This window comes from Haliotis rubra, unplaced genomic scaffold, assembly GCF_003918875.1.
Source record: "Haliotis rubra isolate DU_JTF1 unplaced genomic scaffold, ASM391887v1 Scf521, whole genome shotgun sequence".
NCBI classification, from domain to species: domain Eukaryota; kingdom Metazoa; phylum Mollusca; class Gastropoda; order Lepetellida; family Haliotidae; genus Haliotis; species Haliotis rubra.
The window spans coordinates 1-70,739 of record NW_025767215.1 but is presented as its reverse complement, the minus strand read 5'-3'; the positions used below and the strand labels follow the sequence as shown (position 1 = coordinate 70,739).

The 70,739-nt window shown below is 40.8% G+C and overlaps 2 protein-coding genes and 1 long non-coding RNA gene across 3 annotated transcripts; all 3 read left to right on the top strand.

Moving 5' to 3' along the window:
- Positions 1 to 13,378: 13,378 nt before the first annotated feature.
- LOC124252705 lies at positions 13,379 to 52,139 on the top strand. Its single transcript, XM_046686359.1, has 5 exons — positions 13,379 to 13,619; positions 31,727 to 31,874; positions 50,092 to 50,257; positions 50,617 to 50,732; positions 51,178 to 52,139. Exons 1-5 carry the CDS (start codon positions 13,526 to 13,528, stop codon positions 51,881 to 51,883), a joined length of 1,230 nt encoding a protein of 409 aa, XP_046542315.1. The 5' UTR covers positions 13,379 to 13,525; the 3' UTR covers positions 51,884 to 52,139.
- An 11,618-nt stretch (positions 52,140 to 63,757) lies between these two features.
- On the top strand, positions 63,758 to 67,155 carry LOC124252693 (delta-like protein C). Its single transcript, XM_046686347.1, has 4 exons — positions 63,758 to 64,222; positions 64,873 to 65,006; positions 65,300 to 65,428; positions 67,004 to 67,155. The coding sequence occupies exons 1-4, from the start codon at positions 64,131 to 64,133 to the stop codon at positions 67,153 to 67,155; spliced, it is 507 nt and encodes a 168-aa protein (XP_046542303.1). The 5' UTR covers positions 63,758 to 64,130.
- A 217-nt stretch (positions 67,156 to 67,372) lies between these two features.
- LOC124252691 lies at positions 67,373 to 68,734 on the top strand. The gene is made up of 3 exons (XR_006892002.1): positions 67,373 to 67,436; positions 67,679 to 67,794; positions 68,597 to 68,734. It is a non-coding gene; the product is annotated as an uncharacterized LOC124252691 (long non-coding RNA).
- Positions 68,735 to 70,739: the final 2,005 nt, after the last annotated feature.

The window sequence follows — 70,739 nt, the reverse complement described above, 5'->3', positions numbered from 1 at the left end:
TGGTCACTACCAGTATCGTCATTGTTTTGTCAGCCTCATGTTTTAAAGGTACAATTATTACCACAGCTTCACAAAGACTATGGTCAATATGAGCTCCAAGCAACGGATGGTTCTCGATAGAGGCGACTAAATAGATCGGAGACGTGGTCAATCTCAGTTGGTGGGTAAGGAGGCCGCGTGAAAAAGACCCTTACTATATCAGTTTAAAGGTTTGTTGGATGTAGACCTTTTTACTATATTATTCAATATAATATTTACAAATATTATTTACACGTTTCTCTTAAATACTTAGTAACTGATATCCAAATGACTGCAACACAACATTGACTAACTCTGTTATATTTCCGCAATAAACAATCAAATCGTTGACAATGTAGACAAGTGAATAAAGACTACAATAAAAATGACTCGAAGCAGTTAACAAAAAAAACCTCACAATTTTTATCACGAGTTTGTTTGATGTAGGCTCGATTTGTTTACTCAATTATATTATATACCTATGCTATTTACACGTTCCTCTGGAATATTTGCTTTTTAATTGCTGTCTGCAACACACCACTGACTGACTCTATGGATTTCCGTATGAAACAATCAAATCGAAACCTAACAATATAGAGTATACATAAAGGGTAGTAGTGAAACTAGAATACAAACGAGTCAGCAATTACCAGGAAGTGGTGAAAGCATGTTCGATAAGTCATTCAGCTATATAGTGTGTTTGATACACAATCCAAACCCGATGCCGGTGGCAAAGCTTATTCTTAACTACTTGGAAGATGAAGACGACGGGAGGACGCCAAGGGGTGACTTTACTTCTGTGGCTGTTAATAACAAGGGAAGGTACTTAATACCTTTATCACCGCCGTCTTGTAGCCATTAACGTCAATAGACTCGTGGACGCTTCCATATATCACACTGTGAAAATGTCCATTTCGTGATATGGTTACTGATCACATGCTAGAATATTGCCCACGTAAAGAGGGCTGACTGCTGGAACCTTGAAATCATTCCCCTTGCAGGACAGTCTTCGTTATTTACTTATTTCTTTATTGCTATGTAACTATCAATTACAATTCATGATTATATTTTGTGTTTAGTTTTGTTGGCTAAATCAGTGGAAGGGAATTTGATTTTAGGCAAAAACTGAACGATATCAGATTACCGATATACTTGAAACTTTCGTTAAAATGCTAGTCCAAATTTCCGTGTGTTCAACTTCAAATTGATATGCATAAAGAGACATACTTTAGCTGGAAGGGAAGCACAGTTGGTGGCCAAAGCTATGTTTACTCACTGTTTATGTCTTATCCGCAAATGTTACACAGATGTTATCGACGAGTAAGGCAGTTTTATTAGTAAATATCTGACGTGATGGCTTTAAAGGGACAGTGAAGTGTTTTTTAATGAACGAAGAGACATGTATATTGTATAATGTTCTTGTGGGATCGTGTATTCAAAAGAGTCCATACAAGATAAAATATTCGTCACCCATTTTGATAGTTTAAACCTCCTATCATACACCACATCAAGATTCCAGTAACCATGTCTCTGATTATATTATGTTATTTACACAAATTCTTTGTCTCATCCCCAAATTTCAACACATGAAGATCCGGGTTAGAATTGATCTTCAGTAAGCCAAGCTTGTCGTAAGAGAAGACTAACGGGTTCGGGTGGTCAGGCTCGCTGACTTGGTTGACACATGTCATCGTATCCCAATTGCGTAGAACGATGCTCATGATGTTGATAACTGGACTGTTTGGTCCAGGCTCGAATATTTGCAGACCGCTACCATATAGCTGAAATATTGCTGAGTGCTGCGTAAAACTAAACTCCCTCACATTATTGCCAAATTACACATATATTATCAATGAGGAAGTCCCACATTTCACAGATTATTTTTGTTAGTAATCATCACAAAAAATAATAAACTCTCCAGGACACGTTCTAAACTGTAAGTAGGCGGTGGGGTAGCCTAGTGGTTAAAGCGTTCGCTCGTCACGCCGAAGACCCGTGTTCGATTCCCCACATGGGTACAATGTGTGAAGCCCATTTCTGGTGTCCCCAGCCATGATATTGCTGGAATATTGCTAAAAGCGGCTTAAAAAATAAACTCACTCGATCACTCTATAGTGTAAGAATGTGTATTGTTTTTTTGTATAATCATGTTACACTGAATCAAACAAACAAGATATTTCCTCAATAGTATCGTCTTGAATTGACCCATCCATTTGTTTTTCCGAAAATGGAATGAGCACAATCATTTTCAATTGTTTATGTTTGAATTCTGAGACAAGTAATTCTTCATTAAATTGACATTTACGGTCTAATTATGAAAGTTAAACTCATGTGCGAATATATCTTCTTGCTTCGACAGCGTGCGAAGACTGACGGCAAACTGGACATTCGATTCATCAGTTACTGGTCGGATGGCAAGGAAGTCAGTGGGGATTGTTGTGACAATCATCTACGCGTGTGGTGTAATGACAAGTGCGATCCAAAGTTTACCATTTGCATTGATGGGTGAGGAACGTTTAATTTTTCAATAACAAAATATACTAGTAAGTGAAACACATTTTGAGTGAGTGAGTTTACACCGGTAATATTTCAGCCATATTGTGACAACAGAAACTCATAAATTAAGGATGAATATAAGAAGAATATATAAAATGGTGTCATCGAATGAGAGGATAACAACTAGATTATCACATATTTTTAAAACTAGTTTGTAAGCAAACGTTTGTACAAATCAAACTGTCAGTAGTACCACCGCTACACTGCCCCTTCTTTGACTTCAATAGAAAGTGCGGAGTCGTGCTTGTAACGCCAAATTTGTTTGACATTCGGTTTGAAAACCATTCTGGCTACATAAACTAGTGCCAACAAGTATACGCCGCAAAATATCACGTAAAAATATAAAAATAGAAATCAAGTAATCAAACTGAACCATGTCACACTCGTACACATTCTTTCCGGGAACAAACTTCGAAACAAGTTAACGAAAAACGCCCAAATGACGTTTTCTGATGTATGACGAAATGCACGTGCATACTGACGGTACAAAACTGCCTACGCGACACGTAAGCAACACAGTCGTAAAAAGAACACAAAAAATATGATACTTTGAAGGAATGGCCCAACAAGGAGCTCACCACACCGTCATAGCCAGCAGCTGTCATCAGACTGATGCAACGATTAAGATAAACAGGCAATACGTCAGACAAGCCCAGGAATGGTCGACTACGTGTGGCAACGCCCGGTGATGATCGACACATCCAGACAATTCATCTGAGAAATCGTTTTGTAACGGGGTCGTCAACGGCAGCCACCGCACTAGGACACCGTAGATTATAGTAGGGTTTCCGAGCACGTCGACCCCACCGCGGAGTGCATTTGACTCTTCGTCGATTGACATGGGCCAGGCGAGTTCGACGTTGGCAGAAGCGTGATTAGCGACGTGTGATGTTCACCGACGAGAGTAGGTTTTGCCTCTACAGTAAGGACAGCCGGACTCCTGTTTACAGGCGAGTAGGTGAACGTTTTGCGCCGAATTGCGTTTAGCAAATCCGGCCGTTTGGAGCCGGTAGCGTGATGGTGTGGGGAGTGATCTGCGGCGATATCAAAAAGAGACTTGTGATTATTCATGGCAACACGAATTCTCGATGATACAGGGATGAAGTTTTGTGACAGTTTTGTTGCCATTTATCAAATTATGTGACATTGTCTACCAACATAGAATACTTATGGGACTATCTGGATAGACAAATCAGAAGACTAGGTAAAGTTGCCATTGCTCACTCCTCTTATCGACTGCTCTTGACAGGTTTGGGTATAAAATTGGCACATGGGTGTAATGATAACATATCTGTTCGGGAGTGGACGATCACGCCTGATGTGTTTAAATGGTTGCTGTGACGAGATGCTGGCGGGTGACGCCTTTAAAAAGGTCGGGCGTCCATATCGAAATGTTCATTTTACAGCCACCGTCTCTAATACCACCCAATAAATGCACGAGGTCTTCGATGCATGCTACACATGAGTCAACCAGTGCTTGTCCCAACTAGCAATGAGAGCAGGCCCGAATTCACTGAGAGTGATGGTTGTTTTTTAATTTCACGTACACGTCTGCTAATGACATCAGGATTGAGTGCTTGGGTCCACGGCATGAGTGAATCAGCCAGTTGGCTATCCATGTATTAGGATTAAGGCACTATGAGAGGAGTGAATGAGCATGGGTTTCGCCGCTTGTTTTAGCAATATTCCACCAACGAATTTCTCGGTGGGGAAACCAGCAAAGGGATTCACATTTTACCCATGGGAATCGAATCCGGGATCTTCAGCGTGACGAGAGAACGCTTTAACGACAAGGCAACCCCGCCACCTCCATGGCATGAAATAGATGTCTTGCATTCGGAAGATTATGCCACATTCATGACACAGTGGTCACGTGTGTTCTTATGTTGAAAGATAAAACATTGCCAAAGTCGTTGTGAAAGTCTTACCACAAGAGGTGCAATGATATTGCCCCGATAGTATATACCTACTTACAAGATGGAGCGCGGTTTGACCAGTGTTATACGAACCCATGCCATTATGTGCCCACTCCAACACGATGATACTGTCCGACTTTGACGTCCAGAAAACGTTCAGTAGGACGTAATTAGCCTCGATTCATTCGGTCAAGGAAATCGAGAGTGAACGACGATTTCTCAAAAGAATCACTGATCAGTCTTTGACAGTAGTGACATTTACCATACCACCGATGCCTCTGAGGGCAATTTTGTACCGATTCCCTCAAGCCAACACTCTGCTTTGGCATATTTAGACACTTGTAGGAACAATAATCTGACCTCTGCCAGTGCATGCAGTAAACGTTCATCACGTTGCTAACGTCGCCTGATCAACAGTTACCTCCTCAGTGCTTAATTGTATATAATAAAATGTCCTTAAACATTGGACTCTAAGAAAACAATATTCTCACAACCAAGTCGATCTGGCAGAATACCCCATGGCATTCTGAGGTAACATGCTTTGTGACTGTATCAGTGTTGTGCTCGGGATATTGATGTATAAAGAAAAGTCCTTCCCTGAAAAATCTCTTACTTGTATTTCTTGTTGAATGTCATTTGGGTTTTTCGCATAGCCTGTCTTAGTCATGAGGGCGCACACTAACACATTCTACTTCAAGTGGTAAATCTGACAGCACAGCTTCATTTGTTTGGAAATGTTCTTGTCACATACATCATTTATATTCATTGGACACATTGGTGTAGTTTCACATCAAAACACAACACTGGACACACACTGTGATGAGGCATCAAACGCCATCCCAACAACTGAAACTGGATCCCTTGACTCGGTGAGACCGAGCGGATATCCAGATGGCCACACACGTCTTGGTGACTTCGGAACACTCGATACACGCCGTCATGTTACGTCATACATCCAACCAGTCCCTGAAGACATGACCCTTGACCGGGGGAGTCTGGAGGATGAGGAAGACAATGCAGAGTACACTGTCATCGATGACAATGAAGTGGAGGACATCTTACAGGAAGACCCATATGAAACGATAGAGTCTGTCGATGACAAAGATGATGAGAACATCTCACAGAAAAAACCTTATGAAAAGATAAATGTGTAGTTACCTTGGAAGATGTATTAGTCAACCAATGAGAATAATGAAAAGAAAATATTTTAATTATTTGCTATATGTAATGTAAGATGTTGATGGATGTCTGCTATAAGGACCGATTTGGGACTGGTATATCAACAGCAAACCAGTATTGTCAGAATAAAATCATAGTTTAATGGTTGAAGTTTCTCTTGCGCACAGGGTAACTGGGTTCAAATTCCAAGATGAACACATGTTGTGTACATTATATGTAGGATTTTGTACATGTGATCCTGTGATGGTTGGATGCCAAAGAGTAAATTCCAGGATCATATGTTGTGTAACCTGGAATTTGATAGCTTGTGTTGAATCTTTGTTGAATTCCCACATGGGCACAATGTGTGAAGCCCATGAATGGTGTCCAACGACCTAGATATAAATGGGCAAGTGTTAAGAATATCACCTAAATTACATAGACATGAATGTCCGATAATATTGTCTTTAGTGATACAGATGGACATGAAGACCAGTTTATAAATATGCATGATTACACTATGTACATATTGTATTAGCTTAAGGAGGCTTGACGTTGCCATTGTAGACTAGCAGCCATTTCAGTTTTGCAAATAAAATAATCTTGAAGCTATAAATATTCACTTTCATTCACGAGAATGGTTTCACTCCTCTTATCGACTGCTCTTGACAGGTTTTGGGTATAAAATTGGCACATGGGTGTGATGATAACATATCTGTTCGGGAGTGGACGATCACGCCTGATGTGTTTAAATGGTTGCTGTGACGAGATGCCGGCGGGTGACGCCTTTAAAAGGTCGAGCATCCATATCGAAAATGTTCATTTTACAGCCAACGTCTCTAATACCACCCAATCCAAAATACAGGAGGTCTTCGATGCATGCTACACATGAGTCAACCAGTGCTTGTCCCAACTAACAATGAGAGCAGGCCCAAATTCACTGAGAGAGTGATGGGTGTTTTTAATTTCACGTACACGTCTGCTAATGACATCAGATTTGAGTGCTGGGGTCCATGGCATGAGTGAATCAGCCAGTTGGCTATCCATGTATTAGGATTAAGGCACTATGGTGAGTGAATGAGTGTGGTTTTCGCCGCTTTAGCAATATTCCACAATTTCTCGGTGGAAACCAGCAAATGGGATTCACACATTTTACCCATGTGGGGAATCGAACCCAGGATCTTCAGCGTGATGAGAGAACGCTTTAACGACAAAGGCAACCCCAACACCTCCATGGCATGAAATAGATGTCTAGCTTTCGGAAGATTATGCCACAATCATGACACAGTGGTCACGTGTGTTCTTATGTTGAAAGATAAAAAACATTGCCAAAGTCGTTGTGAAAGTCTTACCACGAGAGGTGCAATGATATTGCCCCGATAGTATTTACCTACTTACAAGATGGCGTGCGGTTTGACCAGTGTTATACCAACCCATACCATTATGAGCCCACCTCAACACGATGATACTGTCCGACTTTGATGTCAGAAGACGTTCAGTAGGACGTAATTAGCCTCGATTCATTCGGTCAAGGAAATGGAGAGTGAACGACGATTTCTCAAAGAATCACTGATCAGTCTTTGACAGTAGTGACATTTACCATACCACCGATGCCTCTGAGGGCATTTTGTACCGATTCCCTCAAGTCAACACTCTGCTTATGGCATATTGAGACACTTGTAGGAACAATAATCTGACCTCTGCCCACCTTCAACATGCCAGTGGCATGCCAGTAAACGTTCATCACGTTGCTGATGTCGCTTGATCAACAGTTACCTCCTCAGTGCTTAATTGTACATAATAAGATGTCCTTAAACTTTGGACTCTAAAGAAAACAATATTCTCACAACCAAGTCGATCTGGCAGAATACCCCATGGCTTTCTGCGGTAACATGCTTTGTGACTGTATCAGTGTTGTGCTCGGGATATTGATGTATAAAGAAAAGTCCTTCCCTGAAAAATCTCTTACTTTTATTTCTTGTTGAATGTCATTTGGGTTTTTCGCATAGCCTGTCTTAGTCATGAGGGCGCACACCAACATATTCTACTTCAAATGGTAAATCTGACAGCACACCTTTGCAGGTGCTGTCCGAAAATGCTGTACAGCAGTGTCGTGTTTATAACCTTCATTTGTTTGGAAATGTTCTTGTCACATACATCATTTATATTCATTGGACACATTGGTGTAGTTTCACATCAAAACAAAACACCCCTTATACGTTTTGGTGGAGCGTTTCTCATTCATTAAGACAAATATTGGCGCTCTTTTCCTGCACCTCTATCAGGGGGCGGTGGGGTAACAGCCGCCTAGTGGTTAAAGGCGTTCGCTCATCACGCAGAGCACCGGGTTCGATAGTCTACATGAGGATTGCTGGAATATAGCTAAAAGCGGCGTAAAACTAAACTCACTCACTCACTGCACCCCTATCCTTTAGATGAGGGGGGTGGGGGTGGGGGGTTACATTACCAACATCCCATATTCAATTGTTTACAAAAAATTGATTAATGTTAAACAGCTTTGTTGAACTTCACGCTTCAACTGTTGTTCCGCAATCATAAAGGCACACGTTAATATCTTTTTCTTCCGTATTCATTACCCGAGGGTTGATGATTCTTCATCATTCAATGATGTTAAACTATATAATTGATCCTGATTAATTACAAAATGACTCGCGTTTTCATTTTATTTCCGCAGCACTGCAAATTAGAAACTAGAAACGAAAGTTGAAACTCGCTTTGTGCCTCTGGAGTTAATAGGACTGTTATGGCCATTGGATAAAACCAGACAGTTAAATAAGGCGTTTGCCATCCGATATGCATCAGCCACCTAGGACACAAGTGTAAGCGATACCAATTAGAAGATAAAGACAAAGGGAAAGACGTTTGTTTGTGACCGTACTTCTCTGGCTGTTGACAATCAAGGTAGGCATGTAATACATCTCCCAAAATGGCCCAATGACCAGCTAACTCCATGGACTAATCAGAGGATCGAAATCAGATATATCATGGTGTGAATATATTCGTCTTGTGAAACATTTACTGATAGGCTAAGCCTGCAATAATCTGTTCAGCTGTACTTTTTGTTAGTGCAGTTCTTTCAAGTTCTTTCCTTTACTGAGTTTATACAATATATCAATTTGTGTAGCCTTAAATGAAACGTATTCAATATTCATACGTGGAGTTTCTTTCATTACACTTCTTCAAATATACGCAAGTAAGTTGTGTTCCAAAACTTGGTGTGAACTGATCCTACTCTGATAATCGCTGTGGTATTATCATATTGCATAAGTGCCAGTTTAACTGTTAATGAGGTGAGGTGAAATTGGGTTTAACGTCGTGCTTGAGAACATTTCGCTCATATGACGACGATGCATGCGTGTATGTGTATGTGCGGCTGCTTGTACTAGCCAGACTTAAGCTGGTTTTTATAGTGCTAGCCCACTGAGATAGCATACCACAGTGAAGCATGAATACCCCACTCAGACACATTATACTGACTCCGAGCCGACCAGTCCTTGTTGTACCCATTAATGCCGAGCGCCAGGCAGGACCAACAAGTACCATATTTTAACGTCTTTTTTGGTATGACGCGGTCGGGGATCGAACTCCGCGACCTTCCGCTCTCCGGGCGGAATGTTAATGAATGATGACTCAAAGTGTCATCAGATATTGTTATACAGTGCGTGTAGATACATGGTCGAAAGTACGAACAGTCAATGTAATTCTGCTTTGGTTATATCGCCATGCCTCTGGCAACATGGAAAACAATCTTAACAAGGTTCCTGATGGATGTTAGAGTCAATCCCGCTGTGAGTTGTCTTTTATAACCTTAGTTATCAGCTTAATGTGTGATAGAGACGCTAAAACCCTTTCGACTTTCGTCAAGTGTCTGATAAAATGTTACAAGAAAAAATCTATAGTCCAATCGCATTAAATAAAAGCAACAATATCCTTTCCACATCCATAAGAAATCTCTGCTAAAAAGTAGAGTCGATTGTACAATTCTGTACAATGAGTATGTGTTTGTTTGACGCCACATTCAGCAGTGGTACATATAGGTACGATGCAGTCTGTAAACAATCGAGTTGACACTATCAGATATGATGACTAAGTATGTATTTATGAATCAAATAGTGATGATACCAGGTGTTCGCGAGGAATGTCTGAAGTAATGAAGATTTTGTGTAAAATCACTAATCTTATCTTCATCTGTCTATAAATGACAATCACGGGTTTCCTGAACACGGTGTACCAAATACACGTTCCACAAATTTTTAAAAGCCGAATACCTATAACATTTACGCCAGCCTACTGGCCCGAGACATATAACTTGCGCCAGGGTCGATTAATGAATGTAATCCTCAGTGGGCAGATGCATTTCAGGACTATAGTTGTGAAACACTGTTTGCCATCAATTGAAAAAAAATGGTTAAAACTGACAGGAAATGGAAACGTAATTAGCAGAATTAGAAACCTTGTTGTCGGCCCTATCCACCATCACATCAAAACCACTCTCTTCAGTTAGTGCTACATTGGGCACACATCGTATCCTATCGCGTTAGCATTTGACTTTGAAAGCTCCATGTCATGTTATGTGATAGCATCGTTATGAGGTGACAATATATTTTAAGTGTTCCTTTATAGAAAAACATTTCCTTCTCGTATCTGAGAGCATGTCTTTGTACAAAAGGTATCCAGTGTATTTCCGGCTTTAAACCTTCCACCCATGTCCCACACGATTGCCGCTTCATTTAAATAATAATGAAATAAGGTTTCTGCTAGTTCCTTGAACTAATCGTAAACAAATTGAATTTCTGATGGCATGGAATAATGGGGACGAGGTGATTATATAAAGGTAGGGCTGAGTATTAGTGTGATCATATCTAGCATGTCTATCTCTGGTATCTGTGGTCCAGACTCAGTTATTCACAGGTCATTGGTGAGTGTACCGTGAAACAGATCGTAATAACTGTTTGTTCGAATCTATCTTCATGATTTACAGCGTGTGAAGACTGACGGTAAACTGGACATTCGATTCATCAGTTACTGGTCGGATGGCAGGAAAGCAGTGGATACTGTTGTGACAGTGAGGATTGGACATGGTGCACTGATAAGTGTGATCCAATGTTTACCCTGTGTATTGGTATTGCTGGGTAGGTACAATAAAAAGGTTTATTGAGAAAACACACGAGCTAAATATGTTCAGTTCCTGCCAGTTTTGTATTTCTTAGGCTGGTGAAAATAATTTGTGTATTTCCCTGTATATTTTGGAGTGTAACAACAACGTATTAGTAATAAAAGTATGCCAAAGCAATATTCATGGTTTTTAAAATCGCCTGCATTGTGCTATGTCACGTATGTCTGTCTTTGTAACCATTGGTGTGTACATTTGGTGTGTACATTTGGAGCTGGGGTGGTGGGGTAGCCTAGTGGTTAAAGCGTTCGCTCGTCACGCTGAAGATCCGGGTTCGATTCCCCACGGGCACAAAGTGTGAAGCCCATTTCCGGAATATTGCTAAAAGCGGTGTAAAACTAAACTCACTCACTCACTCACTCATTTGGAGCTATTTATCAAAAGAATGAATTCCTACCTTCCATACATCATTCATTCTGGCGACATATGCAGCGATACAAAAGTGTGTGTTTTCAATGCAGCGCTTTGTTACCTGTAGGTATGATGGTGTAATACAATATGCTCATATTATTCCAGCCCTGAAGGAAGACAGCCGTGCTCTGTTTACAAGAGGACTACAAAATATGTAGGCAACCAAAACGTAATTCAGTTTGGAAGCAGCATTCAAGGAACTGCAAATCCTTTCGTCATACCAGTGGACAATGCAGCACCGGTAGAACTGTTATCTAAATCAATATTTCACACAGAAGGGTACATATCAGATTACGTCATAAGTCAAACAAACCTAAACCATCCTGTTGGTGTTGATCAGGAAACTAGCTAACACAGTGCTCGTGAAATCGGATCACTCAGCTAAAGCTCAGCATGACAACAGGTCATTGCATCCTGATGGCGAATCAGGGCATCAACGTCTGGCTCGTCTTGTCCAGCCTCGATTATTTACAAGCAATAACTTCGATGTTTGACAACAAACAGAAAGTAAATCGATATGTGTGTCTTTTTATTGATTCAGCTACACTTAACTAACTTAACTAAACAGATTATATGCATTGTCTTTTATTCAGTCCTCGATAGAAATAACGGTGGAGGTGTATGACAACGATGACATCTCCGGTGATGACCACATGGACACCCTGTCCAAGCTGATCAACATCCGAGCTGCTGCTACAGAACAGACAGCTGTGTACAACTCATACACATTGTCGAGGTGGTCGACGTGAGTCAGATTAGAACATATCTGTGATGATTCCAGAGAGTTGGGTTGGAGGGCTGGAACAAAACAAGATGGGATATTCTTTCATGTTCTTTGTTCATAAATACTTCAAAATAATGAGTTTACGTCAAAACATTATGTTGTGAATGATCATCTGTCTCGCACCAACATAATGCCAATGTAAGCTTTTGACCAGCATTCAATGTTTACATGTAATAATTGCTTGATCAAGGTGCTCAAGGCACTCAAAGTGAAAAGTGTTTGTATTTTGTTAGTTTGTCGTTTAACGCAGCACTCAGCAATATTCCAGCTATGTGGTGGTGGTCTGTAAATAATCGAATCTGGAGTCTCTCCACCCGGTCCCGTTAGTCGCCTCTTAAGTGAAAAATGTAGAGTAAATTATTTTCAACGTTAAGGATTGACTGTCATAGTGTGTGTTTGTTCTTTTAACGCTGCACTCAGTTATATTCCAGTTATGTTGCGGTAGTCTGTAAAGCAGCAAGACAATCCACTGAATCAGTGATCAACAGCAAGGGGATCGATCTAAGCAAATGGGATACGGTGATAGGTGTCAAGCAAGCAGGAAGCCTAACCACCTGATCATATATTTCTCCTCATATATTTCTCCTGAAAAATGCAGAGTGAATTATTTTCCAGGTTAAAGATTGCAGTCCGAGCCTACTGTGACCCGGACTGGTACGGGTCTGCGTGTGAGAAATATTGCAAGGCCACTCCTGACCACAGTCACTACACTTGCCACCCCATACAGGAGCTAAAACGTGTTTTGAAGGTATGCTCGGAAAGCTGGTGTGAGCGTTGTTGTGAACTATTTTTTAGACCTTAACAAGCTTGAGAAAGACCAATTGACACGTTACTTTTAATTGAACAAAGTTTGTGTTATTAGAAATGGATGCTCGAAATTGATGAATCAAATCTCCCGGCTAATCACGTATCCGCCATTGAGTTTCGATCAGACACAAATACAATTGTCGATTGTTCTATACTGGGCTATGGACTAAATTTCCCAGTTATGACAGAGGTTTTTGTCCTGTATTGTATAACGATCCTTCCACTGTAAAGTGTGGGCAAAGTATACATTGAAACTCGGTTATCCAGTCGTCACTATTTAAAGTGACTGTTTTAAGTGTTAAAGTGATTATTGAATCACTGGTGAGCCATTTACATATTCAGATGTACATCTGACAGTCATTATCCAGCGAGATATCGGACCGTCGGTAAACGGTAAAAAGGGTTAAATCCAACAGTAACCGATGGCAAGAGATCTGTAAATTGCTTACAAGTCGTGTAAAAATATCTGTTCATTGATGGGGTTTTTTTTGCTACATAATTTCTAAAATTTGTTTAGGAAAACTATGTGAAAACATCATCAACCAGTGTGCACTGGAGCCTTGTCTGAACGGAGGGACGTGTGACGGAAACGAATCGGACTTCAAGTGCGCATGCCCAGTTGAGTGGACTGGAGATACATGTGCAGATAAGGTTAATTTCTGTGACAGCTCCCCTTGTAAAATGGGCCAGTGTACACCGGATCTATCGACGGCAGCTCGGTTCAAGTGTGACTGTGATTTTCCTTGGGTAGGGGAGAGATGCAACCAAAGGGTTGGTGAGTGAGATAGTTTCTTCTATACACTTCCCTTAAATTCATGTATGTTATTATAGTGTTTTAATTCTAATATATATAGTTTGGAATTAATTTGTGAAATCAGTAAATAACACCAGAAGATCATCTAACAATTAACAAAATAAACTACCGGGCAAAAGAAACGATACCAAGTCGAAATCACTGATATTACAAAACGACAGGCACGTCCTTTGTGAAAAAGGACAGTGACTTTAATAGCAGTTGTATGGACAACATGCACTCAGTCATGTAATTGGAGTAGAAACAATAACAAGTACATTCAATCACTGTATAAATGAAGGAATGAAGTGTCCAGTATTCGATCACAGATGTAAACAAACCAACACACGTGGTCAGTATCTGGTATGTCCACCGTGGGCATCAATGCAAGCTCTAACTACGATGTGTTAAGAACGTCAGACGCCGTATACCTTCGGCAGGGATCCTTCGCCATTCCTCTTGAAGAGCTAATCAAGCTGACGTCGGTTTCCAGGAACAAGGGCTCTAGCACGAATCTGACGATCCATATGGTCCCACAAGTGTTCAATTGGTGACATGTCAAGAGGCACATTGACGTTGTTTCTCTGTAGAAATGACAATACGTGCTGTATGAGCAACAGCGTTGTCCTGGAACATGATCCGGTTACGGCGTTGACGTAGGAATGGTAGCGCAACCGGACACAGAATTTGATCAATGCATCGTTGAGCAGTGAGATTACCATCCGCCACAACAAGATCTGTCTTCATATCGTAACATATGCCGCCCCAAACCATGACACCAAACGCCACTTCCTGTACACAACAACGTTGCACACGTTCTCCACGGCGTCTGTTGACACGAGCCCTGCCATCATTCCTGAACAGCTGGAACCTGCTTTCACCTTAGAACACCACTCTCTGCCACTGTATGTTTTGCCACTGGCGAACCGTGTGTGCCCATCGCAGACCACGGTAGGGTCTGTAGGCGCGGATACCGTATTGTCTGAGTTGTCATGCTGCTGTTCTTTAACTGATAGGATGTCCAAGCCCAGTCGCTGCTGATGACGTCACAGGTAAGAAATGGTTTCTCAGGTAGCGGGTCATCAGCCTCGTGATGGTTAGACGTGTACTGCCCAAGGTCGCTGCAACATGTGCATGAGTGGCACCCATCTGTGCCATTCCAATAGCTCTCTCTGGATTCCTGCGATAATCGAGTCATGGTCGCTGAAGTTGACTTGAAGATCTGATGTTGAGGAAGGTTTGTGTGCACTGTTATACTCCAAAGATGCACGTGCTTCATGCAATCCGTTCACGAGATTTTCGTGTTTCACGACCCGTTGCAGTGATACTGTTCGCCCAAACACAACATGTTTCATAACAGATGTTAGGGAAGCGTTGTGGTGATTATTTTAAGCTCATAACTACTTACCAAAGTTGATTTCGAGTCCAAATTAAATTTTGGTATCGTTGCTTTTGCCCGTTAGTTTATTTTGAACGACATACGACGTTTACGTAATACAATACAGCAAAATTCGTGAGAAATACTTGGCAGCATCAAAATGAATATATCAGACAATAATTAAGAAGTTACAGCAATCACTGATGTCCAGTACTTTTCGAACATTAACGTCTTGAATTAGGGGTCTCACACATTCCCTAGAAAGGGGCACATCACACAGGTACTTCAGCACAGCCGTCAGCTGCTGGGATGGTGTGTGACCACACACACATCCAAGGGAGGTTACGTATATTATACGGTCGCCTAAGTCACTTTGCCACTCACTGTCACAAGAATTTACGTTACAATATGCGAACAATGAAGACAACGGGCGATATCAACATAACTCAAAGGTGACATGTGTTTGATTTTCATTCTGGAGAAAACAGACTGGTTGCTGTATCCTGCCAGGGTACTGAGTCAGATGTATGCCGTGTGCTTTTTGTGTGACAAAAAAATCTGTTGATGATGAGTGTGCGAGTGAGTTTAATTTTACGTCGCTTTTAGCTATATTTCAAAACTATTTCGAACCCGTCTTCGGCGTGACGAGCGATCGAGGAAACCACTAGGCTACTCCCACCACCCTTTTGATCATGAACGTGAACACATTTCATTTGACAATTTAGCCAGTAAACATCTTGTAAATTATCATTTCATCCGTTCTTTTGGTCGTCAATTTGTGATTTTTTATAAATGAATTTTTATTTTTTTACTTTGCACTCAGATATTATCAACATTACACTCCTTGGTGAGATTGATCATACAAAGTAGAGGTGACCTGGCTGATGGCTTCAACAGACTCATCACACGGAACTCGAGGGAATTCCAGGAAAGGTGGCTGTCATATTTACAACCAAGGCACAGAGAGAAAACAAGTAAGTCACAAGCAGAATGATGTTGGCCAGTACAAGACCACTTGACTCTACAATGACTTTGATATTTAAATCTCCCGTCGTGCAGTTAAGGTAAAAATCATTAACAAGTTTGTGTTTCGTGTACCTTTCAGTTATACTACTACGCACGTACAACTCTACTCTGCTGTGGAAAACGGATCCTTTCTAGACAGTGATTCATTAGCTAGAATCTTCGAATCCAACCCCGATGAAATCATCAATGAATATCTGCCTCTTCCGTTGTACCCTCCCCGAAAAGAAGAGAAGGCAACCTTGAAGGTGACCCCTATGGTGCCAACAGTGGTGGCCGATGTCTTATTACTGTTTGTGTAACAATGTAATAACATTATTGGCTATAGTACGGTACCTGATATATCATTTGTTGCCTTTGCATGTTTGTTGGATGTGTGTAACGCTACATTCAGCAATATTCGGCGGTCTCTTGCCCTCGGGGCAGTGATGTATGCTGTCTGTATTAAGAGGAAGGTTGCTTGAAACTATTTTCTTACCAGTTACGCATGTTTATTGTATTGTTTTTGTCATTTGTGAACGCGTCATTCAGCCATAGTCCAGCCATATGACGACAGTCTCAAGCTGTCGAGTCAGTGATGAACGTTGTCACGCTTGCCAAGAAGTAAAGGTTCCTTGGAGCTAATGCTACTAAACTTAAGCTTTAAAAGCACACTGCAATCTTATTCTCGCGTATGTATGGTAAAACATACTTGGAAGAGACGATTTCAGATTACTACAGGTCAATATGGGCGTGTTTCAGAGTCCACATGACGACTGGGACACAAACCAATATGTGTCGGCCATTCTACCTCCTGTAGGACTTGTCCTGATGTCTGTACTACTTCTCGTGGCTTTCTGCATCTGGAGAAGATCGTAAGTGGTACATGGCGAACTCATTAATTAAACATACTGCCTTGTATTGGGAGAGGTATCAAGGACGACAGCCACTCCGAAGAACGTACATTCTAGCAATCGGACTAAATACTTTTCCTCAAGGCATACATTATGACCCGACAACTTGAACGGAAATTGCTTTGAAATATACACACTGTTCGAGAAATGATTAGGAAAATACACATGTACTATAAACAGTTTCAGGCCGAAACAGTAAGCTGCTAAATCCAACTTCAGATATCTAGATGCTCAGTTGCAATATACTAGGAGTTTGTTTGGATATTTAGCATTTACGTCAACATTCATTATATTTCTTATTTCCAGGAACAAGACGGAACAATGTAGAGACGACATTCAGCTCGACTCATTTGTGATGGACGTGCCATCCAACCCCCAACCACCAGGTGCAATGACAGGAAATCTCCAGGGGGCAAGCGTATCTCCTGATGGTTACACAAGTCTTCGCTTCCTAGGATCACCCGACACACACTGTGATGAGGCATCCAACGCCCTCCCAGCAACTGAAACTGGGGCCCTTGAATCGGTGAGACCAAGCGGATATCCAGATGGCCACACACGTCTTGGTGACTTCGGAACACTCGATACACGCCGTCATGTTACGTCATACATCCAACCAGTCCCTGAAGACATGACCCTTGACCGGGGGAGTCTGGAGGATGAGGAAGACAATGCAGAGTATGCTGTCATCGATGACAACGAAGCGGAGGACATCTTACAGGAAGACCCATATGAAACGAAAGAGTCTGTCGATGACAAAGATGATGAGAGCATCTCACAGGAAAAAACCTTATGAAAAGATGAATGTGTAGTTTCCTTGGAAGATCTATTAGTCAACCAATGAGAATAATGAAAAGAACATGTATTTTGCTATGTTTGCTGTAGGTAATGTAAGATGTTGATGGATGTCTGCTATAAGGACCGATTTGGGATCGGTATATCAACAGCAAACCAGTATTGTCAGAATAAGATCATAGTTTAATGGTTTCTTGCGCTCAGGGTAACTGGGTTCAAATTCCAATATGAACACATGTTGTTGACATTATATGTAGGATTTTGTACATGTGATCCCGTGATGGTTGGATGCCAAAGAGTAAATTCCAGGATCATATGTTGTGTAACCTGGAATTTAATAGCTTGTGTTGAATCTTTGTTGAATCCCCACATGGGCACAATGTGTGAAGGCCATGAATGCTGTCCAACGACCTAGATATAAATGGGCAAGTGTTAAGAATATCACCTAAATTACATAGATATGAATGTCAGATAATGTTTTCTTTACTGATGCAGATGGACATGAAGACCAGTTTATAAATATGCATGATTACATTATGTTCATATTGTATTAGCTTATGGAGGTTTGACGTTGCCATTGTAGATTAGCGGCCATTTCAGTTTTGCAAATAAAATAATCTTGAAGCTATAAATATTCACTTTCATTCACGAGAATGGTTTCACTTCTCTTATCGACTGCTCTTGACAGGTTTTGGGTATAACATTGGCACATGGGTGTGATGATAACATATCTGTTCGGGAGTGGACGATCACGCCTGATGTGTTCAAATGGTTGCTGTGACGAGATGCTGGCGGGTGACGCCTTTAAAAAGGTCGGGCGTCCATATCGAAATTTTCATTTCACAGCCAACATCATTAATACAACCCCTATTGGCAATAAATGCACGAGGTTTTCGATGCATGCTAAACATGAGTCAGCCGGTGCTTGTCCCAACTAGCAATGAGAGCAGGCCCGAATTCACTGAGAGTGATGGTTGTTTTTTAATTTCACGTACACGTCTGCTAATGACATCAGGATTGAGTGCTCGGGGCCAAGGCATGAGTGAATCAGCGAGTTGGCTATCCATGTATTAGGATTAAGGCATTATGAATGAGTGAGTGAGTATGGGTTTTCGCCGCTTTTAGCAATATTCCACCAATTTCTCGGTGGGTGAAACCAGCAAAGGGATTCAGACATTTTACCCATGTGGGGAATCAAACCCGGGATCTTCGGCGTGACAAGAGAATGATTTAACGACAAGGCAACCCCACCACCTCCATGGCATGAAATAGATGTCTTGCTTTCGGAAGATAATGCCTCAATCATGACACGCTGGTGACGTGTGTTCTTATGTTGAAAGATAAAACATTGCCAAAGTCGTTGTGAAAGTCTTACCACAAGAGGTGCAATGATATTGCCCCGATAGTATATATCTACTTACAAGATGGAGCGCGGTTTGACCAGTCAGTGTTATACGAACCCATACGATTATGAGCCCACTCCAACACGATGATACTGTACGACTTTGACGCCCAGAAGACGTTCAGCAGGACGTAATTAGCCTCGATTCTTTCGGTCAAGGAAATGGAGAGTGAACCTCGATTTCTCAGAAGAATCACTGATCAGTCTTTGACAGTAGTGACATTTACCATACCACCGATACCTCTGATTCCATTGATATGATGTGAGTTGCGGTATGACACCATGCACACTGATGCCATCCTTGCAGGCGAGTTTGCAGTGATGTACTCTAGCAACTGTTATCTGTTGCATGTGGTCCCTTATCTGAGGGGCATTTTGTACCGATTCCCTCAAGCCAACACTCTGCTTATGGCATATTGACACACTCGTAGCAACAATATTTTGACGTCTGCCCACCTTCAACATGCCAGTGGCATGCCAGTAAACGTTCATCACGTTGCTAACGTCGCTTGATCAACAGTTACCTCCTCAGTGCTTAATTGTATATAATAAGATGTCTTTAAACATTGGACTCTAAGAAAACAATACGCTCACAACCCAGTCGATCTGGCAGTATACCCCATGGCTTTCTGAGGTAACATGCTTTGTGACGGTATCAGTGTTGTGCTCGGGATATTGATGTATAAAGAAAAGTCCTTCCCTGAAAAATCTCTTTCTTATATTTTTCTTGTTGAATGTCATTTGGGTTTTTCGCATAGCCTGTCTTAGTCATGAGGGCGCACACTAACACATTCTACTTCAAGTGGTAAATCTGACAGCACCCCTTGCAGGTGCTGTCCGACCTCTCGTGCTGTATTATTGGGAGTGTCGTGTTTACAACCTTCATTTGTTTGGAAATGTTCTGGACACATACATCATTTATTTTCATTGGACACATTGGTGTAGTTTCACATCAAAACAAAACAACCCATACGTTTTGGTGGAGCGTTTCTCATTCATTAAGACAAACATTGGCGCTCTTTTCCTGCACCTCTATCGGGGCGGTGGGGTAGCATAGTGGTAAAGGCGTTCGTTCGTCACGCAGAGGACCCGGGTTCGATAGTCTACATGAGATTGCTGGAATATTGCTAAAAGCGGCGTAAAACTAAACTCACTCACTCACTGCACCCCTATCCTTTAGATGAGGGGGGTACATTACTAATTTCCCATATTCAATTGTTTACAAAAAATTGATTAATGTTAAACAGCTTTGTTGAACTTCACACTTCAACTGTTGTTCCGCAATCATAAAGGCACGCGTTAATATCTTTTTCTTCCGTATCTGTTACCCGTGGTTGATGATTCTTCATCATTCAATGATGTTAAAACTATATAAATGACGCTGAGTATTCACAAAGTGATTCGCGTTTTCATTTTATTTCCGCAGCACTTCAAATTAGAAACTAGAATCGAAACCTGAAACTCGCTTTGTGCCTCAAGCGTTAATAGGACGGTTACGGCCATTGGATAAACCAGACCGTTAAATAAGGCGTTTGCCATTCGATATGCATCAGCCACCTAGGACACAAGTGTAAGCGATACCAATGTGAAGATGAAGACAAGGGAAAGACGTTTGTGTGTGACCGTACTTCTCTGGCTGTTGACAATCAAGGTAGGCATGTAATACATCTCCTAAAATGGCCCAATGACCAGCTAACTCCATAGACTAATCAGAGGAAATAAATCAGATATATCATTGTGTGAATATATTCTTCTCGTGAAGCATTTACTGATAGGCTAAGCCTGCAATAATCTGTTCAGCTGTTAGTGCAGTTCTTTCAAGTTTTTTCTTTAACTGAGTTTATACAATAAATCAATTTTGTGTAGCCTTAAAAGAAACGTATACAATATTCATACGTGGAGTTTCTTTCATTACACTTCTTCAAATATACGCAAGTAAGTTGTGTTCCAAAACTTGGTGTGAACTGATCCTACGCTGATAATCGCAGTGGTATTATCATATTGCATAAGTGTCAGTTTAACTGTTAATGAGGTGAGGTGAAATTGGGTTTAACGTCGTGCTTGAGAACATTTCGCTCATATGACGACGTGCATTCGTGTGTATGTGTATGTGCAGACTTAAGCTGGTTTTATAGTGCTAGCCCACTGAGATACCATGTCGCAGTGAAGCATGCATACCCCACTCAGACACATTATACAGACTCCGAGCTGACCAGTCCTTGTTGTACCCATTAATTCCGAGCGCCAGGCAGGGACCAACAAGTACCATATTTTAACGTCTTTTGGTATGACTCGGTCGGGATATTTTCTTTGATTTACTAATACAGTAGGTTCGACTTTGATATTGTAGATTAGCAGCCATGCCAGTTTGCAAATAAAATAATCTTAAAGCTTTAAATACTCACTGTCATTCACGAGAATGGTTTCACTCCACTTATCGACTGTTCTAGACAGGTTTTTGGTATATAACTGGCACATGGGTGTGATGGTAACATATCTGTTCGGGAGTACATCTAGACGATCACGCCAAATGTGTTCAAATGATTGATGTGACGAGATGATGGCTCGTAAGGTCTTTAAAGAGGTCGGGCGTCCAATTCGAAATTTTATTTTGCAGCCAACGTCATTAATACAACCACTTTTGGGAAGAAATGCACGAGGTCTTCGAGGCATGCTACACATGAGTCAACCAGTGCTTGTCCCGACTAGCAATGAGAGCAGGCCCAAATTCACTGAGAGTGATGGGTGTTTTTTAATTTTACGTACACGTCTGCTAATGACATCAGGACTGAGTGCTTGACATGGCATGATCGAGTGAGTGAGTTTAGTTTTACGCCGCTTTTAGCAATATTCCACCTATATCACGGCGGTGGACACCAGAAAAGAGCTCCACACATTGTAACCATGTGGGGAATCGAACCCTGGTCTTCGTTGTGATGAATGAACAGTTTAACCACGCGGCTACCCCATCGCCCCCATGGCATGAAATGGATGGTTTGCTTTCGGAAGATTCGGCCACAATCATGACATGCTGGTCACGTGTTTTCTTATGATGATAAAACATTGCCGGTAAATAAACCCATATTAGAATGAACCCACCCCAACACAATGATGCTGTGCGACGTTGACGTCCAGAAAACGTTCAGTAAGACGCAATTAGACTCAATTCATTCGGTCAAGGAACCTCGATTTCCCAGAAGAAACAGTGTTCACTTTTTGACAGTACTGACATTCTAAACCCCACACACGCCTCTGATTCAAAAGGACCGCCTCCGTGGTGTAGTGGTTAGAGCGTCCGCCCGTGGAGCGGAAGGTCGCGGGTTCGTTCCCCGGCCGCGTCATACCAAAAGACGTTAAAATATGGTACTTGTTGGTCCTGCCTGGCGCTCGGAATTAATGGGTACAACAAGGACTGGTCGGCTCGGAGTCAGTATAATGTGTCTGAGTGGGGTATTCATGCTTCACTGCGGCATGGTACCTCAGTGAGCTAGCACTATAAAACCAGCTTAAGTCTGGGCTAGTACAAGCAGCCCCACATACACATACACACGCATGCACGTTGATCATATGAGCGAAATATTCTCCAGCGCGACGTTAAACCCAATTTCACCTCACCTCACCTCTGATTCAAAAGACTTGCTGTAAAGTTGTGGTATGACACGTGGGCTGCACGCTGATGCCATCCTTGCAGGCGAGCTTGCACAGTGAGGTACTTTTGAACCGATTCCCTCAATCCATCATTCAGACTAATCCGGGTGGACCTAGAGTTATTGCCCTTGAACGTCCAGAACGTAGTTGATCTTCAACGTTATGTGTTTGTGGTATCACGTCAACACTCTGCTGATGACAGATTGAGACATTTGCAGCGTTTGGGCAACAATATTCTGACGCCTGCCCACAGTCAATATGTCAGTGCACGTAAACGTCCATCACGTTGCTAACGTCGCTTGATCAACACTGTTACCTCCTCAGTGCTTAAATTAAATGTATGTAATAAGATGTCCTTGATCATTAGGCTCCAAGAAAACAATATGCTCACAACCCACTCTATTTGGCAGAATACCCCATGACATTCTGAGGTAACATGTTTTGTGACTGTATCAATGGTGTGCTCGGGAGATTGATGTATTAGGAAAAGTCCTTCCCTGAAAAATCTCTTACTTTAATTTCTTGTTGAATTTTTTTTTGCACAGCATGTCTTAGTCATGAGGGCACACACTAACATATTCAACTTCTAATGGTAAATCTGACAGCACCCCTTGAAGATACTCTTCGACGTCTCATGCTGTAATCATTGGCATAGTGTTTGCAAGGTTAATTTGTTTGGAAATGTTCTTGCCACATACATAATTTATTTTCACTGGACATTGGTGTAGTTTCACATCAAAACTAAACGTCCAATACGTTTTTGTTGAGCATATAAAGGCATACGTTAATATCTTCTACTTCCGTATCCATGACCAAAGAGACGTGGTTGATGATTATTCACAAAATGACTCGCGTTTTCATTTTATTTCCGTAGCACTGCAAATTAGAAAGGAGAAACGAAACCTGAAACTCGCTTTGTGCATCGAGCGTTAATACGAAGGTTACGGCCATTAGATAAACCAGACAGTTAAATACGGCGTTTGCCATCCGATATGCATGAGCCACTTTGGACACAAGTGTAAGCGATACCAATTAGAAGATGAAGACAAGGGAAAGACGTTTGTGTGTGACGGTACTTCTCTGGCTGTTGACAATCAAGGTAGGCATGTAATACATCTCCCAAAGTGGCCCAATGACCAGCTCCATGGACTAGTCAGAGGATCCAAATCAGATATATCGTGCTGTGAATATATTCTTCTTGTGAAACATTTACTGATAGGCTAAGCCTTCACAATAACCCCTGTTCAGCTGTAGTTTTTCTTAGTGCAATACTTTCAAGTTCAAGTTTATACTTAAACAATATAATAATTTGTGTCAAGTTTTGTAAACATAAATGAAAAGTATACAATATTAATACACTGGACTTCCTCTATTACATTATTCAAACATAAGTTTCTTATATCAATATCGCGCTAGTTCAGTCATGTTCCAAAACTGATACTCTGATAATCACATTGGTATTACCATATTGCATAAGTGCCAGTTCACTGTTAATGAATGATGACTCAAAGTGTTATGAAATAGTGTTATACAATACGTTAAGATACACATGGTCGAAAGTATGAGTAGTCAATGTCATTCTCCCAGAGTATATCGCCCTGACAGTCTTAAAGAATGATGATGGTTGTTAAATTCATTCCGCTGTGAGTTGTCTTTTCTAACCTTAGTTGTCAGCGTAATGTATCATAGAGGCCACAGAAACCTTTCCACTTCCCTAAGAAATGTCTGATAGAGTTTGTACAGAGTAGTTTGTACAGTTGTGACTACATCATGGGGTCGCGGTGGGCGAGCTGTCTAGGGCGCCAGACTAGTGATCCAGCGAGTTTGAGGTGCCGGGATCAAACCTACCTGTGACCGGGTGTCAAAACCCTGGAGTCAACTTTGTGTACAGACTTTTTCAGTGTTGTCACAACCCATGATGTACAGTACACAACCCTGTATACTTAAGAGAACCCACGAATCCGTTTAGTAACTGACCAGATGGTGGTCACACGAATACGCCAAAACATTTAGTTGCGGGTACAGCAACGTGCAGTAACCCCTGGACAAAGTACCGTGGCTATATGTCCCAGTCCACCTAGCTGAGCTGAATTGGTACCTCAAAAGGATGAGAAAGCCATATTAACTCTGTTGAGATTGATAATACGATGTGCCGTTTGAGATTGATATCCAATGATCGAGGATAAAACATAACACCTTTGAGCAGCTGATATTGGCGCCTTACCAATGTTAGTATAATTATAATAATAATAATAATGGGTTTTCATGACACCACATTCAGCAGTATTACAGATGTACGACGCGGTTTGCAAACAATCGAGTCTGTACCAGAAACTGGAGTGTTAGACACTATGACATCTGATGACTGAGCATGTGTTTATGAATCAAATAGTGACGATACCACGTGTTTAGTGAGGAATGCCTGAAGTGATGCAGATAATTTATCTTATCTTCAACTGTCTATAAACGAAATCCCGGGTTTCTTCTACAAGGTTACCAAATACACCTTCCACAAATGTATTAAAAGCAGAAGACCTATGAAATCTACGTTAGTAGACCGGCCCGAGACCGCTAACTTGCGCCAGGGACGAGTAGTGAACGTAGTCCTCAATGGACAGTAACATTTCAGGACTATAACTGCGAAACTGTGCCATCATTTGGAAAATGGTTATAACTGTCAGGAAATGGAAACCTGGATTGTGATGTTATGTGATCATTATGAGGTGACAATCTCTCTAAAGCGTTCCTTTGAAGAAAAGAAACATTTCCTTCACACAATTACGTCCGAGAACATATCTTTGTAACAAAAGGCATCCAGCGTATTTCCGGCTTTAAACTTTCCATCAATGTCCACACGATTACCGCTTCATTAGAATAACAGTGAAGTAGGTTTTCTACTAGTCCTTTGAAGAAACTGAATTTCTGATGTCATGGAATACTGGGGACGAGGTGATTATATAATGATGAGCCAAATTATTAGTGTGTGATGATATCTAGCATGTTTATCACTGGTATCTGTGGTCCAGACTCAATTATTCACAGGTTATTGCTCTGTGGCTGGACCGTTGGTGAGTGATGGCGTGAAACAGATCTCAATAACTGTTTGTCCGAATTTATCTTCGTGATTTACAGCATGCGAAGACTGACGGTAAACTGGACATTCGATTCATCAGTTACTGGTCAGATGGCAAGGAAAGCAGTGGATACTGTTGTGACAGTTCGTACCGCACGGGGTGCCTAGATAAGTGTGATCCGATGTTTATCCTGTGCATTGCTGGGTAGGTACAATTAAAACGTTTATTGAGAAAACACACGAGCCAAGTATATGAGTTTCTGACAGTTTTGATTTTGTAGGCTAGTAAATCTCGTTTAAATATATGACTTGTGTCCCTGTTGGTCATTTTAATGTTTCCTCTTAATTCTTACGTGTAAATAATTTGTATACATTGTATTTCCTTTGATATTTGGGAATATATGGGCATATTAGTAATACAGGTGATATTTCCAAAATCGCCTTCGCTGTGCTTGTCACGTGTTCCTGTATTCGAAACCTTTAGTGTGCCATTTGATGTGCACATTTGGAGTAATTTATGAAGAGAAAGAACTCCGGCCTTCAATACCTCATTGATTCACAGGTCATTCAAGCTATATATGCAGGGGGAAAAACTTGTGTGCTTTCAATGTGGCGCTTTATTACCTGTAGATTTAATGCTATAATGTTATAAGCCAATGTTATTTCAGCCCTGACAGACGGCCGTGCTCTGTTTACAAGACCACCACAAAGTACATAGACAACCACAACATAATCCACTTTGGAGGCAGCATTCAAGGAACACCAAATCCTTTCACCGTACACATAAGTAAAGCCATACCGGTAGGATTGTTCACTCAATCTTTATTTCACAGAGTGGGTATATGTCAGATTAGATGATAAATCTTATCCATGCAGGTCCGGTTTAGACTATTAATCTTCAGTAACCCATGCTTGTCGTGGGAGGCGACTAACAGAATCGGGTGGTCAGGCTCGCTGGCTTGGTTGACACATGTCATCGGTTCCCAATTGTGCAGATGCTCATACTGTTGATCACTGGACTGTCTGGTCCAGACTCGATTATTTACACACCGCTGCCATACAGCTGGAATATTGCTGATTGCGGCGTAACACTAAACTCACTCAGATGATAAATCTTCAAAACCTCTTATATGAAACCTTAACTGTCCTTACAAGTGTTGATCAGGAAACTAACAATCTGATTTTTATGTCATGAAGTAAGGCTCAGTATGCCATCGGGTCATTGCAACCTCGTCTCTTTTGTCTGCTCCAGCCTCTAATATTTTGAAGTTGGCTTAAAAACACCCGTATACAAAGTATATCGGTATGTGTGTCTTGTTATTATCGATTCAGCTACACTAAACTAAACAGATGGCTTAAACAGATTTTCTTTCATCCAGTCCTTGATAGAACTAAAGGTGGATGTGTATGACAAAGATGACACATCCAGGGATGACCACATGGACACACTCTCTAAGCTGATCAACATCCAAGCTGCTCCCACACAACAAGAAGCTGTGTATATTCCATACACATTGTGGGGAAGGACGACGTGAGTCAGACTAAGATATATCTGCGATGATAACAGGGAGTTGGGTTGAGAGGCTAGAACAAAACAAGATGGACTATTCTTTTATACTTTTTATTCATAAATGCTTCAAAATAACGAGTTTGCTGTGAATGGTCATCGGTCTCGCACCAACATAATGTCAATTGACCTGATGCACGTAAACATCACAGCAATATTCCAGCTGTCTGTAAATAGTAGAGTGTGGATCAGACAATCAAGTGATCAATATAACCATAGTTCTACACAAATGAGATACGATGGCTTGTGTCAACCAAGTCAGCGAGTCTGTCCACCCGATCCCGTTAGTCGCCTCTTTAGTTAAAAAGATAGAGTGAACTATTTTCCAGGTTAAAGATTGAAGTCCGAGCCTACTGTGACCCGGACTGGTACGGATCTACGTGCGAGAAACATTGCAAGGCCACTCCTGACCACAGTCACTACACGTGCCACCCACACACAGGAGCTACAATGTGCTTTGAAGGTATGCTCAGAAAGCTGGTGTGAGCGTTGATGTGAACTGTTATTTGGACCTTAAAAAGTTCCAGAAAGACCTATTTATGAATATCGCTCCTTTCTTGGGACGGGTACTTCACAAAAGCAAGTTTTCTCCTATTGTTGAAGATAGAAACTTGCAGTATCGATGCCAATGAAGCTGCGTTAATTGTTTAGTCGTAGAACCATTCACATTACTTGTAGAGTTTAAGTTCTTTAAGCATGGTCACTTCCAGTGGCAAGGCAGGTCCCCTGCCAATTCGGCGAAGTGTAAGGTAAGATGATTTTTTATTGGTCCCTATTTTAACTATGCAAGTTCATTAGAATGTGTTTAAAAGTTTCGTTGTTCAAATAGAAAAGTAAATAAAGTTTCCGCAAAAGTACCGTCCCAGATTTCGTATTGGTTTAGATTATGGTCCTTAGTATGGTGACGGAAATAACCTTTATCCACGATTTCCTCGCGTGTTTGCAGTTGTCGTTAAACCATGGTTTTCATATGTGAAGAACAGCAGAGGACTTAGGGATACATTCATCAACTATGATGTTCATCAGAAACCATTTTATGGGATCAAGAATGTCCATGAAATGTTCAGATTTCAATTTGTTAATACACATAGTATCATATAAAAGTTAGTTTGTATTCCACGAAAGCTTTGAAATGAAAAGAGTGAATCTTAAGATTTGAGAGGTTGATCTCCCCCACCTATTAAATTACCTAATTTAAGTTCACTCATGTGCATATCGTCCCATTTTGGGGACGCAATTATGCAGTGTAAAAGTATGGAAAAAATTATTTACTGGTAAAATGACCTCATTTCTTTCATTGCTTGCCAAAAGAAACCAGCTCACAAAATTTGATAGATTGTAAGACCCTAATGGGTTAATTGACAAAAGTTTGAGTTGTAAGAAATGGATGCCTAGAATGGATGAATTAAATCTTACGGTTAACCTTGTATCCACCATTGTCATTTGAGATGTCGACCAGGCAGATATACAAGTGCTCTGTCGAATTTTACTGTGCCATAAACTAAATTTCGTAATTATAACAAGGATTTGTGTCATGTGTTGTATAACGATAAAATGTTGGCAAAGAACATATGAACCCGGTTATCCAGACGTCCCTATTTAAAGTGTTGAAGTAATTGTTGAGTCACTTTTGAGGATGATACCCATTTGCATGTTTAGACGTTCATCTGACAGTGATCATCCAGCGGGATATCAGGACTGTTGGTGTGGATTAAAAGGATTTCAGTGAAACATTTTGCTGTTTACTGCATTAATTTCACTCAGTTTCATTAATAACATTGCAGGTTGGAAGGGAGACAACTGCAATCAGGACATCGATGAATGCACAGAAAGTGACCACATTTGTGAAAATGGGGGAAGTTGTACAAATACACCCGGAAGTTTCGAGTGTGCTTGTGTGGCGGGGATCAAAGGTAAGTAGACTGTATCTGTAGTCAGTACACTGACAGATTCACAAAAAGAAAAGGCCACATGCAATACATTGTGCACTAACATGGCTATGAATAAATCGTCCCCCCTCCCTTGCACATCAGAGTATACATATGAAATTATAACAAACGCACAAACCCGCCGTATATATTCAATTATTTTAAGTGCACCCTTATTTTGAAAAATATATTTACACACATATCTGCACTGAAATGCACCCATAAAAGCGCGCACCAATCATATTGTGTACCTGCTTGAAACATCGGTTGTAACTCCACCTTGGTAGAAGGGTTAAACGCCGTTAAATGAAACAGTACCCGGTGGCAAGAAGTCTGTAAGTTGTAAAACTAAATGTTCATTGATGCTTTTATTTGCTACGTAATTCCTAAAATTTGTTTAGGAAAACTATGTGAAAACATCATCAACCAGTGTGCACTGAAGCCATGTCTGAACGGAGGGACGTGTGACGGACACGAATCGGACTTCAATTGCGCATGCCCAGTTGAGTGGACTGGAGACACATGCGCAGATAAAGTTAACTTCTGTGAGAGTTCCCCTTGTAACATGGGCCAATGTACACCGGATCTCTTGACCGCAACTCGGTTCAAGTGTGACTGTGATTTTCCATGGGTAGGGGGGAGATGCAACCAAAGTGTTGGTAAGTGAAATAATGTCATACACTCTCTTATGTTCTTGTATGTTTTGTCGTTCGTTAGTGTCTAGGGGCGGTGGGGTAACCTAGTGGTTAAAGCGTTCGCTCGTCACTCCGAATTCCCGTGTTCGATTCCACTCATGGGTACAATGTGTGAAACCCATTTCTGGCGCCCCCAGCAGTGATCTATTGGTGTAATGTTGCTAAAAGCTGCGTAAAACCATACTCACTCTCTCACAGTGTCTTAAGCCTAATACATGTATACGTAAGTATAAAACCAAATTGTGAAATCAGTAAGTAACAACAGAAAATCATTGAAGAATCAACAAAATATTTTGAACGACATACTAAGACGTTTACGTTAATACAATGCGGCAAAATTGGTGAAAATTACCTAGTAGTAACAAATTGAATACATCAAGCATAATGAAGGAGTTACAGCAATCACGGATGTCCAGGATTGTTCGAACGTCTTGAGTGAGGGGACCTACATGTTTCCTGGAGAGGGGATCACCACACAGGTATTTCAACATGGACGTGAGCAAACATCCAAGGGAGGCTACTATATGTCGATGTCACGAGCAAAACCGATATTATGCGAAAGCCTCATTCACTTTGACACAGAAAAGTATAGTTAACAACTCCTTTATTTCTTATGATGCGACGTTTCGGCATAGCTTCTTATACCGTTGTCAAGCAAGAGTAAAGTAATACAGCACAGAACCGACTTATATACATGTGACAGGGATTAAGTAAGACAACATGAGGGAATACATCAAAGGGATTAACAACAACAATGGGATAGGTAATAATACAATAAAAATGGGAGGAAGTCAGTGTTGGGGAGGTGGAACAAGGTATACATAGCAGATGGGGTAGGCAATAATACAATAACAATGGGAGGAAGCCAGTGTTGGGGAGGTGGAACAAGGTATACATAGCAGATGGGGTAGGTAATAATACAATAACAATGGGAGGAAGCCAGTGTTGGGGAGGTTGAACAAGGTATACATAGCAGATGGGGTAGGTAATAATACAATAACAATGGGAGGAAGCCAGTGTTGGGGATGTGGAACAAGGTATACATAGCAGTTGGGGTAGGTAATAATACAATAACAATGGGAGGAAGCCAGTGTTGGGGATGTGGAACAAGGTATACATAGGAGATGGAGTAGGTAATGATACAATAACAAGGGGAGGAAGCCAATGTCGGGAGGTGGAACAAGGTAAACATAGCAGATGGGGTAGGTAATAATACAATAACAATGGGAGGAAGCCAGTGTTGGGGAGGTGGAACAAGGTATACATAGCAGATGGGGTAAGTAATAATAATAATAGTTATTATCCATAAAGTATTATACTTTTCTATTATCCATCAACTTCTAAAATGACAATCAATCACTTTGACACATAATGTTAGAAGAATTTAGGTGACAATATGCAATAAATGAAGACAAACTGCTGTTATGTCTTAAAACAACACAAAGGTGACTTGTTTGGTTTTCGTTCTGGAGAAAACAGATGGGTTGTGATATCCTGCCAGGGAATGGAGTCAGATGTATGTCGTGTCCTGTTTGTTTGACATAAAAGCTGTAGATAATCAATTTGAACTCAGTTCATTTGACAAATTGTCCAGTACGTACATTGTGAAGTTAGAGTTCATCCGTGCTTTTGTTGTCGATTTGTGATTTGTTATAAATGCATTCTAAGAAATCTTTTTTGTATTCAGACATTTTCAACATCACACTCCTGGGTGAGATTGATCATACAAATAGAGGTGAGCTGGCTGTCGGCTTGAAGAGACTCGTCATCGAACTCGGGGGAATTCCAGGAAAAGTGGATGTCACCTTTAGAACAAATACAAAGAAAGAAAGCAAGTAAGTGACAAGCAGAGTTGACCAGTACAAGAACATATGACTTTGCAATGACGTTGATACTAGTATTTAAATGTCCAGTCGTGCAGTTAAGGTATAACTCATTACCGAGTTTGTATGTTATGTGCACAGGGTTCGAATCTTTGTTTGGAGGATAATTTAAAAACATAAAAATCTAGACTTTTGCAATCGTATATTGTTTTTATATATTCCAAATTTGAACGAAATCAGTGAAGAAATGACTTTTTGAGAAAATTCTACTGCTACACTCGTTACAAAAAATACACAAGGGGTGACACTCGCGATGCTGAAAACCTGATCGAAAATCAGACAGCCCGACTGTTTTAACGTGCGGTTCAATCAAACCTTACGTTTTTCTCAAAACATTGTATTGAACTTGTAGTTAATTCTTTTACTTTTCTGCTCATCGTATTCAATTTGTCTACCTGCTTTTCATTTTTAAACACACACCCTCGCATTAACACTACCCTCATTCTTTGAACAAACGTCTGGCCTCTCTTCGGTAAACATCGACAGTTTCCGTAGATTTTTAGTGACTAGCGACTCAGCCTGGTTCCCGGGGTCTGCTGTGCTAACGCTTCGACACATGGATCTGAACGACCACACATATTAATTATAGCTTGCATCTATATTTTAGCAATTTTGGTTTAAACAGTATTTAATTCCTCAGATGACATATATATGTATTCGAACCCCTGTGTGTTATGTGCCTTTCAGTTACACCACAACGCAAGTACATCTCCACTCTGCAGTGGAAAACGGCTCAATTCTGGAGAGTTCTTCATTTGAAAGAATCTTCGAATCCAACCCTGACGAAGTCATTGATGAATATTTGCCTCTTCCGTTGTTCCCTCCCCGAGAAGAAGAGGAGGTGAAAGCGAAGGTGATGCCCACAGTGATGGATTCCAATGTCGTATTACTGCTTATGTTACAATGTATGCCATTATTTGCTTTAGTACCTGATGTAAATCAAATTACTAGAGATGTTACATATTTGTGTTCATTCAGCAATATTCCACGTAAATGTCGCCGGTCTGCAAATGACGAGTCCAGATCAGACAATCCAGTGATTTAGTAAAGGTTCCAAGGAACTATTTCCTTACCTGAATCCTCGTATAACATCTGATGTAGCTTAAGGTATCATTTGGAACTACAAATGAGTACAATTCAATCTTTTTCTGCAGTATGTGTGGTCGACAAGATCAATTCAGATCACTACATGTCAATATGGGCGTGTTTCAGAGTCCACATGACAACTTGGACACAAACCAATATGTGTCGGCCATTCTACCTCCTGTAGGACTTGTCCTGATGACCGTGCTGCTTCTGCTGGCTTTCTGCACCTGGAGGAGACGATCGTAAGTGGTACAAGACATACTCATTGATAACATGCTTCATATTATGAAGACAGGTGTCAAGGACGACAGCAAGTTTGACGAACGTAGCTTTCAAATTAGCCATATTAACTGCAATCGGACTATATACTGTCCATCAAGACATATTTATGAGCCGACCCAATTTGAACTTGGGTTGTTTTGTATGAGAAAATGCATCCATAAAGGGAGACACATGAATATGAACCTTTGAAATTACATAAACTTGATAAATTTGTTTTAGACTTATACATATCGATACATGAAGAGTGCCACTATAGGTGAAGGCTCAATATATTCATGTTATAGACACCAGTAACACTGAACGTTAGATTCGACACATGTGACAAACAAAATCTCACTGCAATGCACAAATATTTATTGTGTGAGCATTTGACGTGAACAATTGATATAATTTTGTATTTCAAGAGACAAGCGGGAAAATCGACTCAGGACTGTCGTGACGGTTGTGCCATGCAACAGGAACCTAAACAGACCCGGTACAAACACAGGAAATCTTCATGATGCAAGTGTATCTTCTAACGGCAGCACTTGTACCCCCATCCATGACGTAGATGAAGGATCTCTCGACACACACTGTGATGACACGTCACATATCCAAGTAGATACTGGAGTTGTGATAGTTCAGCTAGTGCGTCGTCATGATGACAAGGCACCACCTGACACACACTGTGATGACGCAGCACACATTGACGTCGGTACTGGAGCTATGACCCTTCAGCCAGTGCGACGTCAGGGTGGCAGCGTGTCCCTGGATGGCAACGCGCGTCACGGTAACGAGGCACCACCTAACGCACACTGTGATGACGTATCACACATCAACGTAGGTACTGGAGTTGTGACCTTTGACAGTGGAAGACTACACGGTTCCAGCGAGGCTCTGGATGACAACGCGCGTCAATGGGACTTCGAAGATCGCCCTCATTTCACGTCACATACAGGCCTACCTCTTGACATGCTCCCATGTATCTCTGTACATGATCCGACTCAGACCAGGAACTATGAACCGTTTGATCGTTGTGAGGAAGAGGATGAAGAGTGCACTGTCGTCGATGACAACAACGTTGAGGACATCTCAGAGGAAAACCCCTACGTTCTTCTTGTAGCTATGAAAAGATAGAGTCATAGTTGCTCCAGAAAATTGATTGGTCAACAAAGAACAACTTCGAAATTAAATGGATGGTAGGGGCACCTCATGATTTTGAGTAATACATTCTTATAATGTACACTGCTAACATGACTCTTGCTCAATGTAATCTATTACATTCTACAATGCTAGGAGATCTAAGTATCCCCCACCCCTTCGTACTGAGGATGATAAACTCCACCTCACTACGACCTTGCCCTGACAATTTCAGATTGACTGTTGTCTTATATTTACGGCTCCATATGGATATCACCACCAGTTGTAAATACGTATATTGATGTACATATTATATCAGCTAAGATGCAGCGCGACTGTAACGTTATCGTCAGGCAGCCAGTTTCAGTTTTCAAATAAAGCTTTCTTTTTCACTGTTATGGTATTCACGAGACTTTGGTCACTCCATTTGCAAACGTTTGAAGAAAGGCTAGCTATGGAACACAGCGTACATGCAACGATCATCTGACGAAAATAACTGAAAATACATGCGGACAACGTTCGTTCATACAGGCATTGAACTTGGTTGTAACATATTTCTGCTTCCTTGAATTAGGGCAGCATATTTATTTTCTGTGTCAGTTTCTCATCTCCCGACCGACACTCAAGTCAAAACATTGATTACACATCAGTCTCGTTTCCTGTTGAATGGGTTCCGTCCTATTGCGCAACTTAGTACAATAACCAGTCCAGCAGAATTTTGAGAGCAAATCGTTCAACTGGATATATAGATATTAATAAGCATTATTTGACACATCTAATCACTTGTATATTGCAACACTACGCTCCTTCAAGTCGTTGCAAACACGTCGTGCAGCGTGCTCTGTCGTACAGCGTGCTCTGTCGTACAGCGTGCTCTGACAAACGGAAATCTGGAAATTCACTAGAAAAGTTTGGCGTCTGGTACGGACTTAGTATTATATCAATCATATTGTGCGGTACAGAACTGCTCTAAATGAGCGCAAAGAACATATAACATTTGTAACCAGTGAGCCAGATGACTTGTGAATCATTTTACGACCTCATCAAACAGGGGGCAGTCTGTGACGTCTTAGTTGAGGTCATGCTGCCTACACCTCGCCATAAAATATAGAAATACGATGTTATTAAAGTTTAAAATTAAAATACATTTGTAAATACCATTCTGTTATGACCATAGTTGTTCGTTATGTCTATTTTCACTTTCACACGAGAAAATTCGGATCGGCTGAAAGGTAGGTCATTGTCTGAATAGGTTAATGAGACTCGGGTTTCGGTTTGGGTTCGACCATTGTCGACATGTATAAATTAATTACCTGCATATTTTTCTCGTACATATATCAGAGATGATTTTATTCGCTCACAGTCTTCTGATAAGCTTACAATAAAAATCTTAGTCGCTTAGGGAAATTAGAGTATAGTTGCTTTGTTGAATACCGTGTTCTAACCAACACGAATTTCAGTTAGACAACGCCAGGAACTACTTTCAGACCAGTACGAATCCAACAATAATTGCTGATTGCTGCGACGTTTACTTCTGTTCATGTTTGCAACATCGTAACCAGAAACGGCATTTGAAAAAAATACACAACAATTCTGTTTATATTTAATGCCAGAAACTTTACTGCCTGATTGATTTCGTTTACAGTCAGTTGATATTTATCTTCAACTCGAGTTTTACCGACCCGGAAGCACCAGTATCTGTTGATACACTCTCTCTCGATTGTGAAGTCGCCGAGACTCGTTGTGTTTTCCCAGAACACCCCTGGACAATATGACTGACATTTTCTTGTTGAACCTCACTGGTTCTCTTGTAAGCCCGGATTGCGTTACTTCTGTGGCCGGTCCGATTTGCAATAACTGTTCATCCACTCCCGAGTCTGGTAGCACAGGTCGCCCGCAAGGAATGATTGGTATAGTACCCTATATATATGTATAATAAACAAACAACGTTATTTAATCATAAAAAACGATAGATGCAAACATCTGCAGGTTAATGTGTACGAAAGTACAAAATAAAATATGTCAATGAATGAATTTCTCGATTTGCTGCGATAAAAGACGTGAAAGCGCAAACGTTTTGCCCTTATATTGCATAATGAGTTAGTGAGTGAATTGGGGTTTAACACAGCTTTCAATTGTTGTTTTTTTATTATATCGCGGCGATGTCAGTTTACGGCAGGGGGAAAGTCTGCATCATCAATGTAAATATGTGATTCAGTGAAACCTCCGAGCGTCGGCTGGTACTGACGTACCAAGGGTAATACTACAATGCAGGGCACTACAGCAATGGCCCCTAACCTTACTGCTTGTGAAACTGTTCTCCGTCGCAGAAAAGTTTCTGAGCTCCCGGGCGGGATTAGAACCCACGACCTTCGGGTTTCTAGCCGAACGCTCTGACCATTGAGGTTAAAACCCCCCGTCCCCCATATTGCATAAAATACTTTCCTAGTAATAAGAAATTAGTTAACGAAAGTCGGTTTTACAGATTAGCTGACAATGAGGAAGTGGAATTGGACTATTACATGCCTATTTCAACCGTGGCAGAGTTCGACATCCAAACGTGCATGTTTATAGGACATCTCAAACTTTCTAAAGTAATTTACAGCTCTTTTGACAGAAATGACAGCGAATCCTTGTCAAGTGCAGAAGATTACGTTATACAAATTGAAACTGTGTATTGGAAGGTTGACAACAGCTACGTAAAAACCTGTTGATTTCCTTGACAACCCTATTTAATCACATGAAATCTGAAACTGAAAGTTTGAGATGGCCCCTCAACATGTTGAAATATACATGTTGTGGTCTATTTACACTTCTATATTGTCAGTTGCCTGCTTATTTAAAAAAATATATATCTGTAGACTTAGTGCCTTTTAAGTCACTAATTTCTTCTTAATCGGGTCGTGAAAAGTATTTTATACAATATGTGACGAAACATTGGCTACTATTGCAGTTTTTATTTTATTTTATGTAAATCTTTGTACCAACTTTTAAATCCTGAAGCAACACAAAGTCGGCTTACTGTTTTCGCAAGGGTGTTCTGACCAATTGGGCTGGATGCATACCACTGGTCTTGACGAGGCTTCGATAGAGGTCTCCGGTAGAATGCGTCTGGAGCATTAGCTGGTCTGAGGCTTACGTACTTCCGGTAGAGTGAAACAATACACCTGTTGACATTACCGCAACTATAGGCCGTCACAGTCTTCGTTGGTATGCCGATATGAGTAAGTCCTCTTTGGTTACACTTACTGATACACTCAGTATAACGGAGATATTCGCCATGATCATTTGACCAGGTTCGGTACAACCCTCGAACGGGTACTTGAACCCATTCGGGAACTAACACCCCGATCGGGAAAATAAACCCGCCCACAAAACGCATAAAAACCGCATTTTACTCTATCTCGGCCTCAATACACGCTGGCGCACAATGGTGAGTGTTCCTAAGTGTGGACGAAGCCCCCCTCTACTGCACGATAACACACGTGTGTCCAAATGACGCCGCATTTCGGGCGCTACCCCCTCGAAGCAGAGGACCCCTTTCAGAACGAATACACATTATGCCCTCAAAATAAGTCAATGAAATCATTTTATGACAGAATGTTAGCAAAAATATACTTGTCACTTACCACGTTTTCAATGTTGGTGCGAAGGAAGACCCAAGCGCCCTCTAGTTGTCCTCGGGAAGGGGAAACAACTCCACCACCGGTTTAAAGTATGGAAGCGCAGTGAAGACACAAATCGTGTTATTGAGCTACGTCAATGAAAGGTCAACGGAGGCGTAATTGTCAGTGACATGTGTGCAATGGATACATGTTGAGATGATAATGTTGCATGTAGTGGAATGGAAAGGGGGACGAGTGGTAAGTAATGGATGTACACAACAGATATACCTTGACATGGAACACAACAAGTATGACGTAATCATCACAGAAAAACAAAGACTGTAAGATGGTGTCAATGATGAAATGCTTACAAACTGAACAATAATAATTATAATGAAGGAATAAGTAATGGAAAATTAAACCACAGGAGAAAACAACCAAAGCGACATGGAGAAAGGCTGGATAAGAACGGGCCCCCAGAAATGTCACCAATCATCACAGGCGGCCGGTTCGAGTTGATCACTTATCTCACCCGGACAGTCGTGCCAAAATATTCTACAAGCGAAGGGAGACCCTACTAGAAAAGGTATGTAATTGCAGAAACATTAAATATTTACTCACCACTGTCATCGTCATCCACCATTGCTTGCAGTTCTGCCAAAAACTCCACCATCTCTGGCTTAGTTTTAGATTTGAGAGATTTGTGTGCCTCTATCACCTCTGCATTAGGCTACATGCAATAACACAATTTCATTACTGTTGGTAGCCATTATGAAAAATGAACACTCTAAATAACACATAATGACATATTTTCCGAGGATGCTTATCACAGAAGAACATTATACTCAAGATTAATAACCAAGCAAACAGTTTAAATAACTATTGAAACAGACATATTATGTCATAAGGACCAGTCAGAGTGATCTCCCATGATGGTTGGTCTGAATCACGAAATCATCTGAATATACATCAAGTAGAAGTGTGAAACATGCATCATTTACATCAATATCACCATCATATGATGCAAATGAGAAAACGGACCAAAATATTGTATCACCTGCCCAATAGGCTGTAAGAACTGACATGACGATGGATGGCGTGTACGTAATAAGAATATCGCAGTCTCAGAACAATTTAAACATGTGTATATCAATATGGATGAAGCTATGAAGGATGAATGAAAATACACCTTGCTGCGTACATAAAAAGCATCTAGTACCAAAAAAAATAAAATTAGGTGTTTATTCACCTCCATTGATGTGACAATTTTATCAATCTCCGCCGCCAACTGCGCTCTGCTCATGTTAATGGGCTTGTTGGCTTCCACCCTCTCAGCTGCGGTGATGATGACCTTTGGCAGGGCCAAAACGGTGCAACCAGCATGTCTCTTTTCACTGTAATTAATATAATGTACAGTACACTAATGTGAACAATGGCATCTACCACAAACAATAGTACTGTATGCAAGATACTTACACGTACAACTGCCTGTTCTCGTAACAATGCTGTCGACATCGTACTAGATGGACATCCAACAATTCCCCAGGATGGAGCCCGCTGTGAGGTTGGATCTCCATTGGTTGCTGGAAGTGGCCAACACATCTTATCCAACGACACCATCCCAGAATTTCACACTGTAATGATTCTTCATTAACAGTGAAAAACTGGTAGGCGTCGTGGTCGGTGCCCAGTACGGTCTCGAGCATCTGCAATACATGTAACATGATTACTCATAAGTCCTGGCCCACCAATAACATCAGTTTCATGCATATGATGAATGTTTTGCAGGCAAAATAAATACACATCATCACCGGGGCCCGGATCACCCTCACCATTAAGCCTGAGATGGGTGGGGAGGCCCAATCATTCATATCACATCTAGACGATCAGGTGGGTGTGACATGTATAGTTATATGTGTAACATATGCATGACACATCAATGGAATTAAATTGTGATTGTACAAATGTTCCCAATGAGGTATGAAATTCATTCCAACAAATTTACGTATATAAATTCATTGTGATGAAATTATGAATGTAATAGGTGAGCAGTCTGACATTGCTGTAGAAATGTGATCATAGTTCTCCAATGATGTCCAATACGGAATTATGCTATAGATGTATGTGTAATACGTCAATTTGCCAAAATGTTATGTGGCTACCTGCTATTGAGTAAGTGCATTCACTACTGGAAATAAGTATATAAAGAAATATGAGTGAATGTTTGCCCATTGTGTTTGCAATAAATAACCATAATCATTGATTGAATTGGAATATAATACAAATGAATGTACACCTGTCCATATTCCTGTTACCTGAAAATTATGATGACACATATATCCTCTGATGCTTTTAATGCTACATTAAATCGGGATAAGTAAATCCGTCATTATGTTCCCCAGGCAAATTTTAACATGTCATAAAATAATTGTCCCATTATGATAACTATTGTCAAATACGCACTAAATTCACCACCCCACTGATACATTATAATCATGATTTTCCTTCACCAATTAACAATAATGCACAAGTACTTATGCTCCATAGGAAGGAATATTGGCACATATAAACAAAATGTACTATAATCATTACTTCCTAGATCGACAATTGACACCAGTCTTCGCTTACTTGAGGAAGATGAAGGATCACTCGTCACACACTGTGATGACACATCGAACACTAACCAAGCAGCTGAAGGTATGACCGTTGACACAGAGAGTCTGCAGGGCATCAGAGGTTATCCAGATGGCAATGGACGTCTTGGTGACGTAGCAGCATTTGACACACACTGAGATGACACATCAAACATTCACCTAACAACTGAAGATATGACTCTTGGTGATGTGATTTTACATGGTTTCTGCGTTTTTCCAGATGTCAAGACGAGTCTTCTTGACGTGGTTAAACTCTGACACTTGACCACGTAATTGTACAGGATCCAAGAGGTTCTCCAAATGACAACTCACGTCATGATGACGTGGCAAAACTCCGACAAGTCGCTGAAGATCTGACACTTAACCCAGTAATTCTACTGGATGCAAGAGGTTCTCCAAATGACAACGCACGTCATGGTGACAAAGCAACACTCCATGACGTACTTGAAGGAACATTCGACACACACTGAGATGAGACATCAAACGCCCTCCAAACAACTGAACACGTGACCCTTGACTCGTTGCGTCTACAGAGACCAGACCCATATGACCAGCCACATCTTGGTGACGTCGGGAGAATCGATGCACTGAAGGGAGCACCTTCCCGCAACAATGGCACGTAAACGTCCAACGTCTTATAAACTGTTACTTCTTCACTGTATAAATGCATATAAGAAAATGTCTTTGTGCGTTAAGTTCCCAAAAATCAGTAGGCGTCTGCTCACAACCCAGTCGGGTGACAATGGTAAATCCAGCATACTACCCCTTGACTTTCTGTGGTGACGTGCTGTATGACTGTACCAATGCTGTGCTTGGGTTATCCGTTTATGCGGAAATGTTCCCCAATCACAATCGCGTACTTTATTTCTAGATATTGTCCAACCGAAATATCCGCTACGTTTTTGTCTCAATCATGGAGGCGCAAACTAATATGTTCTACTTTTAATGGTGACATACCCCTCCTCCTTCCCTACTAGGTGCTGTCAAACGTCGATTTACCACAGATGAGTGGGAAACATATGATCCCATATTAAACAGTTTACATATAAACTTGAAGGCTGCTTCTCACTATATATTACACATGGCTTCTTTTCCCGGAATTACCGCATTTGAGGTTTTTGTTTGCTCCCAGGTTTCACTTTTCGTAATTAAGACCTATTTCCCTGTTTTACCTTTTGTAAGTAAGACCTCTTCCCAGGTTTTACTTTTTCCTAACTCTATATTAACATGAACATTCAAATTCAGATGATATGTTAGTGTTTGAAATCAATTGAAAAATATCATCAAAGATCAACTTAAATGTGCAAATGTTTTCCCTACAACCGTTATTTTCAGATTCATAAGCGGACGCTCTACCTCACAGACACCGGGCCGACAAACAGCGAGGGTTGAATTATGTATTTATAGTTAGGCCTACTGTCATTGAATTGATTTAACTAGCGCTTCAGTTACTGTTATGTAGCTTCATTACATGATCATCTAATTATCCATCATTGACGGTTTATATGTATAAGAAAGCACTCCTCCTCGGTTATGGTTGGGAAAGTAAGCACTCGACCATCGGGTGGAGAGAAGTAAGACCTCGAGCGCTACGCGCTCTCGGTCTTAATTCTCCCCACCCTCCGGTCTCGGGTCTTACTTTCCCAACCATAACAAACCGAAACATGAGTCTAACCTATTCAGACAATGACCTACTTTTCAGCTGATCCGAATTTTCACGTGTAAAGATGAAAATAGACATCACAAACAACTATGGTAACACTGAATTCCAATTCCTTGTTTCATAAGAAAATGTCATGTACAAATGAATTTTAAACTTTAATAACATCGTTTTTCTATATTTTATGGCGAAGTGTAGGCAGCATGACCTTAACTAAGACGTCACAGACTGCCCCTGTTTGATGAGGTCGTAAAATGATTCAGAATTCATCTGGCTCACTGGTTACACCTGTTATGTAGTTCCTGCGCTTGTTCAGTGTAGTTCTGTAACGCACAATGTGATTGATATAATATCATTTCCGTACCAGTCCGCCAAACGTTTCTAGCGGCAGAGCATCGTTTTGAGATGTCCACGATTTCCAGATTTGAGTTTATCTGAGCTCCCTGTACGACAGAGCACGCTGCCCGACGTGTTTGCAAGGATTAGAAGGAGCGTAGTGTTGCAATATACAAGTGCTTAGATGTATCAAATAATACTGATTAATAATTAGGTATCAAGTTAAATGAACTGATCTCCAAATTCTGGACTGGTTATTGTACTTAGTTGCGCAATAGGACGGGGCCCAGTCAACAGGAAACGAGACTGTTGTGTGATCAATGTTTTGACTTGCCTCGGAGTCGTGCTTTATCCTACACATAACAGCCTTGTCGCCTTTGCAAAATATTTCCTCAACAGAGGAACTTAGAAACTAAAAACGAAACGCGAAACTGGTTGTGTATCACTGGAGTTAAGATGACAGTTATGACTAGTGAATATACCAGTCGACTGTACAGCGCGTTCGCCATCCAGTGTGCAGCAGGATACAATTGTAAGCGATACCAATATAAAGATGCAGACACGAAAAAGACGTGTATGCGTGACTGTACTTCTTTGGCTGTTGACAATCAAGGTAGGTTCATCTCCCAAAATGATACTTCTCCCAAAATAGCCTAATTACCAGTTAACTCCATGGACTAGTCAGGTGCCCGTAGTCAGATATGAATTTCTATCCTGCTGTGAATATATTCTTCTTGTGAAACATTTACTGATATGCAAAGCCTTTATGATAATCTGTTCAGGTGTACTTTTTGCTCGTGCCATACTTTCAAGTTCTTTCTTTAACTGAGTTAATACTTCAACAATACACCAATTTGTGCCAGTTTCTTTTGACACAAATGAAGTTTATGCAATATTCATACGTGTAACTTCTTTCATTACACTTCTTCAAATATACCCAAGTAAGTTTATCATATCAGCATAAGACAGTTATGTTCCAAAGCTTGGCGTGAACTGATAATCACATTAGTATTAACCCATAAAGATGCGAGTTAGAATTGATCTTCAGTAACCCATGCTTGTCGCGACTAACTTGGTTGACACCTGTCATCGATTCCCAATTGCGTAGATCAGTGCTCATGATGTTGATCACTGGATTGTGTGGTCCAGACTCGTATATTTACAGACCGCTGCCATGTAGCTGTAATATTGCCGAGTGCGGCGTTAAACAATCAATAACATTGGTATAACCATATTGCATAAGTGCCAGTTTCAGTGTTAGTCAATGATGACTCAAAGTGTCACCAAATAGTGTCATAGAACACGTCTATGATACACATGGTCGAAAGTATGAATAGTCAATATTGTCCTCCTTGGATATATCACCATCTCCGTTGGCAACATGTGAGAGAATATTGTTAGATTGAATCCCGCTTTGAGTATTCTTTTATAACATTAGTTATCAGCTTAATGTGTAAGGCGACAGAAAGCTTTCCACTTCTGTAAGGAATGTCTGATAAAAGCAGAGTCTATTATCATGAGTATGTGTTTGTTTGACGCCACATTCAGCAGCGTTACATCTGTACGACCTGGTTTGTAAACAGTCGAGTCTGGACCAGACAATCGAGTGATAGACACTATGAGAAATGATGACTGACAGGCGCGTAGGAAGCCATTTTTTTCGTGTAAGCCAAATAGGTTGCAAAGCTTCATAATTAGTATTGAGTGCTTGCCCGGGCTTTTTTTCATAATGATAGCTACGCCCCTGACTGAGCATGTGTTTACGAATCAAGTAGTTATGATATCAGGTGTTTGCGAGGAATGCCTGAAGTGATGCAGATCAGTTATCTTATCTTTAACTGTCTATACACGACGATCACGGGTTTCAACAAGGTTACCGAATACACCTTCCACAAATATATTAATAGCCGAATTGAAATTGTACTGGCCCGAGACCACTATATTGCGCCTTGGACAAGTAGTGAATATAGTCCTCAATGGCCTGTAAATCTTTAGGACTAAAAATGTGACACGGTGTTTGCCATCAACCGGAAAATGATAAAACTGACAGGGAATGAATGGAAACCTTGAAAGCTCCATGTAATGTTATGCGACACCATCATTATGAAGTGAGAATCTCTATAAAAGGCATTTCCTTCTCACATCCGAGAGCATATCTTTGTACAAAAGGCATCCCGTGTATTTCCGGCTGTCCACCCATGCCCCACACGATTACCGCTTTATTAAAATAACAGTGAAATAAAGTTTCTTCTAATCCTTTGAACTAGTCGTGAAGAAACTAAAATTCTGATGCCACTAAATAATGGGCACTAGGTGATTAAACGATGGTAAACGTGATTATTAGTGTGTGATCACATCTGCCATGTTTATCGCTCGTGTCCATCACTGGTATCTGTAGTCCAGACTCAATTATTCACAGGTTATTGCAATATAGACGGACCATTGGTGAGTGTAGCGAGAAACGGCTCTCAATTACTGTTTGTTCACATCTATCTTCATGATTTACAGCATGTGAAGACTGACGGTAAACTGGACATTCGATTCATCAGTTACTCGTCGGATGGAAAGGTATCCCGTGGGTACCGTTGTGACAGAAATCTTCGATTGGATTACGTTGATAAGTGCGATCCAATGTTTACCCTGTGCATTGATGGGTAGGTACAATTAAAACGTTTATTGTTCAGTTCCTGACAGTTTTGTATTTGTAGGCTGGTGTATCTCGTTAAATAAATGATTTGGGCCCCTGCTGCTTGTAATATATAGAGGTTAATTTAATGTTGTTCTCTTCATCCTTATGTGAAAGTATGTGTGTATCGCCATTTATGTTTTGGAGTGTAATCCCGTATTAGTAACATAAGTATGCCAACGTTATTAATGACTTTACAATCGCCTGCATTGTGTATGTCACATATTTCTTTCTTTGCGACCTTTAGTGTGCCATTTGGTGTAGAAATTTGAAGCTATTTATCAAAATAATGAATTTCTGCCTTCAATACATCATTGGTTTTAAGTCATACTGGCTACATATGCAGGGATAAATATTGTAGCGCTTTGTTGCCTGTAGAATTGATGGTGTAATACGATTTGCTCATATTATTCCAGCCCTGAAGGAAGACAGCCGTGCTCTGTTTACAATAGGACTACAAAATATGTAGACAACCAAAACATAATCCACTTTGGAAGCAGCATTCAAGGAACTGCAAATCCTTTCGTCATACCAGTGGACAATGCAGTACCGGTGGGATTATTATCTCAATCTATATTTCACACTGATTGGTACATGTCATAAGTAACCAAAACCATTGACATGAAACCTGAACCGTCCCGTTATTGTTGATCATGGAACCAGCCAACACAGTTCTCGTCAAATCATTCCACTCAGCTAAGGTTCGCCATGACAACAGGTCATTGCATCCTGATGGCGACTCTGGGCATGAACGTCTGATTTGTCTAGTCCAGGCTCGATTATTTACAAGTAATAATTTCGATGTTTGATAACAGACAAGTAGAAGGTAAATCGATAGGTGTGTCTTTTCATTGATTCAGCTATACCTTACCAACTTATACTAAACAGATGGTATGCATTGTCTTTTATTCAGTCCTCGATAAAAATAACGGTGATGGTGTATGACAAAGATGACACTTCCAGTGATGACCACATGGACACCCTGTCCAAGCTGATCAACATCCGAGCCGCTGCTATAGAACAGACAGCTATGTACAACTCATACACATTGTGGGGAAGGACGACGTGAGTCAGATTAAAACATATCTGTGATGATTCCAGAGAGTTGGGTTGGAGGGCTGGAACAAAACAAGATGGGATATTCTTTCATGTTCTTTGTTCATAAATACTTCAAAATAATGAGTTTACTTCAAAACATTATGATGTGAATGATCATCGGTCTCGCACCAACATAATGCCAATGTAAGCTCTTGACCAGCATTCAAGGTTTACATGTAATAATTGCTTGATCAGGGTGCGCAAGGCACTCAAAGTGAAAACTGTTTTTGTTTTGTTAGTTTGTCGTTTAACGCCGCACTCAGCAATATTCCAGCTATGTGGCGGTAGTCTGTAAATAATCGAATCTGGAGTCTCTCCATTCGGTCCCGTTAGTCGCATCTTAAGTGAAAAATGTAGAGTAAATTATTTTCAACGTTAAGGATTGACTGTCATAGTGTGTGTTTGTTTATCTTTTAACGCTGCACTCAACAATATTCCAGCTATGTGGCGGTAGTCTGTAAAGCTTCAAGACAATCCACTGAATCAGTGATCAACAGCATGGGGATCGATCTGAGCAAATGGGATACGGTGACATGTGTCAAGCAAGCAGGAAGCCTAACCACCTGATCATATATTTCTCCTCAAAAGTAAAAAATGCAGAGTGAATTATTTTCCAGGTTAAAGATTGCTGTCCGTGCCTACTGTGACCCGGACTGGTACGGATCTACGTGTGAGAGACAGTGCAAGGCCACTCCTGACCACAGTCACTACACCTGCCACACACACACAGGAGCTAAAATGTGCTTTGAAGGTATGCTCGGAAAGCTGGTGTGAGCGTTGTTGTGAACTATTTTTTACACCTTAACAAGCTTGAGAAAGACCAATTGACACGTTACTTTTAATTGAACAAAGTTTATGTCATTAGAAATGGATGCTCGAATCACTGGTGATCCATTTACATATGTAGACATTCATCTGACAGTGCTCATCCAGAGGGATATCGGAACTGTCGGTGTGGATTAATAGGATTTCAGTGTTTCACTTTTTCTGAAACATTGTGCTATTTACTGCATAATTTCAAGTAATTTCAAATATAAAATTGCAGGTTGGAAGGGAGACAACTGCAACAAGGACATCGATGAATGCACAGAAACTGACCAAATGTGTCAACACGGAGGCACTTGTACAAATACAAACGGAAGTTTCGAGTGCGCTTGTGCGGAGGGGATCAAAGGTAAGTAGACTGTATCTGTCCTCGTGGATCAGTCCTCGTGGAATATAGTTTGCACTATTATGGCTACCATACAATAATTCGATCCAAAACAAAATGTTACGAAAAGTACAATATTAATTGACTCATAAGAACAGACTGTGTTCCGCCGAATTATTTCCATGTATATTCAGTTGTTTTAAGTGCGCCCCTATTTGGTAATGTATATGTACCTACATTTTTACACTCAAATGCACTTATATGCACCCATAAAAGCGTGCATGCTCCCACAGCACACCCACCCCCAAATGATATTTAACTATGTGAGATCAGTCGAAGATATTTAGCACCGCAATTCCGCTATTACATTGTGTACCTGCTTGAAACATTGTTGTAACTCCACCTTGATAGTGGAGGTAAAAGGTGAAAAGAGTTAAATCCAACAGTACCCGATGGCAAGAGATCTGTAAATTGCTTACAAGTCGTGTCAAAATATCTTTTCATTGATGGGGTTTTGTTTTGCTACTTAAGTTCTAAAATTTGTTTAGGAAAACTATGTGAAAACATCAACCAATGTGCACTGGAGCCATGTCTGAACGGAGGGACATGTGACGGAAACGAATTGGACTTTAAGTGCGCATGTCTAGTTGAGTGGACTGGAGACACATGCGCAGATAAGGTTAATTTCTGTGACAGTTCCCCTTGTAACATGGGCCAGTGTACACCGGATCTCTTGACAGCAACTCGGTTCAAGTGTGACTGTGACTTTGCGTGGGTAGGAGAAAGATGCAGCCAAAGTGTTGGTGAGTGAAATAGTGTCTAATATACACTCAGCTTAAATTCATGTATGTTTTATGCATCCTGGTGTATCATAGTGTCTTAACCTTAGTACATGTAAGTATACTACTAAATTGTGAAATCAGTAAGTAACGACATAAGATCATTGAACAGTAAGCAAATTACACTGAACAACATACGATGACGTTTACGTTCATACAATAAAACAAAAGTGGTGAAAAATACCTGGTTGCATCAAATTGAATACATCAGGCCATAATTAAGAAGTTACTGCAATCGCGAATGTTCAGCATTGTGCAAACTGGTACGTCTTGAGTGAGGGGACCTACATGTTTCCTAGAGAGGGGATCACCACACAGGTATTTCAACATAGACGTCAGCCGCTGGGATGGTGTTTCACCACATATAACAAACATCCAAGGGAGATTACTATATGTCGATGTCACGAGCAAAACAGATATTATACGAAAGCCTCAACCACTTTGACACATAATGTCACAGGAATTTAGGTGACAATATGCAATAAATGAAGACAAACTGCTGTTTTGTCTTAAAACAACCCAAAGGTGACGTGTTTGCTTTTCATTCTGGAGAAAACTGATGGCTTGTGATATCCTGTCAGGGAATGGAGTCAGATGTATGTCGTGTGCTTTTTGTTTGACATAAAAGCTGTAGATAATCAATTGGAACTCAGTTCATTTGACAAATTGACCAGTAAGTACATTGTGAAGTTTCAGTTCATCCGTGCTTTTTGTTGTCGATTTGTGATTTGTTATAAATGCATTCTAAGAAATCTTCTTTGTATTCAGACATTTTCAACATCACACTCCTGGGTGAGATTGATCATACAAATAGAGGTGAGCTGGCTGACGGCTTGAAGAGACTCATCATCGAACTCGGGGGAATTCATGGAAAAGTGGATGTCAACTTTAGAACAAATACAAAGAAAGCAAGCAAGTAAGTGACAAGCAGAATGATGTTGACCAGCACAAGAACATATGACTATACAATGACGTTGATACTAGTATTTAAATGTCCAGTCGTGCAGTTTAGGTATAATTCATTACTGAGTTTGTATGTTATGTGCACAAGGGGTTCGAATCTCTGTTTGGACGATAATTTAAAAATAAAAATCTAAATTTTTGCAATCGTATATTTTTTCCTATGTTATAATTAACATATATTCCAAATTTGAACGAAATCAGTGAAGAAATGAATTATTTAGAAAATTCTACTGCTACACTCGTTACATAAAATACACAAGGGGTGACACTCGCGATGCTGAAAACCTGATCGAAAATCAGACAGCCCGACTATATTAACGTGCGGTTCAATCAAACCTTACGTTTTTCACAAAACATTGTATTGAACTTGTAGGTTATTCTTTTACTTTTCTGCCCATTGTATTCAATTTGTCTACCTGATTTTCATTTTTAAACACACATCCTCAATCTTTGAACAAACGTCTGGCCTCTCTTCGGTAAACATCGACAGTTTCCGTAGATTTTTAGTGACTAGCTACTCAGCCTGGTTCCCGGGGTCTGCTACGCTAACGCTTCGACACATGGATCTGAACGACCACACTGATTAATTATAGCTCGCATCTATATTTTAGCAATTTTGGTTTAAACAATATTTAATTCTTCAGATGACATATAAATGTATTCGAACCCCTGTGTGTTATGTGCCTTTCAGTTACACCACAACGCACGTACATCTCTACTCTGCTGTGGAAAACGGCTCATTTCTGGAGAGTTCTTCATTTGATAGAATTTTCGAATCCAACCCTGACGAAGTCATTGATGAATATTTGCCTCTTCCGTTGTTCCCTCCCCGAGAAGAAGAGGAGGTGAAAGCCAAGGTGATGCCCACAGTGATGGTTACCCATGTCGTATAACTGCTTATGCTACAATGTATGCCATTATTTGCTTTAGTACCTGATGTAAAACAAATTACTAGAGATGTTACATATTTGTGTTCATTCAGCAATATTCCACGTAAATGACGCCGGTCTGCAAATGACGAGTCCAGATCAGACAATCCAGTGATCTAGTAAAGGGTCCATGGAACTATTTCCTTTCCTGAATCCTCGTTTAACTTCTGATGTAGCTTAAGGTATCATTTGGAACTACCAATGAGTACAATTCAATCTTATTCTGCAGTATGTGTGGTAGACAAGATCAATTCAGATCACTACATGTCAATATGGGTGTGTTTCAGAGTCCACATGACAGCTGGGACACAAACCAATATGTGTCGATCATTCTACCTCCTGTAGGACTTGTCCTGATGACCGTGCTGCTTCTGGTGGCTTTCTGCACCTGGAGGAGACGATCGTAAGTGGTACCTGGCATACTGATTGATAACATGCTTCATATTATGAAGACAGGTGTCAAGGACGACAGCAAGTTTTGACGAACGTAGCTTTCAAATTAGCCCTATTGACTGCAATCGGACTTTATACTGTCCATCAAGACATATTTATGAGCCGACCCAGTTTGAACTGGGGTTGTTTTGTTGGAGAAAATGTATCCATAATGGGAGACACATGAATGTGAACCTTTGAAATTACATAAACTTGATAACTTTGTTTTATACTTATACATATCGATACATGAAGAGTGCCACTATAGGTGAAGGCTCAATATATACATGTTATAGACACCAGTGACACTGAACGTTAGATTCGACACATGTGACAAACAAAATCTCTCTGCAATGCACAAATATTTATTGTGTGAGCATTTGACGTGAACAATTGATATAATTTTGTATTTCAAGAGGCAAGCGAGAAAGTCGACTCAGGACTCTTGTGACGGTTGTGCCATGCAACAGGATCCTAAACAGACCCGGTACAAACACAGGACATCTTCACGATGCAAGTGTATCTTCTGACGGCAGCACTTGTACCCCCATCCATGACGTAGATGAAGGATCAGTCGACTCACACTGTGATGACTCGTCACATATCCAAGTTGATACTGGAGTTGTGATAGTTCAGCTAGTGCGTCGTCATGGTGACGAGGCACCACCTGACACACACTGTGATGACGCAGCACACATTGACGTAGGTACTGAAGCTATGACCCTTCAGTCAGTGCGACGTCAGGGTCTCAGCGTGTCCTTGAATGACAACGCGCGTCACGGTGACGAGGCACCACCTAACGCACACTGTGATGGCGTGTCACACATCAACGTAGGTACTGGAGCTGTGACCTTTGACAGTGGAAGACTACAGGGTGCCAGCGAGGCTCGGGATGACAACACGCGAGACTCCGAAACTCTCCCTCATGACACGTCACATACAGGCCTGCCTCTTGACATGCTCCCATGTAGCTCTGTACATGATCCGACTCAGACCAGGGACTATGAACCGTTCGATCGTTGTGAGGAAGACGATGAAGAGTGCACTGTCGTCGATGACAACAACGTTGAGGACATCTCAGAGGAAAACCCCTACGTTCATCTTGTAGCTATGAAAAGATAGAGTCTTAGTTGCTCCAGAAAATGGATTGGTCAACAAAGAACAACTTCGAAATGAAATGGATGGTAGGGGCACCTCATGATTTTCAGTAATACATTCTTAAAATTTACACTACTAACATGACTCTTGCTCAATGTAATCTATTACATTATACAGTGTGAGGAGATCTTAGTATCTCCCACCCCTTCGTACTGAGGATGATAAACTCCACCTCACTACGACCTTGCCCTGACAATTTCAGATTGACTGTTGTCTTATATTTACGGCTCCATGTGGATATCACCACCAGTTGTAAACACGTATATTGATGTACATATTATATCAGCTAAGATGCAGCGCGAATGTAACGATATCGTCAGGCAGCCAGTTTCAGTTTTCAAATAAAGCAAGCTTTCTTTTTCACTGTTCTGTTATTCACGAGACTTTGGTCATTCCATTTGCAAACGTTTGAAGAAAGGCTAGCTATGGAACACAGCGTACATGCAACGATCATCTGACGAAAATAACTGAAAATACATGCGGACAACGTTCGTTCATACAGGCATTGAACATGGTTGTAACATATTTCTGCTTCCTTCAAATAGGTCAGCATTGTTATTTTCTGTGTCAGTTTCTCATCTCCCGACCGACACTCAAGTCAAAACATTGATTACACATCAGCCTCGTTCAGCCTGCTGAATGGGTTCCGTCATATTGCGCAGCTTAGTACAATAACCAGTCCAGCAGAATTTTGAGACCAACTCGTTCAACTGGATATATAGATATTAATCAGTATTATTTGATACATCTAGTCACTTGTATATTTCAACACTACGCTCCTTCTAGTTGTTGCAAACACGTCGTGCAGCGGGCTCTGTCGTACAGCGTGCTCTGAGAAACGGAAATCTGGAAATTCACTAGAAAGGTTTGGCGGTCTGGTGTTATTAAAATTCTAAATTAAATTACATTTGTAAATACCATTTTCTTATGAAACAAAGAATTGGAATTCAGTGTAACCATAGTTGTTTGTGATGTCTATTTTCACTTTCACACGAGAAAATTCGGATCGGCTGAAAAGTAGGTAATTGTCTGAATAGGTTAATGAGACTCAGGTTTCGGTTTGGGTTCGACCAATGTCGACATGTATAAATTAATTACCTGCATATGTTTCTCGTTCATATATCAGAGATGATTTTATTTGCTCACAGTTTTCTGACAAGCTTACAATAAAAATCTTTGTCGCATAGGGAAATCATCAGAGTATAGTTGCTTTGTTGAATACCGTGTTCTAACCAACACCAATTTCAGTTCGACAACACCAGGAACTACTTTCAGACCAGTACAAATCCAACAATAATTGCCGATTGCAACGACGTCTACTTCTGGTCATGTTTGCAACATCGTAACCAGAAACGACGTTTGAAAAAAATACACAACAATTCTGTTTATATTTAATGCCAGGAACTTTACTGCCTGATTGATCTCGTTTACAGTCAGTTGATATTTATCTTCAACTGGAGTTTTACCGACCCGGAAGCACCAGTATCTGTTGATACACTCTCTCTTGATTGTGAAGTGGCCGAGACTCGTCGTTTTTTCCCAGAATACCCCTGGACAATGTGACTGACATTTTCTTGTTGAGTCTCACTGGTTCTCTTGTAAGCCCGGATAGCATTACTTCTGTGGCCGGTCCGATTTGCAATTAACTGTTCATCCACTCCGGAATGATTGGTATAGTACCCTATATTTGTATAATAAACAAACAACGTTATTTAATCATAAAACACGATCGATGCAAACATCTGCAGGTTAATGTGTACGAAAGTACAAATTAAAATATGTCAATGAATGAATTTCTCGATTTGTTGTTATAAAGACGTGAAAGCACAAACGTTTTGCCTTTATATTGCATAATGAGTTAGTGAGGGTGAATTGGGGTTTAACACCACTTTCAACTGTTTTTTTTAATTATATCGCGGCGATGTCAGTTTACGGCAGGGGGAAAGTCTGCATCATCAATGTTAATATGTGATGCAGTGAAACCTCCGAGCGTCGGCTGGTATTGACGAACCAAGGGCAATACTACAATGCAGAGCACTACAGCAATGGCCCCTAACCTTACTGCTTGTGAAACTGTTCTCCATCGCAGAAAAGTTGCCGAGCTCCCGGGCGGGATTAGAACCCACGACCTTCGGGTTCGTAGCCTAACGCTGTAACCATTGAGGTATCCCGCCCACCTATATTGCATAAAATACTTTCCTAGTAATAAGAAATTAGTTAACGAAAGTCGCTTTTACAGATCAGCTGACAATGAGGAAGTGGAAATGGACTATTACATGCCTATTTCAACCGTGGCAGAGTTCGACATCCAAACGTGCATGTTTATAGGATATCTCAAACTTTCTAAAGTCATTTACAGCTCTTTTGGCAGAAATGACAGCGAATCCTAGTCAAGTGTGGAAGATTACGTTATACAAAATTGAAACTGTGTATTGCGAGGTTGACAACAGCTACGTAAAAACCTGTTGATTTCCTTGACAACCCTATTTAATCACATGAAATCTGAAACTGAAAGTTTGAGATGGCCCCTCAACTTGTTGAAATAGACATGTTGTGGTCTATTTACACTTTTATATTGCCAGTTGCCTGCTTATTTAAAAAAATTTATCTGTAGACTTAGTGCCTTTTAAGTAACTAATTTCTTCTTAATCGGGTCGTGAAAAGTATTTTATACAATATGTGACGAAACATTGGCTACTATTGCAGTTTTTATTTTATTTTATGTAAATCTTTGTACGAACCTTTCAATCCTGCAGCAACACAAAGTCGGCTTACTGTTTTCGCAAGGGTGTTCTGACCAATTGGGCTGGATGCATACCACTGGTCTTGACGAGGCTTCGATAGAGGTCTCCGGTAGAATGCGTCTGGAGCATTAGCTGGTCTGAGTCTTACGTACTTCCGGTAGAGTGAAACAATACACCTGTTGACATTACCGCAACTATAGGCCGTCACAGTCTTCGTTGGTATGCCGATATTAGTAAGTCCTCTTTGGTTACACTTGCTGATACACTCAGTATAACGGATATATTCGCCATGATCATTTGACCAGGTTCGGTACAAACCCTCGAACGGGTACTTGAACCCGTTCGGGAACTAACACCCCGATCGGGAGAATAAACCCGCCCACAAAACGCATAATAAACCGCATTTTACGCTATCTCGTCCTTAATACACGGTGAGTGTTCCTAACTGTGGAAGAAGCCCCCTCTACTGCACGATAACACACGTGTGTCCAAATGACGCCGCATTTGGGGCGCTACCCCCTCGAAGCAGGGACCCCTTTCAGAACGAATACACATTATGCCCTCAAAATAAGTCAATGAAATCATTTTATGACAGAATGTTAGCAAAAATATACTTGTCACTTACCACGTTTTCAATGTTGGTGCGAAGGAGACCCAAGCGCCCTCTAGTTGTCCTCCGGAGGGGGAAACAACTCCAACACCGGTTCGGCTGCTTTAAAGTATGGAAGCTCAGTGAAGACACGAATGGTGTTATTGAGCTACGTCAATGAAAGGTCAACGGAGGCGTAATTGTCGGTGACATGTGTGCACTGTGTACATGTTGAGATGATAATGTTGCATGTAGTGGAATGGAAAGGGGGACGAGTGGTAATTAATGGATGTACACAACAGAAATACCTTGACACGGAACACAAGAAGTATGACGTAATCATCACACAAAAACAGACTGTAAGATGGTGTCAATGATGAAATGCTTACAAACTGAACAATAATAATCATAATGAAGGAATAAGTAATGTAAAATTAAACCATAGGAGAAAACAACAAAAGCGACATGGAGAAAGGCTGGAGAAGAAAGGGCCCCCAGAAGAGTCACCAATCATCACAGTGGGGCCCGTTCGAGTTGATCACTTATCTCACCCGGACAGCCATGCCAAAACATTCTCCAAGCGAAGGAAGACCCTACTGGAAAAGGTATTTAATTGCAGAAACATTAAATATTTACTCACCACTGTCATCGTCATCCGCCATTGCTTGCAGCTCTGCCAAAAACTCCACCATCTCTTGCTTAGGTTTAGATATTAGGGATTTGTGTGCCTCTATCACCTCTGCATTCGGCTACATGCTATAACTAGTGATGGTCCGATTAATTGAAATAATCGAAGATTGGTCGCAGTGACTAGACGACCAAGCAATCGATCATGTTTTCTCATAGTCGAACACAAACAATTCCCGAACACTTGTTTGCATTAACAATATTTTTCACAAGGTTGGTTTTGTCAGTTACATTTCATGACCACTACAAGCTCGTTCCAAGTCATGGTTGAAATTTATCTTCAAGACTCCAAGAAATTAATGTTCCTAACCTAGTAGTCATCCTTTAAAGATGTGAAATTTGCCAATGCCTTTTGTGCAATTTGCAAAAACACCAAAGAACTACAAAAACACCAAAGAACTACAGGGTTTTTTCTTTATTTTTTTTGTCGATTACCAAAAATAATCAGGAGAATTTCATAAATGACGCTAACCAATTATTTTCGATGATTGATCGGTTGTAATGAACCAGTCATCAATTATGAGATTTTGACCAATTCCCAGCACTAGCAATAACAAAATTTCATTACTGTTGGTTGCCATTATGAAATATGACTGACTGACTGAGTTTAGTTTTACGCCGCTTTTATTCCAGCAATATCACGGCGGGGGACACCAGAAATGGGCTTAACACATTGTGCCCATGTGGGGATTCGAACCCGGGTCTTCGGCGTGACGAGCCAACGCTTAAACCACTAGGCTACCCCGCCGCCCCCTATGAAATATGAACACTCTAAATAACACATAATGACATATTATCCGAGGATGCCTATGACAGAAGAACATTATACTCAAGATTAATAACCAAGCATACAGTATAAATAACAATTGAAACAGACATATTATGTCATAAGGAACCGTCAGAGTGATCTCCATGGTGGTTAGTCTGAATCACGAAATCATCTGCATATACATCAAGTAGAAGTGTAAAACATGCAACATTTACATCAATATCACCCTCGTATGATGCAAATGACCAAAAATTTGTATCACCTGCCCAATAGGCTGTAAGAACTGACATAACGATGGATGGCCTGTACGTAATGAGAATAACGCAGTCTCAGAAGGACTATGAAGGATGAATGAATGAAAATACACCTTGCTGTGTACATAAAAAACATCTAGTACCAAAAAAAATTAAAATTAGGTGTTTATTCACCTCCATTGATGTGACAATTTTATCAATCTCCGCCGCCAACTGCGCTCTGCTCATGTTAATGGGCTTGTTGGCGTCCACCCTCTCAGCTGCGGTGATGATGACCTTTGGCAGTGCCAAAACGGTGCAACCAGCATGTCTCTTTTCACTGTAATTAATATAATGTACAGTACACTAATGTGAACAATGGCATATATCATCTACCACAAAAACAATAGTACTGTGTACAAGATACTTACATGTACAACTGCCTGTTCTCATAACGATGATGTCGACATCGTACTAGATGGACATCCAACAATTCCCCAGGATGGAGCCCGCTGTGAGGTTGGATCTCCATTGGTTGCTGGAAGTGGCCAACACATCTTATCCAACGACACCATCCCAGAATTTCACACTGTAGTGATTCTTCATTAACAGTGGAAAACTGGTAGGCGTCGTGGTCGGTGCCCAGTACGGTCTCGAGCATCTGCAATACATGTAACATGATTACTCATAAGTCCTGGCCCACCAATTACATCAGTTTCATGCATATGATGAATGTTTTGCAGGCAAAAGAAATACACATCATCACCGGGGCCCGGATCACCCTCACCATTGAGCCTGAGATGGGTGGGGAGGCCCAATCATTCATATCACATCTAGACGATCAGGTGGGTGTGACATGTATAGTTATATGTGTAACATATGCATGACACATAAATGGAATTAAATTGTGATTGTTCAAATGTTCCCAATGAGGTGTGAAATTCATACCAACAAATTGACGTATATAAATTCATTGTGATGAAATTATGAATGTAATAGGTGAGCAGTCTGACATTGCTGTAGAAATGTGATCATAGTTCTCCAATGATGTGCAATATGGAATTATGCTATAGATGTATGTGTAATACGTCAGTTTGCCAAAATGTTATGTGGCTACCTGCTATTGAGTAAGTGCATTCACTACTGGAAATAAGTATATAAAGAAATATGAGTTAATGTTTGCCCATTGTGTTTGCAATAAATAACCATAATCAATGATTGAATCGCAATATAATACAAATAAAAGTACACCTGTCCATATTCCTGTTACCTGAAAATTATGATGACACATATATCCTCTGATGCTTTTAATGCTGCATTAAATCTGGATAAGTAAATCCGTTATTATGTTCCCCAGGCAAATTTTAACATGTCATAAAATAATTGTCCCATTATGATAACTATTGTCAAATTCGCACTAAATTCATCACCCCACTGATACATTATAATCATGATTTTCCATCACCAATTAACAATAATGCACAAGTACTGATGCTCCATAGGAAGGAATATTGGCACATATAAACAAAATGTACTATAATCATTACTTTCTACATCGACAATTGACACCAGTCTTCGCATCCTTTGGGAAGATGAAGGATCACTCGACACACACTGTGATGACACATCGAACATTAACCAAGCAGCTGAAGGTATGACCGTTGACCCAGAGAGTCTGCAGGGTATCAGAGGTTATCCAGATGGCAATGGACGTCTTGGTGACGTAGCAGCATTTGACACACACTCTGATGACACATCAAACATTCACCTAGCAACTGAAGATATGACTCCTGGTGATGTGATTTTACATGGTTTCGGCGTTTTTCCAGATGTCAAGACGAGTCTTCTTGACTTGGTTAAACTCTCACACTTGACCCAGTAATTGTACAGGATCCAAGAGGTTCTCCAAATGACAACTCACGTCATGGTGACGTGGCAAAACTCCGACAAGTCGCTGAAGATCTGACACTTAACCCAGTAATTCTACTGGATGCAAGAGGTTCTCCACATGACAACGCACGTCATGGTGACAAAGCAACACTCCATGACGTACTTGAAGGAACATTCGACACACACTGAGATATCAAACGCCCTCCAAACAACTGAACACGTGACCCTTGACTCGTTGCGTCTACAGAGACCAGACCCATATGACCAGCCACATCTTGGTGACGTCGGGAGACTCGATGCACTGAAGGGGGCACCTTCCGGCAACAATGGCACGTAAACGTTCAACGTCTTATAAACTGTTACTTCTTCACTGTATAAATGCATATAAGAAAATGTCAGTAGGCGTCTGCTCACAACCCAGTCGGGTGACAATGGTAAATCCAGCATACTACCCCTTGACTTTCTGTGGTGACGTGCTGTATGACTGTACCAATGCTGTGCTTGGGTTATCCGTTTATGCGGAAATGTTCCCCGATCATCAATCACGTACTTTATTTCTAGATATTGTCCAACCAAAATACCCGCTACGTTTTTGTCTCAATCATGGAGGCGTAAACTAATATGTTCTGCTTTTAATGGTGACATCCCCATCCTCCTTCCCTACTAGGTGCTGTCAAACGTCGATTTACCACAGATGAGTGGGAAACATATGATCCCATATTAAACAGTTTACATATAAACCTGAAGGCTTCTTCTCACTGTAAATTAGACATGGCTTCTTTTCCCGGAATTACCGCATTTGAGGTTTTTGTTTGCTCCCAGGTTTCACTTTTCGTAATTAAGATCTATTTCCCTGATTTACCTTTTGTAAGTAAGACCTCTTCCCAGGTTTTCCTCTTTCCTAACTCTATATTAACATCAACATTCAAATTCAGATGATATGTTAGTGTTTGAAATCAATTGAAAAATATCATCAAAGATCAACTTAAATGTGCAAATGTTTTCCCTAGAACCGTAATTTTCAGATTCATAAGCGGAAGCTCTACCTCACAGCCAAACAGCGAGGGTTGAATTATGTATTTATAGTTAGGCCTACTGTCATTCAATTGATTTTTCTAGCGTTTCAGTTACTGTTATGTAGCTTCATTACATGATCATCTAATTACCCATCATTGACGGTTTATATGTATAATAAAGCACTCCTCCTCGGTTATGGTTGGGAAAGTAAGAACTCGACCATCGGGTGGAGAGAAGTAAGACTTAATTCTCCCCACCCTCCGGTCTCGGGTCTTACTTTCCCAACCATAACAAACCGAAACATGAGTCTCATAAACCTATTCAGACAATGACCTACTTTTCAGCTGATCCGAATTTTCACAAACAACTATGGTTACACTGAATTCCAATTTCTTTTTCCATAAGATAATGGCATGTACAAATGAGTTTTAATTTCAAACTGTAATAACATCGTATTTCTATATTTTATGGCGAGGTGTAGGCAGCATGACCTTAATTAAGACGCCACAGACTGCCCGTGTTGCATGAGGTCGTAAACTGATTCACAATGCATCTGGCTCCCTGGTTACACCTGTTATGTGGTTCGTGCGCTTAGTCAGTGAAGTTCTGTAACACACAATGTGATTGATATAATACAATTATCGTACCAGTCCGCCAAACTTTTCTAGCGACAGAGCATTGTTTTGAGATGTCCACGATTTCCAGATTTGAGTTTGTCAGAGCTCGCTGTACGACAGAGCACGCTGCACGACGTGTTTGCAAGGATTAGAAGGAGCGTAGTGTTGCAATATATTAGTGCTTCGATGTATCAAATAATACTGATTAATAATTAGGTATCAAGTTAAATGAACTGATCTCCAAATTCTCGACTGGTTATTGTACTTAGTTGCGCAATAGGACGGGGCCCAGTCAACAGGAAACGAGACTGTTGTGTGATCAATGTTTTGACTTCGTGCTTTATCCTACACATAACAGCCTTGTCGCCTTTGCAAAATATTTCCTCAACAGAGGAACTTAGAAACTAAAAACGAAACGCGAAACTGGTTGTGTATCACTGGAGTTAAGATGACAGTTATGACCAGTGAATATACCAGTCGACTGTACAGCGCGTTCGCCATCCAGTGTGCAGCAGCCACCTTGGATACAATTGTAAGCGATACCAATATAAAGATGCAGACACGAAAAAGACGTGTATGCGTGACTGTACTTCTTTGGCTGTTGACAATCAAGGTAGGTTCATCTCCCAAAATGATACATCTCCCAAAATGGCCCAATTACCAGTTAACTCCATTGACTAGTCAGGTGCCCGTAGTCAGATATGAATTTCTATCCTGCTGTGAATATATTCTTCTTGTGAAACATTTACTGATATGCTAAGCCTTTATGATAATCTGTTCAGGTGTACTTTTTGCTCGTGCCATACTTTCAAGTTCTTTCTTTAACTGAGTTAATACTTCAACAATACACCAATTTGTGCCAGTTTCTTTTGACATAAATGAAGTTTATACAATATTCATACGTGGAACTTCTTTCATTACACTTCTTCAAATATACCCAAGTAAGTTTATCATATCAGCATAAGACAGTTATGTTCCAAAGCTTGGCGTGAACTGATAATCACATTGGTATTAACCCATGAAGATGCGAGTTAGAATTGATCTTCAGTAACCCATGCTTGTCGCGACTAACTTGGTTGACACCTGTCATCGATTCCCAATTGCGTAGATCAGTGCTCATGATGTTGATCACTGGATTGTGTGGTCCAGACTCGTATGTTTACAGACCGCTGCCATGTAGCTGTAATATTGCCGATTGCGGTGTTAAACAATCAATAACATTGGTATAACCATATTGCATAAGTGCCAGTTTCAGTGTTAGTCAATGATGACTCAAAGTGTCACCATATAGTGTCATAGAACACGTCTAGATACACATGGTCGAAAGCATGAATAGTCAATATTGTTCTCCTTGGATATATCACCATCTCCGTTGGCAACATGTGAGAGAATATTGTTAGATTCAATCCCGCTTTGAGTATTCTTTTATAACATTAGTTATCAGCTTAATGTGTAAGGCGACAGAAAGCTTTCCACTTCCGTAAGGAATGTCTGATACAAGCAGAGTCGATTATCATGAGTATGTGTCTGTTTGACGCCACATTCAGCAGCGTTACACCAGTACGACCTGGTTTGTCAACAGTCGAGTCTGGACCAGACAATCGAGTGATAGACACTATGAGAAATGATGACTGACAGGCGCGTAGGAAGCCATTTTTTTCGTATAAGCCAAATAGGTTGCAAAGCTTCATAATTTGTATTGAGTGCTTGCCCGGGCTTTTTTTCATAATGATAGCTACGCCCCTGACTGAGCATGTGTTTATTAATCAAATAGTTATGATATCAGGTGTTTGCGAGGAATGCCTGAAGTGATGCAGATCAGTTATCTTATCTTTAACTGTCTATACACGACGATCACGGGTTTCAACAAGGTTACCGAATACACCTTCCACAAATATATTAACAGCCGAATTGAAATTGTACTGGCCCGAGACCACTATATTGCGCCAGGGACAAGTAGTGAATATAGTCCTCAATGGCCGGTAAATCTTTAGGACTAAAAATGTGACACGGTGTTTGCCATCAACCGGAAAATGATAAATGAAAGGAAATGAAAGGAAACCTGAAAAGCTCCATGTAATGTTATGCGACACCATCATTATGAAGTGAGAATCTCTATGAAGGTCATTTGCTTCTCACATCCGACAGCGTATCTTTGTACAAAAAGCATCCAGTGTATTTCCGGCTGTCCACCCATGCCCCACACGATTACAGCTTTATGTAAATAACAGTGAAATAAAGTTTCTCCTAATCCTTTGAACTAGTCGTGAAGAAACTGAAATTCTGATGCCACTGAATAATGGGCACTAGGTGATTAAGCGATGGTAAACGTGAATATTAGTGTGTGATCACATCTGTCATGTTTATCGCTCGTGTCTATCACTGGTATCTGTGGTCCAGACTCAATTATTCACAGGTTATTGCGATAAAGCCGGACCATTGGTGAGTGTAGCGAGAAACGGCTCTCAATTACTGTTTGTTCACATCTATCTTCATGTTTACAGCATGTGAAGACTGACGGTAAACTGGACATTCGATTCATCAGTTACTGGTCGGATGGCAGGGTATTCAGTGGGCACCTTTGTGACAGATATCCTCTATTTTATTCCGTTGATAAGTGCAATCCAATGTTTACCCCGTGCATTGATGGATAGGTACAATTAAAACGTTTATTGTTCAGTTCCTGACAGTTTTGTATTTGTAGGCTGGTATTTCGGTAAAATAAATGATTTGGGCCCCTGCTGCTTGTAATATATAGAGGTAAATTTAATGTTGTTCTCTTCATCCTTATGTGAAAGTATGTGTGTATCTCCATTACGTTTTGGAGTGTACCCCGTATTAGTAATATAAGTATGCCAACGTTGTTAATGACTTTTACAATCGCCTTCATTGTGTTTGTCACGTATTGCTTTCTTCGCGACCTTTAGTGTGCCATTTGGTGTAGATATTTGAAGCTATTTATCACAATAATTAATTGTACCTTCAATACATCATTGGTTGTAAGTCATTCTGGCTACATATGCAGGGATAAAAATTGTGTGTTTTCAATGTAGCGCTTTGTTACCTATAGATTTGATGGTGTAATACAATTTGCTCATATTATTCCAGCCCTGAAGGAAGACAGCCGTGCTCTGTTTACAAGAGGACTACAAACTACATAAACAACCAAAACATAATTCAGTTTGGAAGCAGCATTCAAGGAACTGCAAATCCTTTCATCATACCAGTGGACAATGCATTACCGGTAGGACTGTTATCTAAATCTATATTTCACACTGATTGGAACATGTCATAAGTAACCAAAACCACTGACATGAAACCTGAACCGTCCCGTTAGTGTTGATCATGAAACCAGCCAACACAGTTCTCGTCAAATCATTCCACTCAGCTAAGGTTCGCCATGACAACAGGTCATTGCATCCTGATGGCGACTCTGGGCATGAACTTCTGGTTTGTCTAGTCCAGCCTCGATTATTTACAAGTAATAATTTCGATGTTTGATAACAGACAAGTAGAAAGTAAATCGATAGGTGTGTCTTTTTATTGATTCAGCTATACCTTACTAACTTAAACTAAACAGATGGTATACATTGTCTTTTATTCAGTCCTCGATAAAAATAACCGTGGAGGTGTATAACAAAGATCACACTTCCAGTGATGACCACATGGACACCCTGTCCAAGCTGATCAACATCCGAGCCGCTGTTACAGAACAGACAGCTATGTACAACTCATACACATTGTCGAGGAGGACGACGTGAGTCAGATTAAAACATATCTGTGATGATTCCAGAGAGTTAGGTTTGAGGGCTAGAACAAAACAAGATGGGATATTCTTTTATGTTCTTTGTTCATAAATACTTCAAAATAATGAGTTTACGTCAAAACATTATGTTGTGAATGATCAACGGTCTCGCACCAACATAATGCCAATGTAAGCTTTTGACTAGCATTCAATGTTTAGATGTAATAATTGCTTGATCAAGGTGCTCAAGGCACTCAAAGTGAAAACTGTTTTTGTTTTGTTAGTTTGTCGTTTAACGCCGCACTCAGCAATATTCCAGCTATGTGGCGGTGGTCTGTAAATAATCGAGTCTAGAGTCTCTCCACCCGGTCCCGTTAGTCGCCTCTTAAGTGAAAAATGTAGAGTGAATTATTTTCAAGGTTAAGGATTGACTGTCATTGTGTTTGTTTGCTTGTCTTTTAACGATGCACTCAGCTATATTCCAGCTATGTGGCGGTAGTCTGTAAAGCATCAAGACAATCCACTGAATGAGTGATCAACAGCATGGGGATCGATCTGAGCAAATGGGATACGGTGACATGTGTCAAGCAAGCAGGACAGCCTAACCATCTGATCATATATTTCTCCTCAAAAGTGAAAATGCAGAGTGAATTATTTTCCAGGTTAAAGATTGCTGTCCGTGCATACTGCGACCCCGACTGGTACGGGTCTGCGTGTGAGAAATATTGCAAGGCAACAACTGACCACAGTCACTACACCTGCCACCCACACACAGGAGCTAAAATGTGCTTTGAAGGTATGCTCGGAAAGCTGGTGTGAGCGTTGTTGTGAACTATATTTTTAGACCTTAACAAGCTTGAGAAAGACCAATTGACACGTTACTTTTAATTGAACAAAGTTTGTGTTATTAGAAATGGTTGCTCGAATCACTGGTGATCCATTTACATGTAGACGTTCATCTGACAGTGATCATCCAGCGGGATATCGGAACTGACGGTGTGGATTAATAGGATTTCACTGTTTCACTCTTTCTGAAACATTCTGCTATTTACTGCATAATTTCAAGTAATTTCAAATATAAAATTGCAGGTTGGAAGGGAGACAGCTGCAACAAGGACATCGATGAATGCACAGAAACTGACCAAATGTGTCAACACGGAGGCACTTGTACAAATACAAACAGACGTTTCGAGTGCGCTTGTGCGGAGGGGATCAAAGGTAAGTAGACTGTATCAGTCCTCGTGGATCAGTCCTCGTGGAATATAGTTTGCACTATTATGGCTACCATACAATAATTCGATCCCAAACAAAATGTTACGAAAAGTACAATATTAATTGACTCATAAGAACAGACTGTGTTCCGCCTCATTATTTTCATGTATTTTCAGTTGTTTTAAGAGCGCCACTATTTCGTAATGTATATGTACCTACATGTTTACACTCAAATGCACGTATATGCACCCATAAAAGCGCGCATGCTCCCACAGCACCCCCACCCTCACCCCCAAATCATATATGACTATGTGAGGTCAGTCGAAGATATTTAGCACCGCAAACCCGCAATTACATTTTGTACCTTCTTGAAAAATTGTTGTAACTCCACCTTGATAGTGGAGGTAAAAGGTCAAAAGGGTTAAATCCAACTGTACCCGATGGCAAGAGATCTGTAACTTGCTTACAAGTCGTGTCAAAATATCTGTTCATTGATGGCTTTTTTTTTGCTTCTTAATTTCTAAAATTTGTTTAGGAAAACAATGTGAAAACATCATCAGCCAATGTGCACTGGAACCTTGTCTGAACGGAGGGACGTGTGACGGAAACGAATCAGACTTTAAGTGCGCATGTCCAGTTGGTTGGACTGGAGACACATGCGCAGATAAAATTAACTTCTGTGACAGTTCCCCTTGTAACATGGGCCAATGTACACCGGATCTCTTGACCGCAACTCGGTTCAAGTGTGACTGTGATTTTGCGTGGGTAGGAGAAAGATGCAGCCAAAGTGTTGGTGAGTGAAATAGTGTCTTATATACACTCAGCTTAAATTCATGTATGTTTTATGTATCATCGTGTATCAAAGTGTCTTAACCTTAATACATGTAAGTATGTATAGTACTAAATTGTGAAATCAGTAAGTAACGACAGAAGATAATTGAACAGTAAACAAATTATACTGAACGACATACGATGGAGTTTACGTCAATACAATACAACAAAAGTGGTGAAAAACACCTGGCTGCATCAAATAAGAATGTATGAGGCCAGCAATCACGAATGTTCAGTATTGTTCAAACTTGAACGTCTTGAGTGAGGGGATCTACATGTTCCTTAGAGAGGGGATCACCACACAGGTACGTCAACATAGACGTCAGCCGCTGGGATGGTGTTTCATCACAAACATCCAAGGGAGGCTACTTTATGTCGATATCACGAGCAAACCCGATATTATACGGAAGCCTCTATCACTTTGACACTTAACGTCACCAGAATTTAGGTGAGAATATGCAATAAATGAAAACAAACTGCTCCTATTCCTTAAGACAACACAAAGTTGACGTGTGTTTGTTTTTCTTTCTGGATATGCAGATGGGTTGTGGTATCCTGCCAGGGTAAGGAGTCTGATGTATGCAGTGTGCTTTTTGATTGGCTTAAAAGATGTTGATCAATCATTTGAACGCATTTCATTTGACAAATTGACTAGTAAATACATTGTCAAATTTCATCCGTACCTGTAGTTGTCAATTTATGATTTATTATAAATGTATTCTAAGAAATCCTCATGTTCTTTGTATTCAGACACATTCAACATCACTCTCCTGGGTGAGATTGATCATACAAATAGAGGTGACCTGGCTGTTGGCTTGAACAGACTCATCACCGAACTCGGGGGAATTCCAGGAAAGGTGGATGTCAAGTTTAAAAACAAGACACAGAAAGAAAGCAAGTAAGTGACAAGCAGAATGATGTTGACCAGTACAAGGAAATAGAGCTTTACAATGACTTAAATATTTAAATGTCCCGTCCTGCAGTTGAGGTCAAAATAATTACCAAGTTTGTGTGTTATGTACCTTTCAGTTATACTACAACGCACGAACAACTCTACTCTGCTGTGGAAAACGGATCCTTTCTGGAGAGTTCTTCATTAGTTATGATCTTCGAATCTAACCCTGAAGAGATCATCAATGAATATCTGCTTCTTCCGTTGTACCCTTCCCGAGAAAAAGAGGAGGTGATCGCGAAGTGTTGCAATGTTGTATTACTGTTTATGTTACAACGTATGCCATTATTGGCTTTTGTACCTGATGTAAAAAACATTTACTAGAGATGTTTGTAACATATTTATCATCCAGTGATTTTAGTAAAGGTTCCATGGAACTATTTCCTTACCGGAATCTTAGTATAACTTCTGATACAGCTTAAGGTATCATTTGACAAGATGAATTCACATCACTGCAGGTCAATATGTTTCAGGGTCCACATGGCAGCTGGGACACAAACCAATATGTGTCGATCATTCTACCTCCTGTAATACTTGTCCTGATGCCTGTTCTCCTTCTGCTGGCTTTCTGCACCTGGAGAAGAAGATCGTAAGTGGTACATGGCATACTCATTGATTAAAACACTACCTTGTATTGGGAATCAAGGACGACAGCCACTCTGCCAACGTACATGTATTGTGGCACTCGGACTAAATACTTTTTCTCAAGGCATATATCATGGCCCGACTACATTAACTGAAATTGTTTTTAAAAAGTTCCACTGTTCGAGGTGAGGTGAGGTGAGGTGAAATTGGGTTTAACGTCGTGCTTGAGAATATTTCGCTCATATGACGACGTGCATGCGGGTGTATGTGTATGTGTGGCTGCTTGTACTAGTCCAGTCTGAAGCTGGTTTTATAGTGCTAGCCCACTGAGACACCATGCCACAGTGAAACATGAATACCCAACGCAGACACATTATACTGACTCCGAGCCGACCAGCCCTTGTTGTAACCAGTAATGTCGAGCGCCAGGCAGGGACCAACAAGTACCATATTTTAACGTGTTTTTGTATGACGCGGTCGGGGATCGAGCCCGCGACCTTCCGCTCTCCGGGCGGACGCTCTAACCACTACACCACGGAAGCGGTCCCACTGTTCGAGGAATAATTACAAAAATATAATTTAACATCATGTTTTTTGCATCCATTTCTGTAGATGCTGTATTTTCTGAATACACTTGTACATTGCTCAGTTTCTTTTAGAGAAACAGCGGTAATGTTTCAAAGCATCGAATAAAACAAACATGGCAAATCGAACTTAAGATATCTAAGTGATCAGTTACAATATATTAGGAGTTTGTTGGGATATTTAGCATTTACGTCACCAATCATTATAGTTCTTATTTCCAGGAACAAGACGGTAACAATGTAGAGAGCTCAGCTCATTTGTGATGGGCGTGGCATACAATAGAAACGCCCAACCAACAGGTGCAATGACAGGAAATCTCCAGGAGGCAAGCGTATCTCTAGACGGTTACACAAGTCTTCGCTTCCTCGAAGTAGATGAAGGATCACACTACACAAGCTTTGATGACACATTGAACATCAACCCAGCAACTAAAGATATGACCCTTGACCCCGGGAGTCTGCAGGGTTTCAGCGGTTATTAAGAAAAGAACGGACGTCTTGGTGACGTAGCAGCATTTGACACACACTGTGATGACATTTCAATCATTCACCGTGCAACTGAAGATATGACCCTTGATGAAGTGATTGCACATTGTTTCGGCGTTTCTGCAGATGTCAAGACAAGTCTTCTAGACGTGGCAAAACTCCAAATAGTAACTGAAGTTCTGACCCTTGACTCGGTAATGCTACAACATCCAACAGATTCTCCGAATGCCAATGCATTCCAACAGGTCACTGAAGATCTGACTCTTGACCCAGTAAGTGTACAGGATGAAAGAGGTTCTCCACATGGCAATGAACGTCATTGTGAGGAAGCAACACTCCATGGCGTTCATGTGAGAACACTCGACGCACTCTGTGATGAAACATCAAACGCCCTCCCAACAACTGAAGATGGGACCCTTGACTCAGTGCATCTACAGAAACCAATCGGATATCCAGATGACCAAACATGTCTTGGTGACGTCGGCACACTCGCTCCTTGCCGTCATGTTACGTCATACCCAGTCCCTGGAGATATGACCCTTGACCCGGTGAGTCTAGAGGAAAAGGAAAAGGATGCAGAGTACACTGTCATCGATGACAATGATGTGGAGGACCTCTTAAAAGGCGACCCTTCTGAAACGATAGAGTCTGTCGATGACAATGATTATGAGAACAGCTCACAGGAAGACCCTTATGAATAGATACATTTGTAGTTGCCTTTGACGAGATATTAGCCAACCAATAAGTATAATGAAAGGAAAATGTCATAATTATACTAGCCACATAAAGAAACTGTGCATTGTCAAAATATTATCCCAGTTGATAAGTACGATAACAATGTCAAAGGTACATATAAACTTTAATGGAGGGATCATGAGACCATAACAAGTCGGGAGAATTTCAAGTGAAAAGTCAATCACAATGACGTCACGAGTCCACAAGCGGGACAGGGGTCAAACGACCATGTCACAAGCTCAATAACGGGTATTTCCACCATCGGCATTGAGAACAGCAGTGCATCGACGACGCATAGAGCCTATCAAACGTGCGAGGAAAGCTTGTGGGATGTCACGCCAGATTCTCTCAAGTTCTGTTGCAAGGTCAAGGACCTTATCTGGCGGATGAGGAAGACGGCGTAGACGTCGATCCATCTCGTCCCAAACATGCTCTATCGGGGAGAGATCCGGTGAATTCGCAGGCCAAGGCAGTAAGTCAACGTTGTGGTGTTGCAAGAAATCCATAGCAACCCTTGCCGTATGAGGGCGGGCATTGTCCTGTTGGAATGTTAACCCATGGCCATGACGTTGCAGAGAAGGAATTGCCACAGGTCGAAAAAGCTGATCCCTGAAGTTGCCCTGAACAATCACCAAAGGAGTTCTTTGGCGTGCTGTTATTCCACCCCAATTCATTACGGAACCACCACCAAAGCGATTCCACTCCAAGACACAGGCCTGTGCTTAACGTTCTCCCACGCGTCTACAGGCACGTTGACGTCCATCACTATGGGAAATGTTAAACCTGGACTCATCTGTAAAAACAACATTTCTCCACAAAAACAAGGGTCTGTGGACATGATTTCGGCACCACATTCGGCGAGCTTGTCGATGACGTTGTGTCAGGATAGGCCGTATGGCGGGACGTCGTGGTCTGATCCCGTGATGACGTAAAAGTTGTCGAACTGTGTTGGGGTGGATACGGCGAAGTCCTGGGATGGTTCGGGCAGTCATCACTGCAGTCTGAAACCTGTGGCGAAGATGGGTCACCCTTATTCATATGTCCTGTCTTGGCGTTGTTACACGTGGACGTCCAGAACGTGGCCGATCGATGACGTCATTTGTGTTCTGGTAGCGTCTCACCAGTGCAGAAATGGTGTTCCGGG

What these genes read in the sequence shown, in the direction of transcription:
- LOC124252705 (XM_046686359.1), top strand. Translation starts at nt 13,526, where the DNA reads ATGGGCCAGTGTACACCGGATCTATCGACGGCAGCTCGGTTCAAGTGT. An exon ending in GAGATGCAACCAAAGGGTTG is followed by an intron (nt 13,620 to 31,726) that starts GTGAGTGAGATA and finishes TTTTGTATTCAG; the next exon opens with ACATTTTCAACATCACACTC. An exon ending in AATACAAAGAAAGAAAGCAA is followed by an intron (nt 31,875 to 50,091) that starts GTAAGTGACAAG and finishes TGTGCCTTTCAG; the next exon opens with TTACACCACAACGCACGTAC.
- LOC124252693 (XM_046686347.1), top strand. Translation starts at nt 64,131, where the DNA reads ATGGACACCCTGTCCAAGCTGATCAACATCCGAGCCGCTGTTACAGAA. An exon ending in AGCTAAAATGTGCTTTGAAG is followed by an intron (nt 65,007 to 65,299) that starts GTATGCTCGGAA and finishes ATAAAATTGCAG; the next exon opens with GTTGGAAGGGAGACAGCTGC. An exon ending in TTGTGCGGAGGGGATCAAAG is followed by an intron (nt 65,429 to 67,003) that starts GTAAGTAGACTG and finishes CTTTGTATTCAG; the next exon opens with ACACATTCAACATCACTCTC.